General features: G+C 37.3%; 4 protein-coding genes across 5 annotated transcripts; 3 read left to right on the forward strand and 1 right to left on the reverse strand.

Moving 5' to 3' along the window:
* Positions 1-28,635: 28,635 nt before the first annotated feature.
* Positions 28,636-30,379, forward strand: LOC136217294 (probable polygalacturonase). Its single transcript, XM_066003903.1, has 5 exons — positions 28,636-28,884; positions 28,996-29,116; positions 29,240-29,414; positions 29,504-29,574; positions 29,682-30,379. The coding sequence occupies exons 1-5, from the start codon at positions 28,636-28,638 to the stop codon at positions 30,377-30,379; spliced, it is 1,314 nt and encodes a 437-aa protein (XP_065859975.1).
* A 3,261-nt stretch (positions 30,380-33,640) lies between these two features.
* Positions 33,641-45,849, forward strand: LOC136217304 (probable polygalacturonase; the record flags this gene model as incomplete). The annotated part of the gene is made up of 4 exons (XM_066003913.1): positions 33,641-33,717; positions 33,807-33,877; positions 33,985-34,299; positions 45,461-45,849. Coding segments are annotated over 4 exons (852 nt in total), but the record flags the coding sequence as incomplete, so codon positions are not given.
* A 7,052-nt stretch (positions 45,850-52,901) lies between these two features.
* LOC136224774 (beta-carotene 3-hydroxylase 1, chloroplastic-like) lies at positions 52,902-55,171 on the forward strand. 2 transcript variants are annotated; one of them, XM_066013196.1, is made up of 7 exons: positions 52,904-53,447; positions 53,533-53,592; positions 53,706-53,777; positions 53,898-54,032; positions 54,409-54,534; positions 54,642-54,698; positions 54,789-55,171. In XM_066013196.1, exons 1-7 carry the CDS (start codon positions 53,073-53,075, stop codon positions 54,864-54,866), a joined length of 903 nt encoding a protein of 300 aa, XP_065869268.1. In that variant the 5' UTR covers positions 52,904-53,072; the 3' UTR covers positions 54,867-55,171. The 2 variants fall into 2 exon arrangements, with proteins under 2 accessions (XP_065869274.1, XP_065869268.1); XM_066013202.1 differs by lacking the exon at positions 53,898-54,032 and having other exon boundaries at positions 52,902-53,447.
* An 11,729-nt stretch (positions 55,172-66,900) lies between these two features.
* On the reverse strand, positions 66,901-68,440 carry LOC136224790 (septum site-determining protein minD homolog, chloroplastic). The gene has a single exon (XM_066013213.1). The coding sequence runs from the start codon at positions 68,275-68,277 to the stop codon at positions 67,291-67,293; it is 987 nt and encodes a 328-aa protein (XP_065869285.1). The 5' UTR covers positions 68,278-68,440; the 3' UTR covers positions 66,901-67,290.
* Positions 68,441-72,089: the final 3,649 nt, after the last annotated feature.

A 72,089-nucleotide genomic window follows, 5' to 3' on the forward strand; every position in this document is an offset into this window, starting at 1 on the left:
TAACGGAACTTTTAATTAATGTCCGTAGAAGGTAGTGTGTTGGGTGATTTATGAGCCAATAATTGAGTTCAATTATTTTTGTCTATTTTATTTTTATTTTTGTTTTTGTTAGTGCAAAACAAACTGTAAGTGCGGGGTTGCACGACCCTCTGCGTTATGAAAATGACGTCTATTCCAAGGACGTCGCAAAAGAAAGGAAAACAAAAACAAAAAGAAAGATAGAATTTAAAGAGAAGAAGGACCCTGGAGGTCAGGTCATACGTGCGGCGCACGCAGGGGGGCGCCCCACATAAGAGATGCATTTTAGGTTATTTGGGGTCAGAGAGGCGGATACGCGGGGCGTACTCAAAGAGACGCTCTGCGTAGACCGAAAATCAAGCCGTTATTCAATGGTTATTCAGGCACGCGGGGTGTACATAGGGGGACGCTCCGCGTGAACATTATTAACGCACGCAAAAACAGAAATAACGAACACGGAAAGGGGAAATAAACGAAACCAAACACAAAGAGAAACATATATTAAACGAAACAAAAGGGAGTACAATACGAAAAGATGAAAAATAAAAGAAACAAGAAATGAAAACATACAAACGGAAATGAAAAACATAGAAAAAACATAAAAACAGGAAAAATGAAAAATAAAGAAAACTAGGGAGGAGGCGGTGGAGGATGGTCGTGTATGTTAAAGTGGGTGAAGAAGGTGTGGGTGAATGTGTCGAAGTTAGCCCGATCCGTTTGCCGTTGGGCCTCGAAAGCGTTAAGACGAGCATCCAAGGCGTCGAATCGGGAGTCGAAGTGGGCCCGATCACGTCGTTGGTTCCCCTCCAAAAGATCCAACCGGGCGTAGATGGAGTTGAAGTTGTGGTTGGGGGTGGGCTAAAGTTGAGTCCGAGGTCGGAGTCCCACCCGTCCTCTTCTTGTTGCTCGCTTGCCCCCGAACTATCACTCGGGCCGGAAGCACGGCGTTTGAGGGTTTTGAAGGCGTTTTTGTCCAAGGGGCGGGCTTCTAAATGGCGAAGGCGGTCAAGGGCGGCGGAGCCAAGGGCTGAGGTGGCAAAAATAGTGACTAGGTGCCCGAGCCCAAGTTTGGCACGCCTCCCTATTGGGGTTTAGTGTCCTATAGACAATTGTTCTAGGATACAAACTTAATGAAGTGTTCTTTATATCATTTGTTTTAATGAGATATATGTTTTGTAACTATATAAAGGCAATCCCTTTTAAGCACTGAATAAATTCTAATAAAAGGAAATCCGTAAGTTTGTTTTAAAGTGATTATAAAGTGTTCATACAAGCATGAAGTGAGACAAAACTTTATAATAAACTAATAAACTTAAAACCACCCCAAGTCAAGTGATATGTTTAGGATTGATATATCACTGTTGAGACTTGCATGCAACAATGTCTTTTGTCCGACAGAAAGCTGATCTCACAAGCTTCATATATACAGATATCTAGACAGTTACATGGATCCGATGAAAAGTAGTTCATTAGGATTGGGGACCCGATTTGAGATAACAGGATGGGTAGATTCATCCTTATCACCTGTTCATCTCATTGGTATTAATATGTGTAAATAATCCTCAGACTCAAAGGAATGTTAATTGGTATTCTGGATTACGGAATGTGACGCTTTGTCTCTGGTGTAACACGATCCTTAACAGAGATGACTCTGAGGTGTGAACAGCAGACGTTGGGTATCACAAGAAGTGATTGCGGGATCGTTATATATTGGATTGAGCATTTATCACTCTCGATAAATGGGAGATATGTCCATAGATCGCTTGTGGAAGACTCGACTCTAAATCCTTGCAAGGTGATAGCTTAAGACTTGAAATACAGATTTCACTTAACCTATCTATTTTAAGTTGACTCGGCCTGTACAAGTAAAACGAACGTCTCGCTATATGTGACTTGACATTATCCATAGTCATAAGATTCAGTTCAAGGATGTAGTTGATAAAGGATCGAATTATACCGTAACTAATACTGAAAGGTCAACAACAGAATCAACCTGTCTTCTTATAGCTCTAGGGGAATGATTACGGACTTGCTAATCACATACTCTGTACATCATTCCGTTATGCAAACATTAAATATAATTCTTTGAAAATTAATTTTAATAGTTGCATACGGCTAGAAGCAATAAGAACCTAATGGGTCACACATAAGACTTGGAACCCAAAAGAGAGACAGATGTTAATTAATTGATGGAAGCCCAACTGAGCCCAATAAGGCCCATTCACTAGAGGGGGTGATTTTATGTATGGTAAATACATAAATAATTAGTTTGATTTTATCAATCCTAATTAGATTAGGATTATGAATTAAATTAATTAAAGGATAAATAAGTTAGGAGTTTTAATTAGATTATAGTACTCCTATTATTATCCAATAAGGTTATTATTATTATCCTTTATATATTAGATATATTAATGGATAATGATTATGAATTCTATTCCGAATTGAATTCTTATTTCAATAACCTAATTCTATCTAACTAGGGATTAGATACAAGAGATTATAAATAACCCCCCTTATAGGATTTTCGAAATCCACAAGCTAAACCCCCTAGAGAATTTCGAATTCCACCCTAGAGCAAGAGAGAGAATTTCGACCCCAGTTCGAGGACGAGATTTTCCACGGCTTCCTTCCGTTTAATTGATTTTCATCTTTCTTTCTTTATCCTTGATCTTGTGTTGATTAATTAGAGGCAATCTATTTTGGTTGCTATTCAACAGTTGATTCTAACTTGATCTTATATTTGTTTTGTTCTGTGCTCGGGAACTCGAAGTAAGAGTTGTGGGAACTTCGTTTGCAACGGTAGATAGAACATCTAAAAGGTATTTCTTCTTATCCCTCTTTATATGAAATAACGCTTAACGGATCTTATGGTTTATGGAAATAGGTTAAAATTTTATATTTCCGTTGTTATACGTTAGCCTATTATTCCTACATTGGTATCAGAGCCATCGTTAAATCCGTTATTTCATATATGAAAATTTAGAAGTTTTTCAATAGGATTGAATAAATATTTATTGTTAGGTTAATTAACAAATAGTTTTTGATTAATTAATCCTAAAGATAAATAAGTTTTAATTACTTGTTAATTAAAATAGATTATGTGTATGTTCCTAATTATTTTGGTTGATAATCATTATAACAAAATCTATTGGTTTTATAGTTAGATTGATAAAATCAGTTTTATTAATTCTAAAGATAAAACGGAAATCTATAGTAGGTTTTCCTATTTTCTGAAAATCGTTTTAAAACCGTTTTAGAACTGATATATATATATATATATATATATTTAAAATTATTAAAAAAAATAAATGCGACAGCAGCTCGAGTCGTGCCTCGCGGCGCGACCGGCCACTGTCGCGCGGCGCCTGGCCGCCGCTGCCGCAAGGCAGCGGCGCTTCAGCCGCCCTGGGGCTGCTGCCAATCGGCAGCAGCCCAACCTCGGGCCCGGCCCGAGACCTACTTAAATTTTAAATTGTTTAAAATCAGTTTTATATATAATTAAATATATATGTTTCAAAAATTGATAGTTTTCTATTTTGGTTATCAAATGAAAATTTATTTAAAAAGTTTGTTTTACCTATTTGTAAATCAAAAGTATTAAATGAATTAAAATCAAAATAATTGGAACGTGCATAATTAAAGTTTTGTATAGTTGTATTAATCTAAAGATTAATATAGAAGATACGAAACTATTAGAAGTAAAATTTGATGAAAGTTAATTTGATAAGTTAATGTGATTAACATAAATATTACATAAAATAGTTATGTAATCAACCAATTAAATTTATTTAATTGAGTCTATGCATGTTTGGAGTTATGGACATATTTGGACCCTCTTTTAGTCTTTTGGTATTTTTGAAATAGGGCATGCGCGTCCTGCCTTTCTACTGTCTACTGTAATTTCTCCTCTCATCCAATTCTCTTCAATTCAATTGAAGTTTTCTTTAGTAGTATAGAAATTAATATGTAATTTCAAGGCGCCATGGAGAAGACGGAGGACCTAGAGAGAAATATGTAATAATTAGTATTTCCTTAGGTTTGCCCTTTTATTCCGTCTCTAGCTCGACGTAATAATTTAGATGATATGTCCATAACGCCAATGTATGTGTCTGATATATGCTAAAGCAAATCAAGACTAAGTTAGATTATGAGACCTAAAATAAAATCCCTCATGTCCATAACGCCAATGTAAGTTATTAAAATCGGTTGTCCCTCCCTAATATTATAATTCAGCCGGCAGTACTGAGGGCCTTTGGGTTGTTGGGTAAACTCAAGCTCGGGGTCTTACGGTAACACCTGAATTATCGAAAATCACTTTTCATGAATATGGGGTAATACTTAAATTAGATTATGATAATTGGATGGGTAAACTCATGTTTTCATAAACTAATGGGCAATACGGTTGGGATTAATATGAATAGCATATTAGTTACTAATGTGGTTAGTAACCCAATAACCTAGGAATCACATTTAAGATGTGATTGATTACATGAATCTACCTAACGAATGAGACTAGCTTGTTGGGTAAACTCAAGGCGAAATCTCAGGAGTTAGGATCCTAGCTCACTAAAGGATTTGTGAAATTCTTCGAATTAATATGGAAGACTATTAATTTGGCAAAATAGTGGGAGCAATCTAAAATAAACAAAAGGCCTATAATTTTAGATTGATATACTTTAAAGCAAATGAATAACATACGTTTACTCTTTCTCACTCTCAGGTTTATATAATCACTCTTAAAATCATGACTAACACCAATCTGCAAAACATACTTACCGATAACAAATTGAACGGTTCAAATTTCACCGACTGGTATCGCAACCTCAAAATTGTTTTGAAGTTCGAGAGGAAAGGGTATGTACTTGATACGCCGATACCCCCTTACCCAAAGGATGATGCTCCCTACCAAGAATTTTATGCTTACTTGAAGCATAAGGCTGATGACGATCAAGCTGGAGACATCATACTTGCATCCTTGACACCGGAAGTAAAAAGGCAACTGCATGTAGATATGGATACCTATTCCATGGTCAAGCACCTGAAAGAGTTATTTGTGAATGAAACTCGGTGCGAACGCTTCGAAATAACAAAGCAGTTATATAGATGCAAGATGCAGGTGGGCACATCTATAATGGCACATTGTGCCAAGATGATCAGCCTTATCACCAAGTTTTCTAGTATTGGAGATGCGATGGACCGTGAACTAAGTGAGAACTTACTTCTTCAGTCCCTCCCCGAGAGTTACTCACAGTTCATCATGAACTACCAAATGAGTGGCTTGCAACCCTCTCTTGAAGAGCTTGCAAATATGCTCAAGACAGTCGAGCCCAATATAAAATAAAACGAGGAGATACCGGCCCTTGCTATTAAAGGATCAAAGAAAAGGAAAGGGATCTCTCCCGATCCAAACCATCCTGATAAAGGCAAGGAGGCTATGCTCACCGAAACAAAGGGAAAGGAATTGAAGAAGCCCAAAGGAAGGTGCCACTATTGTGGTGACGTGGGGCATTAGAAGAGAAATTGTTCTTTGTACCTAGCTACCCTCAAGAAGGGAGAAGCCGGGACTTCAACATCTGGTATGTTTTATATTGAAATAAATACAATTTCACAGTCTGAATCTTGGGTACTTGATACCGGATGCGGATCTCATATTTGTACAAATATGCAGGAACTAAATCAGACTAAGGAATTGAAGAAAGGAAGCATAAACTTGCGAGTAGGAAATGGAGCAAGAGTTGTCGCCCTCGTAATTGGAGATTATGTTTTAAATTTGCCCTATGGGCTTGTAATAGAATTAAGGAACTGTTTGTATGTTCCGCAAATGTATCGTAACATTATTTCTATTAGCCGTCTTGTTGACGACGGTTTTCATATTTCAATAAAAGACAAACATTGCGATTTTTATAGAGATTCGATTTTCTATTTTTCAGGAATATCACAAAATGGGATTTATGTGTTAGATGACAAAATTTCTGTTTTCGCAATTGATACCAAAAGACATAAGCTAGATAATTCAACTTACTTGTGGCATTGTCGTTTAGGCCATATAAATAAAAGACGCATGCTTAAGCTACATCAAGATGGGCTTATAAATTCAATTGATCCTGAATCATTGGAAACGTGCGAAGCATGTTTAAAAGGCAAAATGACAAAGACACCCTTTAGCAATAAAGGTGAACGTGTATCGGACACTCTAGGACTTATTCATTCAGATGTATGCGGTCCTATGTCAGTCCAAGCAAGAGGAGGATTCATATACTTCATTAGCTTCATAGACGACCATACCTGATATGGTTATATCTACTTGATGAAGCACAAATCCGAAGCTTTTGAGAAATTCAAATGCTTCAAAAATGAAGTGGAAAATCAACTAGAAAAGAAAATAAAGACACTTCGATCCGATCGAGGTGGCGAATATCTTTCAGATGATTTTCTGAATTATCTAACTGAATGTGGGATTTGCTCACAATGGACACCTCCCTATACACCACAACACAATGGTGTATCCGAGAGGAGGAACCGTACCCTACTAGATATGGTACGATCCATGATGAGCATAGCATTACTTCCAAAGACATTCTGGGGCTATGCCTTGGAAACCGCCCTCTTCACCCTAAATCGAGTACCAACTAGATTCGCTAGTTCCACACCATATGAATTGTTCGTTGGTAGGAAACTCGTATTCTCATTCATGAGAGTATGGGGTTGTTCAGCATTTGTCAAACGCATTGCGTCTGACAAACTAGATTCTAAATCTGATAAACGTTTCTTCATTGGATACCCTAAGGAAACTATGGGATATTACTTCTATCATCCAGATGATCAGAAAGTGATAGTATCCAAGTACGCAACCTTCTTAGAGAAAGAGTTTCTCGAAGACACAGAAAAGGGAAGCATGATTGAACTTGATGAAGTTCATGAACAATAAACACCAACTGAAACAACAGAAGCGATTGAGGAACCCAAAACAATCCCATTAGATGAGACTGTAGTGCCGCCTATTCGTAGATCACAAAGAGTTCGTGAACTCCCAGTTAGATATGGTTTTCTAGTGGGAGATGATGACAAGGTTCCCGTGTTAGACGACGAACCCGAAAACTACGAAGAGGCTCTTACTAGTCCAGATTCTAAAGCATGGCTTGAGGCCATGGATTCTGAAATGGATTCCATGTACACCAACCAAGTGTGGACTTTGGTTGATCCACCCGAAGGGATAAAACCCAATGGGTGCAGATGGATCTTCAAAAAGAAGACAGACATGGATGGAAAGGTTAGCACCTACAAAGCTAGGTTAGTAGCGAAAGGATATCGTCAGAAGCAAGGAATTGATTATGACGAAACTTTCTCTCCTGTGGCTATGTCCAAATCAATCAGAATAATGTTTGCTATTGTCGCTCACTACGATTACGAGATTTGGCAAATGGATGTGAAAACAGCTTTCCTAAACGGAAACCTGCTTGAGGATGTATATATGATGCAACCTGAAGGTTTCATATCAAAGGATGCAAACAAGGTTTGCAAACTTCAGAGATCCATTTATGGACTCAAGCAAGCATCTAGAAGCTGGAACAAGCGTTTTGACGAAACCATAAAACAATTTGGTTTCGAACAAAATTGCGAAGAAGCTTGCATTTACAAGAAAGCAAGTGGGAGCTCTGTAGCATTTCTAATATTATATATGGACGATATATTACTAATGGGAAATGACATACTCTGCTACAGTCGGTAAAAGTATGGTTATCTGGTAACTTCTCAATGAAAGACCTTGGTGAAGCAGCTTATATACTTGGTATAAAGATCTACAGAGATAGATCAAGAAGACTGCTTGGTCTTTCACAGGCTACATACATCGAAAAGGTGCTAAAGCGGTTTAGCATGCTTGAATCGAAATGAGGTAACTTACCCATGCTACATGGAGTAAAGTTAAACAATCATCAATGTCCTAAAACCGATGATGATAAGAAGCGCATGGCTGTAGTCCCGTACGCCAGCGCAATCGGTTCGATTATGTATGCTATGCTATGAACTAGACTTGATGTAGCGTTCGCGTTATCTGTAACGAGTCGTTACCAAGGAAATCCGGGAGACGAGCACTGGATTGCCATCAAGAACATTCTTAAGTACTTGAGAAGAACTAAAGATATGTTCCTAGTGTACGGAGAAGGGGATCTGAAAATAGAATGATTTTGAGATGCAAGTCATCTCACAGATGAGAACGATTTTAAATCCCAATCAGGATACCTGTTTATCTTGAATAGGGGCGCGGTCAGTTGGAAGAGTTCCAAGCAGGGAAGCGTAGCTTTCTCTACGACCGAGTCAGAGTATATCGCAGCTGCGGAAGCAGCAAAGGAAGCGGTTTGGATTAGAAAGTTCATTACAGAACTTGGTGTGGTGCCTGACATTGTAAATCCCATTACACTATTATTGTGATAACAATGGAGCCATTGCGCAAGCAAAGGAACCACGGTCTCATAATGCGTCCAAGCATTACCTTAAGCGATACCACATTATAAGAGAAATTGTGGCAAGAGGAGATGTGAGAATAGAAAGAGTACCTACAGAGGACAACGTTGCAGATCGGTTGACAAAGCCCTTAACCCAGAAAGTACATGATCGTCATCTAACTTCTACTAGGATAAGTTATAGAAACAATTGGCTTTAGTCCAAATGGGAGTACGTTGGGGTTTAGTGTCCTATAGACAATTGTTCTAGGATACAAACTTAATGAAGTGTTCTTTATATCATTTATTTTAATGAGATATATGTTTTATAACTATATAATGGCAATCCCTTTTAAGCACTGAATAAAGTCTAATAAAAGGAAATCCGTAAGTTTGTTTTAAAGTGATTATAAAGTGTTCATACAAGCATGAAGTGAGACAAAACTTTATAATAAACTAATAAACTTAAAACCACCCCAAGTCAAGTGATATGTTTAGGATTGATATATCACTGTTGAGACTTGCATGCAACAATGTCTTTTGTCCGACAGAAAGCTGATCTCACAAGCTTCATATATACAGATATCTGGACAGTTACATGGATCCGATGAAAAGTAGTTCATTAGGATTGGGGACCCGACTTGAGATAACAGGATGGGTAGATTCATCCTTGTCACATATTCATCTCATTGGTATTAATAGGTGTAAATAATCCTCAGACTCAAAGGAATGTTAATTGGTATTCTGGATTACGGAATGTGACGCTTTGACTCTGGTGTAACACGATCCTTAACAGAGATGACTCTGGGGTGTGAACAGCAGACGTTGGGTATCACAAGAAGTGATTGCGGGATCGTTATATATTGGATTGAGCATTTATCACTTCCGATAAATGGGAGATATGTCCATGGATCGCTTGTGGAAGACTCGACTCTAAATCCTTGCAAGGTGATAGCTTAAGACTTGAAATACAGATTTCACTTAACCTATCTATTTTGAGTTGACTCGGCCTGTACAAGTAAAACGAACGTCTCGCTATATGTGACTTGACATTATCCATAGTCATAAGATTCAGTTCAAGGATGTAGTTGATAAAGGATCGAATTATACCGTAACTAATACTGAAAGGTCAACGACAGAATCAACATGTCTTCTTATAGCTCTAGGGGAATGATTACGTACTTGCTAATCACATATTTTGTACATCATTCCATTATGCAAAGATTAAATATAATTCTTTGAAAATTAATTTTAATAGTTGCATACGGCTAGAAGCAATAAGAACCTAATGGGTCACACATAAGACTTGGAACCCAAAAGAGAGACAGATGTTAATTAATTGATGGAAGCCCAACTGGGCCCAATAAGGCCCATTCACTAGAGGGGGGCGATTTTATGTATGGTAAATACATAAATAATTATTTTGATTTTATCAATCCTAATTAGATTAGGATTATGAATTAAATTAATTAAAGGATAAATAAGTTAGGAGTTTTAATTAGATTATAGTACTCCTATTATTATCCAATAAGGTTATTATTATTATCCTTTATATATTAGATATATTAATGGATAATGATTATGAATTCTATTCCGAATTGAATTCTTATTTCAATAACCTAATTCTATCTAACTAGGGATTAGATACAAGAGATTATAAATAACCCCCCTTATAGGATTTTCGAAATCCACAAGCTAAACCCCCTAGAGAATTTCGAATTCCACCCTAGAGCAAGAGAGAGAATTTCGACCCCCAGTTCGAGGACGAGATTTTCCACGGCTTCCTTCTGTTCAATTGATTTTCATCTTTCTTTCTTTATCATTGATCTTGTGTTGATTAATTAGAGGCAATCTATTTTGGTTGCTATTCAACAGTTGATTCTAACTTGATCTTATATTTGTTTTGTTATGTGCTCGGGAACTCGAAGTAAGAGTTATGGGCACTTCGTTTGCAACGGTAGATAGAATATCTAAAAGGTATTTCTTCTTATCCCTCTTTATATGAAATAACGGTTAACGGATCTTATGGTTTATGGAAATAGGTTAAAATTTTATATTTCCGCTGCTATACGTTAGCCTATTATTCCTACACTCCCGGTTGGCATTTGGTGGAGCATAGTGGCAACGAGGTAGGAGAGGTCGAATGTGAGGCCGTTCACGGAACAATACAGAGCCAGAAGCTCAAGTTTGTTGACCTTGTTAGCCTCGAACTTCCATGTAAAATAATAGCTGATGAAGCGGTGGAGGAGGTAAAGGATGGGGTCGCGGATGCTAACCCGAGTGGAGGTTGGAGACATCATAGGTGTCCAAGCCGGTGATGGAGGCCCAGAATTCACGGGCAGCATTATCGAAGGGCCAATGGGCGGTGCCGAGATCCGTTTGTTTAGTGAAATACGTGCGGATCCAGGCCATATCAATGGAGTGGGGATGGTTGTGAAGCCGGAAGGTGAAGAGGGCGGCACCGGGAACACCATTAGAAACAAGCGTAGTGTAGAATTCCTGAACCAACGATAGGTACACGTGATGGCGCGCACTAAAATGGTCGTGCCATCCAAGGGCGGAGGCGATCTTCGAAAGCACGACCAACATCGTAGTGGTCGAGAGCACTGAGGTTGATATACGGGAGGGCCATGACGGTGGAAGGGGAGATGGTGTGGTATTGGACCACCTCCGCTTCAGTGAGAAGTTGAAATGGAGCGTTGTATTGGCGGGTGAGTGGTGGTGTTTCTTCCCGTTCGGGTGGTGGTGGTGATTGGTGTTGGTGGGCACGAGAAGAACGTGCACGAGTGGACTGCGGGGGACGGTCACTAGCGGGTCTCTTGCTTCTTGTCATGGTGAAAGTGAGGGAGTGAGAGTAGGATGGAATTTGGGAAGTTAGATTGAGTGGAAGGGAGGAGGTGAGTAAAAAGGGAGGAGTATATATAGGGGGAGGTGGAAGTCCAAAGGAATCTCGGATTCCCAGGGGGGTATGCGGGGCGTGAAGGGGCCACGCCACGCGTATCCCACCTCCTGATCTTATTCGGTGCAAAAAATGGCAAGGCACGCGGGGCGTGCGGGGGAGCACGCCGCGCATGCCATTCCTTCTGGCCAAAATAAGGGGGAGAATGGGTAGGACGCGGGGCGTGCATGGGGGTACGCCCCGCGTAGAAGACAGAAGTAGAAACATTTTTTTCGGTTTTCAAAGATATTTTGAATTTTTATGGATTTTAATTGGTGGTTAATGTTTTTATGGTTTTTTAAAGGCTAATGAAGAGGGTGGTTAAAGGCAAAATTAATGGAGAGGGAAGTTAAAGAAATTTGAATTTGAAAAGACTAGGGGTGATTGGATGTGAGAGGAGGATGAGTGTGGAAGTGGAAAAAATGTTTGGGAAAGAGAAAAAGTTGTTATGGGGAGTTACAATCCGCAACTCCCCGAGGACACGCGGGGCGTAGAAGGGGCACGCCCTGTGTAGCCTTTATTATTTGTTCGTTGACTGCAGTTGACTATGGACGCGGGTCGTGGAAAGTGCGGCACCCCACGTAGCCGTGTGTTTGAGCACTAAAAAAGAAGCAGAAGCTCGGCTACGCGGGGCGTATTGGTGTGTACGCTCCGTGTATTTGTTTTGGATTAGTGAGGGATTTGTTTTTTCGTGGTTTTTTATGGAAAAGAGATGAAACGATCGTGAAAGAAAAAGAATAATTTTGAAAGAAAAGGAAAATGCATTCGAAGAAAGAAAAAAAAAATAAAAATAAGGGGAAAAACGGATATAATACATATATACAAAGGGTTTGAGAAATGCAAACCGAGGCTACGTTTAGAGTCGGAGTAGCTCGACTGTCGTGCGTGCGTGCTTACGGTGTTCGGAGGAATGTGGCTTCGCCATGTTGTGGAAGAGCTCCTCCGTGATATATTTTCAGACGGTGGTCGTTCACCCGGTGGGTTGCGTTGTCGGAACCTTGGATATCGACCGCTCCGGATGAGTGGGCGTTGATAACGGTGTACGGTCTCAACCACCGACTCTTCAATTTCCCTGGGAACAGACGGAGGTAGGAATTGTATAGGAGAACTTGGTCCCCCTTGTTGAACTCCCGGATTTGCACGTGCTTGTCGTGCCATTTTTTCGTACTTTCCTTGTAAAGTTTGGCATTTTCGTACGAACCTAGACGAAGTTCATCAAGGACATTGAGTTGGAGGAGACATTGTTCCCCTGTAACCTGCACATCAAAGTTTAAAAATTTCAGAGCCCAATATGCCTTATGCTCTAATTCCACCGGTAGGTGGCATGATTTCCCGAAAACTAAGCGATAGGGCGACATTCCGATGGGCGTTTTAAACGCCGTGCGGTAGGCCCAAAGAGCGTCATCGAGCTTTAGGCTCCAGTCTTTCCTAGAGGAGCTAATCGTTTTTTCCAAAATACGTTTTAATTCGCGGTTAGAAACCTCAACTTGCCCACTAGTTTGCGGATGGTAGGGTGTGGAAACTCGGTGTGCAACCCCGTATTTATGTAAGAGTTGATCGAATTGGCGGTTGCAAAAGTGGGAACCCCCATCGCTAATGATAGCTCGAGGGGTTCCAAACCGAGTAAAGATGTTTTTCTTTATAAATTTCCCTACCACCTTAGAGTCGTTTGAAGGTAAGGCAACGGCCTCCACCCACTTGGAGACATAGTCAACCGCCACGAGAATGTAGGCGTTGTTATGCGACTTAGGGAAAGGTCCCATGAAGTCTATCCCCTAAACATCAAAAAGTTCACAAACTAGGATTCCTTGTTGGAGCATTTCATGTTTACGGGAGATGTTCCCGCTCCGTTGACAAGCGTCACATGATTTGACAAAGTCTTGGGAATCCTTGGACATGGTAGGCCAATAAAAGCCGCATTGCAAAACCTTTGCCATAGTTCGACTTAGGCCAAAATGGCCCCCCGGCTCTTAGGTATGACACATTTGTAATACATGATTTACCTCCTCTTCCGGTATGCACCTACGAATAATATTATCAGCACAAGATTTAAACAAATAGGGTTCTTCCCAAAAATAGTGCTTAGCGTCGTGAAAGAACTTCTTACGTTGCTCGTAGGTAAGGTGCGGGGGAAGAATATTACCGGCCTTGTAGTTTTCCATGTCGGCATACCAAGGTAGAGGTGTTACCGCATAGAGTGTCTCGTCGGGAAAGGTCTCCTTGATCTCCACAAATTCCGGAGATTCGGCTTGCTCGCTTTGCAACCGGGAAAGATGGTCGGCCACGACATTCTCCACTCCTTTTTTATCTCTGATTTCGATGTCGAATTCTTGTAGGAGGAGAATCCATCGTATCAACCGTGGTTTGGAATCCTGCTTAGTCATTAAGTACTTAAGAGCTGCGTGGTCAGTGTATACGATAATTTTTGATAACACAAGATATGATCTAAATTTATCGAAAGCAAAAACTACCGCACGCATCTCTTTTGCCGTAATGGAATAGTTTTGTTGGGCCTCGTTGAGAGTTTTGCTCGCATAAAAAATTGGGCGGAAAAGTTTATCCATCCGTTGGCCCAAACAAGCACTTACAGCCAAATCACTCGCATCACACATTAGTTCAAAGGGGAGATTCCAATCGGGTTTCACCATGATGGGTGTGTTAACTAGTTTTTCCTTAAGCGTGTTAAATGCAATTAAACATTCGGAAGAAAAACTAAATTTCGCATCCTTTAAGAGGAGTTGGGTCAAGGGGGTTGCTATTTTAGAGAAATCTTTAATGAATCGCCTATAGAACCCCGCATGACCTAAGAAACTCCAGATCCCTTTAACATTGATTGGTGGAGGCAATTTCTCAATTACCTCAACCTTGGCCGGATCGACCGCGATTCCCTCCCCGTACACTTTGTGTCCTAACACGATACAATCTTGAGCCATAAACTGATACTTTTCCCAACTAAGAGCGAGATTAGTGTCCTCACAACGTTGAAGGACCTTATCAAGATTGCTTAGACAAATTTCAAAGGATGACCCAAAAACCAAAAAATCGTCCATGAAGACTTCCATGAAATCCTCAATCATCTCGGAGAATATAGCCGTCATGCACCATTGAAAGGCGGCGGGGGCGTTACAAAGCCCAAACGACATCTGCCTATATGCAAACATCCCATACGGACACGTAAATGTCGTTTTTTCTTGATCCGAAGGATCAACGGGGATTTGCATATAGCTGAATAGGCCATCGAGGGTACAAAAGAATTTGTGTCCCGCCATTCTTTCCAACATTTGGTCAATGAACGGCAAGGGAAAATGATCTTTTCGGATGGCTTCATTAAGTTTCCTATAATCAATGCATACTTGTCACCCTGTTACTTTTCTTGTGGGAATTAATTCCCCTTGATCATTTTCCGTTACCGTAGTGCCCCCTTTTTTGGGAACGCATTAGACCGGACTAACCCATGGACTATCTTATACCTGCGTCGAGGAGTTTGATTACCTCGGCCTTCACTACCTCTTTCATGTTGGGGTTAAGTCGTCGTTGCGGCTGCACGGAGGGTTTGACTTCGTCCTCCATAAAGATGCGGTGTGTGCAAATGGTGGGGCTAATCCCTTTAATGTCGTGAATGGTTCATCCAAATGCGCCTTTGTGTTTTTGTAATTCCGCAATTAATGCTTCCTCCATTTCCTCTGTCAAAAGTGAAGATATAACAACGAGTAAGAAACTAGGAGGTTACAAAAACACATATTTCAAATTAGGAGGCAAGGGTTTAAGTTCCAAAGTCGGAGGCTCTTCGAGAGACGACTTTGGTTTTGCTTTGCTATCCCGGTCCAAACCCTCGAACCGGCTCCTTGCCAACAGACATTGTTCTATCTTGGAGGAGTATTCAAACGGTTTTTTCAATGGCTCCTCATCCAAATTCTCATTACCATTTGTATCCGAAAAGGATTCCACGGAAGACCTATCACAAAAATCCTCAACAAACAGATCAATAGAGTCTACGGAATTTAAAAAGTTACAATCCTCCATGGTATGAGACGGGAATTTCATGGAGTTGTATACGTTAAACACTACCTCCTCATCTTGCAACCATAGAATAAGCTTACCTTCGTGGACATCAATGAGAGTCCTACCCGTTGCAAGAAATGGTCGTCCTAGGAGGATCGGTACCGAATCTTCTTTCGCCATGTCGAGCACCAAAAAATCGGCGGGGAAAATGAACTTGTCCACTTTCACTAAGACATCCTCCACAACTCCTTTTGGCCGGGCAATGGATCTATCGGCCAATTGAAGCGTCATATTGGTAGGCTTTAGCTCTCCCAAGCCGAGCTTCCTAAAAACAGACAAAGGCATTAGATTGATACTAGCACCTAAATCACATAAAGCTCTACTAAACTCAATATTACCAATCGTGCATGGGATAGAAAAACTTCCTAAATCTTTGAGTTTAGGCGGGAGTTTATTCGTTATAATTGCGGAGCATTCCTCCGTTAGTGCTACCATTTCATTGTGTTCTAACTTCCTCTTTTTGGCGAGGATTTCTTTAAGAAACTTTGCATAGGTGGGCATTTGTTCCAATGCCTCCGCAAACAGGATGTTAATGTGAAGTTTCTTAAAGATTTCCAAAAACTTGCCATATTGGTGATCCAATTTTTCCTTTTTAAGTCGTTGCGGAAAAGGGAGCTTCGGTACGTAAGCCCCAATTGGATCACACACATTCTCATTCTTATCCGAGGAAGTCATGGGTTTCGGATCCGAACCGGGGTTGCTTACCACTTCTGGTTCGTCACTTACCTTTGGAGCGGTTGGAATCGCCTTCGGAACCGGTGGTTCCAAACCCTTACCACTACGGAGAGTTATTACTTGTGCGGTCTCCCAGTTATTGGGCCTCGAGTTTTGTTCGGTGTTAGTCGAGAGAGACCCATGTTGTCTCTCTTGTTGTTGGTGATTCAATTGGGCCACTTGATGTCCCAAATCCCTGCAAAAAGCCTCATTGTCAACAAGACGGGAAGATATTTCCTTAAGGAGATTAATTACCGTAGAGTCTTGCGCATTGCTAGGAGGTTGAGAACTTTGTCCTCCTTGGGCGTTGGGGGATTGGCCCAAACCTTGCTCCTTGTATTCATTATGGAATCCGGATGGGGGCTTCAACACATTCTGATTGTTGCCATAAGACAAATTCAGGTGTTGGTGTTGAGGCCTCCATCCGTTGTTATTATTATTACGGTGGTGATAAGCATTCGAGTTATGGTAGGAGTTATAATTAAAATTGTACCTTGGTTTCCCCCTTACATAACTTACGCTCTCGGCATCGCCGGTAAAAGGGCTTCCGGCTTGACAATCTTTACCATGGTGGTCACCACCGCAATGCGAGCACATCAGGACCTGTGCTGTATTCTTGAGGCTCATTTGGGCCATTAAGGCGTCTAGCTTTTTATTCATCTCAACCATGGAGATCTTGGGAGCCTCGTCTTCCACGGCAAATGTTTGATGTCGCGAGGGTTGATAGGGGTATTCTACCCCTATCTTTTAGCGTGATTTACGGGTTGATTTTGGATAAAATAAATAAGTTTAATTACAAAAATAAAGTGTTTTGATAAAATAAAGAAATAAAAATAAATCTCGTACTTTCTGTTAATTTTCCATGCTTTTGTCTAGTTTAGAAAATAAAAACGTCAAGCTAACTCGGCTCGCAAGATTTGTATTTCAGGTACGAGCAAGGAGCAAAAATCTACTCAAATACGGGGGGCGTATAATCCTTGACGCGGGGCGTGAAACATGTGTCAGCAATAATTGCCTTATCCGCAGGAGCCATGTGGAATTGACTCAGAATACGCGGGGCGTATGCCACTTTACGCGGGGTGTATGACACATGTCGGCAATAATTGGCCTAATCCTGAAAGTCAGACTGCACTGGCCCCCTGAGTCAACTCTTCGTACGCGGGGCGTATAACCATACACGCGAGGCGTACCAAGCAATTCTTTAATGATAAAAACTCAGAGACTCTTTTACGCGGGGCGTACTTCAGCTACGCACGGCGTAAAAGCCCCAATTCAAGCAATAAAACTTCAGAGACTCAAACACGCGGGGCGTACAACCTTTTACGCAGGGCGTGCTTGAGACAACAAGACAACGAATTGGTCCACATGCAGGAGATTTCTGACGGAATCGGCATTTACGCGGGGCGTAGACCACTTCACGTGGGGCGTATCATGGGATTTCTGCACCAAATAATGTTGCTCAATACTTGTACTTTGTGAAATTACAAACTTGCCCTTGCTTGATGTCTATAAATATGAAGCTCTTGAACTTCATTTGAAACCAACCAAGAGATAATTACATACTAGAGAGCAAGTATACTTGTTTTGTTACTTGTTGTAGTATAGATTCAGTTTTTGTAGCTAAACTCTCCACCTCGAGAGCTTGTTCGGTTGTTTTGGCATTCCATCGAAGTTCCGCTCCACCATTCGTCACCAAGCTCGAGAGTTCCACCTCCACGACCTAGGGGACGGCTTTGAGTCCGGTTAGCTAGTTTCAAGGGCGGATTCTCCCCTTTTACGTGCTAATTAGCTTGTACTCTTCCTATGTACTAGGCTTGGTTGTATTCCATTTATATACATTTCATATTTATAATTTCATGATTTATAATCTCTATTTCCCTTTACGTGTTAGTGTTTGCTACTTTTTTTGATATTGATAATTGATTATTGTGTAGGAGAACGCGATTTCCGACGCCATTCGGGCTATCCTTAGGGAGTTATATAGGTGTTGCCCTACTGGAAGTGACAAACCGGAAACCGTAGGAATTGACAAACCACGGAACTTACGGGCCCTAGTTTCTAATTCCCCCGCATTAGACACGTCTTGACTAGGAATTACGTAGTCTAAGTGCTTCACGGGTCGGTCCTACTATACTTAGTCGTCTTTGCAAGAGTAAATTATTATCCATAAACATTTAGAGTCATTATTTATCGTGGTTATAACTTATCGATATTCATCCCACTTCATAGGGTTTTAGCTACATAAATCTATGTCGCCAATAGTTAGGAATAGTGTGTAGTTGTGTCTTACTTCATCCCAAAGTAATCGTCGCTTAAATAACATACGAAACTGAGTCGTCTAATACTTGTAATTATAAATCCCGTGGATTCGATACCCAGTCTTAACCGGATTATTACTTGATACGACAGGGTACACTTGCCCCTAAGTAGTCGTAGCGTCTAAGTAGAGTCAAGAGCAATTTATAAAGATCACATTCATAGACATAGAGTCCGCACTCATAATATATACATTTCGTCGTAGAAACTCTACCACTAGGCGTCGCGCTATCAAGTTTTTGGCACCGTTGCCGGGGATTTATAATCTCCTACAATATTAGACAAAAATGTTTCATTGTTAGTTTAAGCATTCTTTTTGTATAAATTGTTTATATATACCTTGACTAACATTATTCTTTCTTGTTGATAACCTTTTATACTTCTTTTTACTTTATGCACACCCGATCGAAAAGTGATTCTCTTATTCCTATTGATCTCGAAATTGAACGTAGTCTTTGTAGGATTCGAAAAGAGAGAATGGAAAACCCCAACGCCGAGGTCAACCAACCCGACGGAAACCAAAGGCCACACGTAAACAACATCCGCGAGGGAAATGATACGCGTTCGATGGTGGAAATCCTCGCTCCGCATCGCCCCTAGAATCGTAATGGTATTGTCGCTCCCACAATCCCGACCAACACATACGAGATCAAGACCAGCATGATCCAACTGATACAACAATGTGGTCAATTCGGAGGGGAACTCCATGAGAACCCCAACGAACATTTGGATAAATTTCTTATGTGTGCCGATACCTCTCGGTAAAATGGTGTTCCCGTTGAGGCTGTGAGACTAAAATTTTTTCCTTTTTCATTGACAGGATAGGCGTTGGAATGGCTACACTCATTAGAGGCGGGATCCATCACGTCATGGGAAGAGCTCAAAAAGGAGTTCCTTTCCTACTATTTTTCGCCGTCCAAAACAGTCAAGTTACGGACCGATATCACATCCTTCAAGCAGTTGGAATGCGAGGCCCTTCACGCAGCTTGGGCTAGGTTCCGAAAGTTGCTCCGAAACTGCCCCCACCATGACATCCCAAAGCACGACTTGGTAAGCACTTTTTACCATGGGTTAACCCCCATTAACCGTGCGACTGTTGATTCCGCTGCAGGTGGGGATCTATTTCGGAAGTCAGCTAGTGAGGCCTACAAGCTCATTCATGAGCTCGCAAGGAAAAGTGTGCAATGGCAAGAGGATCGGCTTGCCGGCCCGTCGCGACACTAGACGTTCGCTGTGGAGAAAGAGGCTCCGAAAAGCTCCATAGCGGAAATGAACAAGAAACTTGACTCGTTGATCGCCCAATTGAGCCTCAATAAAAGTGTGCAGGTCCTGATGTGCACTCACTGTGGTGGAGATCATGATGCGTTTAATTGCCAAGCCGGTAGCCCTTTTACCGGCGATGCCGAAAACGTAAGTTATATAGGAGGCAACCAAAGGTATAATTCTCATCCGAACTCCTATTCTCACCATAATAATAATAATAATAACGGCGGATGGAGGCCTCGGTACCAACACCCGAACTTATTATATGGCAATAATAATAACGTGTTGAGGCCCCCATCCGGCTTTGAGCAAGAATTTTGGGAAAACGGGCTCGGGCAATCACAAGCCGCGCCCGGTAATCGGAACGCTCCACCTTCCAACAATGTACACGACCAATCGGTCACGTCCTTGTTGAAGGACATATTAACCCGTCTTTCCGATAGCGAAGTGTTTTGTAGGGATCTTAGCCGCCAGGTGGCCCACCTAAACCGTCAACAATAAGAAAGGCCACTAGGGACTCTCCCGGCGAACACCGAACAGAACCCGCGGGGTAAGAATAGGGAATCCGGACAAGTAATAACGCTCCTCAACAATAGGAGTTCGGACCCGTCAAGTTCCAACCCGGACATCTTGCCCTAACCCGCAGCGTGAGAAAGTCGAGCTACTTCGACTATAAACGTAGCATCGGTTTGAATTACTCGAATCTTTTTGTTTATATGAATTATAAATTTTTGTTCTTTTCTCTTCTCTTTATTTTTTCCTTTTTAAGTAATTGTTCTACATTTTATTTTCGTTTGTATTTTGATTTTTTGCTTTTATTTTATTTTTAGCCTAGTTTTTATTATTTGTAAAAAAAAAAAAAATCAAAAGAAAATCAAATCCCACATTAATCCAAAAAATTTTAAGGTACGCGGGACGCATAACCCCATACGCCCCGCGTATCTCACGATTAATCCCAATAAGTGCCACATAGAGGACACGCGGGGCGTACCCTAGGGTACGCCGCGCGTATCCTCGGGGAGTTGTGAATCACAGCTCCCCATGGCAGCCTTTCTTTTGTCATAACTTCCCATCACTCCTCTTCCCCAAAAATCTTTCCCACTTCTCCACTCCACCTCTTCTTCCATCCAATCAACTTCCACCCTTTCAAATTCAAATCTTTAACTTCCCTCCACAATAAATTAACATTAACTACCCTCTTAATTTTAAAATTAAAACACCCAAAAAATTAATTAAACATAAAAACCATAAAAACATTAACACCTCATTAATAATATCATGAATTAAAACTCCAAAAAAATATTCAAAATACATCTCAAAAAAAAAACCGAAAAAGATTCTTCACAATCCGTCTTTACGCGCGGCGTACCCCCTTGTACGCCCCGCGTCCCTGCCTTTTTCTTCCATCCAAAAGGGCAGGAGGTGCATTACGCGTGGCGTACCCCCATGTACGTCCCACGTATTGCACCCCCATTATGTAATTAGCGCTCCAAAAGATGGGATACGCGTGGCGTGGCAGCTTCACGCCGCGCGTACCCCTCCTAGGGATCCGAGTTTCACTTGGATCCCCACTTCCTCCCTATAAATATCCTTCCTTTTTTCCCTCTTTTTCTCTACTTATTAACCCAACTCTTCCCCAACACTCATCTACCACTCCTTCTACTTCTCCTCCCTTCCTTACTATTGTCATGGCACGAAAAAGAGCCGCCGACATACGCCCCCCACGGTCCACTCGGGCCCGATCCTCCCATTCCGCACAAAACCAACAATCACCTCCACCTCCCGAATGGGAGGAAACACCCCCCCTCACCCACCTATACCGGGCCCCTTTTCACCTTCTCACCGAGGAGGAGGCCACCCGGTACGAAGACCTTTGTGCCGCCACCATCATGGAGCTTCCATATATCCCACGTAGCGTGCTCGATCAACACGATCTCGGCACGCCTTTTAAAGCTCGTCTTCGTGCCCTCGGGTGGTATGACATCTATAATAAAGAATACCACGTGTACCCCTCCTTGGTCCTTGAGTTCTACACCACCCTCACCTCCAACAACGTCCCCGGAGCCGCACTCTTCAACTTCCGCCTCCACAACCGCCCCTTCTCCATTGACACTCAATGGCTCCAACACCATTTCACTTTCCAAATGGAGGGGGGCAGATCCAGTTGGCCGCACTCTTCAACTTCCGCCCTGTTCCTGCGCCCCGCGTATTTGAGTCTCTGACTCCAAAAACAATAAACACACCCCCTTACGCGGGGCGCCCTCCCTATTACGCCCCGCGTATTTGAGTCTCTGACTCAAAACGCATTACAAATGCTACCCTACGCGGGGCGCCCCCCTGGGCACGCCTCGCGTAGGGCCCCTGACCACTAAGGGTCTTCTTCTTTTCCTTATTCTTACTTTATTTTTGTTTTTGTTTTAACTTCTTTTTTGCGATGCCCTTGGAATAGGCGTCATTTTAAATAACGCGGAGGGCCGTGCAACCCCGCACTTTTAGTTTGGTTTGCACTACCAAAAACAAAAATAAAAATAACAACAAAATAATTAAACTCATTTATTGACTCTTTAAAATTTTCCCGACACGCCATCCCTCCTTCGGAAATTAATTAAAGTTCCGTTATTTGTCATCAAAAAAATAAAAGCGTCGGAACATAAATGAATGATTCAATTAAGAGATTTTAGTCTTGATCTTAAAGTTAGGGAATTTGTGCAAAACTTAGAATTAGTACTAAACTAAGACATTGAGTCTTAACCCAAATGTTATCTCCATAATAAACTTTAAAAATGCAATAAAAACGGGATAGTTGAGAATTTAGCGAAGACTTGATAGTACACAATTTAAACCCGAATCTTTGTGAGGTATTCTTGAGCCTAAAAGAGTTCGTACGAGAACTCTAAATTCTTTCACAATTTTTCGAGAGCTTTGACTTCACTCGACTCATAGAATTTGCATCCAATACCGGGTTAAGTACACTTATTTGTGGTAAAAAGGCAATAGATGATAAACCGAACCCACTTAGGCTAATTTTTCTTAATTTATTTTTCTCGTTTTTATTAAACATTAGGAAACCCCTTCGAGCCTATTAACCAACTTTTTTTGTTAATACCCTCTTAACATTTAACCATTTTTCCTCTTGTTCAATTACCGACATAATCAAATTGCACCCAAATTACCCGAAATAAGTCACGACCTTAGCAAATGAGCACCATAAGTTCTCAAAATTTTGTTTTTGTGCCTCTATCAAAACAAAGGATACAATAAAAATAAAAAGGCATTCTCAAGCTCCACCCGAGCAATTTTGAAGTATATTTTGTAAAATTCGCCAAGGCCGAAATAAACAATGATACGGTGCAATCACAAAACGGTATTTTTGAACTCGAGTTTCTTTAAACTAACCACTAAAGAAGCCACCCACATTACAACCCCCCTCCGGGTTCATTTTTAATGTTGCTTAACCATATTTTAGGAGGAAAAACCCGGATGAAAATGCAAATTCAACATGATCTCAAGTAAGTGCAAAGAAGAGTGCTAAAACACCGACCCACCTAAAATTGAGCGTAAGAGCGAAATCTCTTGGTGAGATACTATCGGGTTCTCAAAAGATAATCAACCCCCGTTAATATTGCCTATTAAATCTTGATCATGGAGGTTTCAAGCAAGTTTCGTACTCAATTGTTTGCGTAGGTACTTACCGAAACCTTTGCACAAAACCATAACTTTGAAATCAAGCACTTGACAAAACCAACCTTCGGTTTGTTTCTTAATTTTCTCAATCCCTTGTCTTTCGATTTCTTTTACTTGAGGACAAGTAAAACTTTAAAGTCCGAGGAGGTTTGATAGGGGTATTTTACCCCTATCTTTTAGAGTGATTTACGGGTTGATTTTGGATAAAATAAATAAGTTTAATTACAAAAATAAAGTGTTTTGATAAAATAAAGAAAATAAAAACGTCAAGCTAACTCGGCTCGTAAGATTTGTATTTCAGGTACGAGCAAGGAGCAAAAATCTACTCAAATACGCGGGGCGTATAATCCTTTACGCGGGGCGTGAAACATGTGTCAGCAATAACTGCCTTATCCGCAGGAGCCATGTGGAATTGACTCAGAATACATGGGGCGTATGACACATGTCGGCAATAATTGGCCTAATCCTGAAAGTCAGACTGCACTGTCCCCTTGAGTCAACTCTTCGTACGCGGGGCGTATAACCATACACGCGAGGCGTACCAAGCAATTCTTCAATGATAAAAACTCAGAGACTCTTTTATGTGGGGCGTACTTCAGCTACGCACGGCGTAAAAGCCCCAATTCAAGCAATAAAACTTCAGAGACTCAAACACGCGGGGCGTACAACCTTTTACGCAGGGCGTGCTTGAGACAACAAGACAACGAATTGGTCCACATGTAGGAGATTTCTGACGGAATGGGCATTTACGTGGGGCGTAGACCACTTCACGCGGGGCGTATCATGGGATTTCTGCACCAAATAATGTTGCTCCGTACTTGTACTTTGTGAAATTACAAACTTGCCCTTGCTTGATGTCTATAAATAGGAAGCTCTTGAACTTCATTTGAAACCAACCAAGAGATAATTACATACTAGAGAGCAACTATACTTGTTTTATTACTTGTTGTAGTATAGATTCAGTTTTTGTAGCTAAACTCTCCACCTCGAGAGCTTGTTCAGTTGTTTCGGCATTCCATCAAAGTTCCGCTCCACCATTCGTCACCAAGCTCGAGAGTTCCACCTCCACGACCTAGGAGATGTCTTTGAGTCCGGTTAGCTAGTTTCAAGGGCGGATTCTCCCCTTTTACGTGCTAATTAGCTTGTACTCTTCCTATGTACTAGGCTTGGTTGTATTCCATTTATATACATTTCATATTTATAATTTCATGATTTATAATCTCTATTTCCCTTTACGTGTTAGTGTTTGCTACTTGTTTTGATATTGATAATTGACTATTGTGTAGGAGAACGCGATTTCCGACGCCATTCGGGCTATCCTTAGGGAGTTATATAGGTGTTGCCCTATCGGAAGTGACAAACCGGAAACCGTAGGAATTGACAAACCACGGAACTTACGGGCCCTAGTTTTTAATTCCCCCGCATTAGACACGCCTTGACTAGGAATTACGTAGTCTAAGTGCTTCACGGGTCGGTCCTACTATACTTAGTCGTCTTTGCAAGAGTAAATTATTATCCGTAAACATTTAGAGTCATTATTTATCGTGGTTATAACTTATCGATATTCATCCCACTTCATAGGGTTTTAGCTACATAAATCTGTGTCGCCAATAGTTAGGAATAGTGTGTAGTTGTGTCTTACTTCATCCCAAAGTAATCGTCGCTTAAATAACATACGAAACCGAGTCGTCTAATACTTGTAATTATAAATCCTGTGGATTCGATACCCGGTCTTAATCGGATTATTACTTGATACGACGGGGTACACTTGCCCCTAAGTAGTCGTAGCGTCTAAGTAGAGTCAAGAGCAATTTATAAAGATCACATTCATAGACATAGAGTCCGCACTCATAATATATACATTTCGTCGTAGAAACTCTACCACTAGGCGTCGCGCTATCAAGGGTCCGGCAAGCCGATCTTCTTGCCACTAGACACTTTTCCTAGCTAATTCGTGGATGAGCTCATAAGCCTCGCTTGCCGATTTTCAAAACAAATCCCCACCTGCAGCGGAATCAACGGTTGCACGATTAGTGGGAGTTAAACCATGGTAGAAGGTACTTACCAAATCATGCTTAGGGATGTCATGGTGGGGGCAGTTTCGGAGCAACTTCCGAAACCTAGCCCAAGCTGAGTGAAGGGCCTCGCATTCAAGTTGCCTAAAGGACGTGATATCGTTCCTCAACTTAACCGTTTTGGACGGCGGGAAGTAGTAGGAAAGGAACTCCTTCTCAAGCTCCTCCCATGATGTAATTGATCCCGCCTCAAACGAGTGCAACCACTCCAACGCTTGTCCTGTCAAAGAGAAAGGAAACAACTTTAGTCGTACAGCCTGAACCGGAACACCGTTTTGCCGAGAAGTGTCGGCACACATAAGAAATTTATCGAGATGTTCGTTAGGGTTCTCATGGAGTTCCCTTCCGAATTGACCAAGTTGTTGGATTAGTTGGATCATGCTAGTCTTTATTTCATATGTGTTGGCCGGAATGGTGGGAGCGACGATTCCATTGCGATTTTGAGGGCGATGCGGAGCAAGAATCTCCATCATCGATCGCGTGTCATTGCCTCCTCCATTGCGGTTGTTGTTCACGGGTTGAATAGGCGGCCTTTGGTTGGCCTCGGGTTGGTTAACTTCATTGTTGAGGTTGGCAATTTTCTCTCTCCGAATCCTACAAAGAGTACGTTCGATTTCAAGATCAATAGGAACGAGAGTATCACTCCGAGATCGGGTGCACATAAAATAAAAAAGTAGATAACAAAATTTTAAGTACACAAAGAATGTTGTTATTAGAAGGTAATATAAACAATTTATACAAAAAGAATGCTTAAACTAACAATAAAACGTTTTTGTCTAATATTGCAAGAAATTATAAATCCCCAGAAACGGCGCCAAAAACTTGATGCGTATCCGGTAGAGTGATGAAATATAACGATGAGTGTGTGCTAGGGCTATGGATGTGATCTCTCTAAATGCTTAGACTCTACTAGATGCTACAACGTAGGGGCGAGTGTACCCCGTCGTATCAAGTAATAATCTGGTTAAGACCGGGTATCGAATCCGCGGGATTTATAACTACAAGTATTAGACGACTCAGTTTTACACGTTATTTAAGCGGTGAATACTTTAGTGGTTGGGTAACAACTATAAACTAGAGAAAATTTTCATGTGTTTCGAGCCCCTCTTCGGGTGATGATAAGTTACAACCTATGATAAACGACACGGAATATAAACGATTACTGGTTTTACTCTTGCAAAGACGACTATTAATAGACCGAATGATAGGGGTCAAAAACCCCTATATTTTAGTACGGTTTTAGGGACTATTTTGTATCTTTTCTTTTCTTTTTATTTACTTTAATAGCAATTTATTATTGTTTTGTCAATTTTAGGTTTTTAAATTACTTTTCAGCTTTTTATTAAATATTCCTAACTTTTGTCAAGTATTTTGTCACTTTTAATAAATTAATCTCTATTTATTATTTTGAGCTTTATCTGTACCCAAAATTAAGAAATTAACCTACCAAAAATAAATCAAATTTGACTTGGTAATTAAAAAGGATTTTTGGTAGGGTAATTAATTAATTTCGGATGAATTATCTAAATAATATTTTATGAGATTATGTGCAGATTTTTAGAGATAAAGGTAGAGATTTTTAAGGATCAGAATCAAGGACCCACTCGGCGCATCAAATTCAAATAAAAGTCATGCAGAATATCTTGACAGATTTTTAGGGATTATCTTTGGGCTTTTTTTATTTAAATAATTAGATTTTTTATCCCCAAAGATAAATTAGTTTTTATTAGATAATCATTGGAGAGTTATTTTTCCATTAGAATAACTCTTTATTAATTAGTCTTTCGTTAGGAAAGCTTTTTATTAATTAGTCTTTCATTAGGAAAGCTTTTTATTAATTAGACTTTTATTAGGAATAAGTTTTATTAATTAGTTTTCCATTAGGAATAGGTTTTAGTTTTTCATTATAAATAGTTCCATTTGTTAGGAATTATTGTCATCTTTCATTATTGTAAATTACCTTAGCTTTTCACCATTGAAGAATTCTCTCCACCTTCTCCATCTCCTTCAACCTCCATTGAAGAAGCTCCGAAGCTCCATCCACCGAGAATTATTCAAGGTCCGTCCTTAAGACCTAGGAAGCCGACTGCAGGATAGACAGGTTCCCTGAAAGGGATTTTCGTATCACCTTTTATCTTACTATGTTTGTACCCTTTGATACAGTCTATGAATCCTAGGCTATCACTTATCAGGGCATGGTCATACACTTCTTCAGTTCCACTTATCAAGTGGCCAGTGATATCAGCTCACCGTTAGGTAAGTGATAATTCCTTTACTTCACTTATCTACAACGATGTGTTCACCGATTCACCCAACATAACCATATTTGGCATCCTGTTAGGGACATGTTAGGCGTATATTAAAGTGAACCAAATTCCACATCGTTTACTATAATGAAATCAGGTCTGGAGATAATAGAGTTCTACATATAGAAAGATCAATGAGACGTCCACCATGAATCCTTCTAGAACAGATCGGTCCAGTCCCATATTGAGCTACATCAATACATACATGCATCCATCTCTGACTATACAAGTATTGCAGTTGTACATTCAACACTACTGCACATATACTGGACATATAGACCACACGCATATTTTCATAGTGCCCGCATATTTTCATATATATATATATATATATATATACACTATTTAATTAGATTTACTTATTATTTGTGGGACTTTTCCATCAATCTATTTAATTAACTGTTACCAAATTGGTTTTCTAAAGTTAAGAATCTAGAGTTAACAAATTAACAAATTAAGTGGTCCAATGCAAAATAAACAAGTTTATATCTTATTTTGAGACATTAACTCTAAAAATAACGGATTAAGTTTATTTCTCTATATTAAACTTGTGATACTTCACTATAAATCGATGCCAAAACTCATAATTCTTCAATAAATCTAAATGTATCAAAACATGTTTTCTTGTCAAAGAACGAATCTCTATAATGTAATTCTTATCTTCTTTTTAATTATGAAATATTTCTAAGGGGTAGGTTTTATATCACTTCATTAAATTTAATCTGATTTTTCTACAGGTTATTGGGATTATTTACGTGTTTGTAGCGGTGGCATCAGTCGATGTGGGTATATCGGCATGGGCCAAGGCTCGGCCAATGCAATACTCGGCCTTAAATTGCCGAAAGCATAGCGCACTTCTGACAGATTTTGGTGGAGTTGGCGACGGAAAAACAATGAACACAAAAGCATTTACTACAGCTATGCAGAAGATGAGTCAATTTGGAAAAGATGGAGGTGCTGAACTTATTGTACCATCAGGGAAATGGTTAACTGGTGCTTTCAATATCACTATTAGTCATTTCACTCTTTTTCTTGAAAAAGATGCTATTATTCTGGCCTCTAAGGTATTGTCTTTGAGATTCTATTATGAAATATAAATACTGAATGGTCCAAAACCCGTTCAATTAATGTCAATTATAGAAAGCTTGAAGCATTATTTCTCTTTTGTTTTTTAGAATGAGGCAGATTGGCCTGTAATTGCACCATTGCCCTCCTATGGGAAAGGAAGAGAATCAGACGGTAGCAGGTTCAATTCTCTCATCTCTGGTACAAATCTCACAGATGTAGTGATCACTGGTAATTCAAATCAAATTTTCCCGCTCCATATATGTTTTTTTATAATGAAATAAGCATTATTCATCATAAAAATAATCATATTGAGATTAATGGATCATATTTGATTATAATTATATATATTAGGTAACAATGGAACGATCGATGGTCAAGGTAAATCATGGTGGGATAAATTCAAACAAAAGAAATTAAAGCATACTCGACCATATCTGATTGAGATAATGCATACTAATCAACTTCAAATCTCCAATATCACTGTCACCAACTCTCCTTCATGGCATATTCATCCCATTTATTGCAAGTATGTTTCACCAATTCATCATTTTCTTTTATTTTTTAATTTCAGCCATTTGTTAGTTATTAATAAATGTTCATATAATAATTTTGCAGGAATGTGATTATCCAATGGGTGACGGTTCTTGCACCAGTTCTCGTCCCTAACACAGATGGAATTAATCCAGGTTTTCCCCTTAAAGTTCTATGAGTTTAATTGTAAAGAATTTTTTTATTTTGGTGCACAAATATTTGTTTCTGGCTCGGTCACTGATTAAAAATGATTTATATGCAGATTCGTGCACGAATATTCGGATCGAAGACTGTTTCTTACAATCAGGAGATGACTGCATAGCAGTAAAGAGTGGATGGGATCAATATGGTATAAAGTACGGAATGCCAACAAAAGATTTAGTAGTAAGAAGAGTAACATGCATATCCCCGGATAGTGCAACCGTAGCTCTTGGTAGCGAAATGTCTGGCGGAATCGAAAACATTAGAATCGAAGATGTCACAGCTCTCAACACCCAATCTGCTATCCGAATGAAAACAGCAATTGGGCGTGGTGGTTATGTTCGAGACATTTTTGTAAGAAAACTAAGGCTCTATAATCAGTATTATGGGTTCTGGATGACAAGTTCTTACAGTCAACATCCCGACAATGGATGGGATAGAAATGCATTGCCAAACATTAGCCGAATTTACCATGACGATATTATAGCGACGAATGTCACTATTCCGGCGCGTATAGAGGGGATGAAGAACAATCCTTTTACTGATATTTGTATCTCTAATGTCAACATGAAATTGACAGCTAAACCAAAAAAACTACTTTGGAATTGTACCGATGTCATAGGAGTTGCAAGCAATGTTACTCCCAAACCTTGCTCTGCTTTCACCGAGAAACCTAACTTTAAGTGTCAATTCCCGACGGATAAGCTCGCCATTGAAACTGTTCAGCTTAAAACCTGCTCCACTAGTGGCACTCCTTGAGCTTTTGCAATGACATGTCTATTATTGTATTCATAACTAATATTGTATGCAAACAAATTTATTCATGAGACTTTTACATGGTTAATCTTCTTTTAACAATCCAATTCTTAATTCCTCTTCCTTTTTTTAGAATAGACTGTGTTTGTTTTATTCTAAATTGCTAGTGTATAATTTTATTGGCAAAAGGCATATCATCAAGTTTCTCAATTTAACACAATGAGAGCTCTCTAGTGGTCATAATCGCTCATATCAAGTCACTAGTTACTAAGAAAAATATAGATTTTAAGAAAACCTAGATAACCAATTACAAGTGAAATCACCCAAACCGATAAATATTGAAGCAAAATTTAAAAGAAACAAACATTTTGTTGAAGATTATTATAAAGCTTTACTTATTCTCCAATTCAATGGTGTTTTAGAGTAACAAGGTGTTTGGTGCCATTCTAAGGTGAATTGGATCGGATTCCGAGCGTGCCATTAGCTTTTTCTAACACTACAAAAGAACTCTAAATTGGATGTATCTTCTAATCAAACGAAAGTGTAAAGGACAGAAAAGAGCCTAAAGTTCGTTGCGGAATCTAGAACACTGATTATAACTACACTGTGACATTGCTTAAAAAAGAGAATTCAAAGGTAAAAAGTTGTTTGCATTGTATTGAATGAGATTGTTGGCATAATTGGAAGACTAGATCTAGAACTTACAAGTTGAAAGTTAATCAAAATGACTAAACTAAGGCTATAGAATAGCGATAGCCCGTAATTTGAGAATTGTTTGAATTCCATTAGGATTGAGTTTGATTTGATTTCATTTTGTTGCATTGGTTTGAGTTGGATCATGTTTCCTTCGTTTTCTCTACTTTAAATACTTCAGCTGATGGTGCTCATAACCGCTACGCCCCACGTCCTTGTTCCCACTAACCCGAGTCTCCCAGCTAGTTCCTTAATGCGATGGGTTCTGTTTCTTCATTAACTGCCCACGTTCCCACTTGCCACGTCTCCTGTATTCAAGCTTCTCTAACACTGGTCTGTGGGGTGTGTTTACCGCTTCCCCTTAAACTCTACCTTTCCAATTCTTAATTCCTCTTCCTTTTTTAGAATAGATTGCGTTAGCTTTGTGTTATTCTAAATTGCTAGTCCATAATTTTATTGGCAAAAGTCAAATCAAGTTTCTCAATTCAACACATTGAGCCCTCTACTGGTCATAATCGCTCATATCAAGTAATTAGTTACCAAAAAAATATAGATGTTAAGAAAAGCTAGATAACCGATTCCAAGTGAAATCACCCAACCCGATAAATATTGATGCAAAATTTAAAAGAAACAAACATTTTGTTGAAGATTGTTATAAAGCTTTACTTATTCTCTAATTCAATGGTGTTTTAGCGTAACAAGGTTATTATAAAGCGTTACTTATTCTCCAATTCAAGACTGAAATTCCTAAATTAGCTGAATCCCAAAAAAGCAAGTAAGTGAATAAACAGCGAAAGGAGCATGGTATTTCTTCAAGAAAATTGCTTGTAAAACTATCCAACTTGACCAGCAAATACAATGACCAGAGCAACAAATACAGCCCAATGTTCAATTCCTTGCCTTTTCCTCTCCTAATGGTATCAATAACTCCACCTCCCATGAGTAAATGGGTGGTTCTTTATGCAAGGTTATAACTGAAGCTCCGATGAAGGAAGCAAGAGTCCCAAGTATCTTTACTAGGCACCGTAACAGAACCCAACTTGAAGAAACTGAACACTGTTAAAATATTGTATTCTCCTAATTAAAGCCTATTGAAAAGTTTCCATGTCATTTTTCTAACAAGTAATTCAAGTAACTGAATTACGAACCTTTTTCAGTTTCTCTGGTAAACGAAGTCTTCCTTTCTACACTGCAAGAACTATTGGAAAGTCTTGGAATGAAGATTTATGTTTTCCCACCTATCGTTACTTTATAGGTGTAATACTTTTAGTTTCTCTGACGGTATAAATATCAAACTTCCCTCCATTAATAAGATAACCGTTTATCATATTTCTCTCTCTCTCTCTTAAATCTCCTTATCTCTCTAAGATGTTATCACAGCAACTGCTAATCTAGAATCGTCTTCTCTATTCTTCTTTTTCGTTCACCCTGACTAAACCTAGATATCTCCATGTGGCTCTCACCTCTCAAACCAATGGTGGAAACAAGAGTTGTTACGATTCAACATCACAGGGGAACAAATTAAATAGATCTGGTGAAAATGATGACGACAAGAAATCTAACATTTCATTCGATCCAACAGAGGAGGAGATCTAGAGCTCGCCATTCATAAATCATTTATCTAATGATAATCGAGGAATCATTCTAGTTACTGGACTTTTAGCTAGAAATAGATATTATATAATGTAAAGTCATTCTATTATTCATGCGTACAAAGCAAAGAGGAAGCTGATGTTCATTATAGAGGATGATCTAAAACTACCAAAATCAGCAATAGATTATAAGAGATGGTGTGCACTTGATAGTTTAGTGTTCTCATGGAAAATAAATTCAATGGAGAAAGATGTAGCACTTTGCTTCATGTATGCAACTTCTGCTCATGCACTTTGGAAGGAAGGAGAACAATGATTTGCATAGAAGAATGGCCTCCAATTGTTTCATTTGAAACAAGAACTCTACGAGATTATTCAGGGAAGTCTCACTATATCCGCTTATTTTCTAAGGCTTAAACGAATTTGGGATGAAATAACAGTTTACAGCCTTCTACTCCATGTACTTGTGGTGAATCTAAACAAATTTGGTTAAAAAATATTATTCTGTCTATTCGCATTTAGAATTGCTTTTTAGGAGTCCAAAAACTTTTTACATGTGATATGAGTATAGAAAAACTGTAAAAATCTTATTTCCGACAGTATCAAATGCAATGAGATGAAATAAGTAACAATATTCCAACTGAGTTTGACGTTAGGAACTAACTAATTGTTTAGGCAACTGGCAAATTAGTTATTCAACGAATAACTGAAAAGGTTAACAGCACAAGCGTGTATCTTTTCCTATTTTCTTGGCGTTTTAAAAAATCCACTTTTCGGTTGAATTTTGATTGGAATGGTAATAGATCAATGTTCTTTAACTAATCTGATTACTCGGTTTGAGGCTAGTCAAGCACACCGAGAAACTAGGTTAGCCGATTTGAGACCCTTAACAAGTCAAGGCAACCTTGATTGATATAGATCAAAATAGTTATACTAAAAAAAAGTAAACTTTAAATTCTTTCTCTTATTGTAACATTCTTTCTCTAATCAACTTCAAATCTCCAATATCACTGTCACCAACTCTCCTTCATGGCATATTCATCCCATTTATTGCAAGTATGTTTCACCAATTCATCATTTTCTTTTATTTTTTAATTTCAGCCATTTGTTAGTTATTAATTAATGTTCATATAATAATTTTGCAGGAATGTGATTATCCAATGGGTGACGGTTCTTGCACCAGTTCTCGTCCCTAACACAGATGGAATTAATCCAGGTTTTCCCCTTAAAGTTCTATGAGTTTAATTGTAAAGAATTTTTTTATTTTGGTGCACCAATATTTGTTTCTGGCTCGGTCACTGATTAAAAATGATTTATATGCAGATTCGTGCACGAATATTCGGATCGAAGACTGTTTCTTACAATCAGGAGATGACTGCATAGCAGTAAAGAGTGGATGGGATCAATATGGTATAAAATACGGAATGCCAACAAAAGATTTAGTAGTAAGAAGAGTAACATGCATATCCCCGGATAGTGCAACCGTAGCTCTTGGTAGCGAAATGTCTGGCGGAATCGAAAACGTTAGAATCGAAGATGTCACAGCTCTCAACACCCAATCTGCTGTCCGAATGAAAACAACAATTGGGGGTGGTGGTTATGTTCGAGACATTTTTGTAAGAAAACTCAGGCTCTATGATAGGGGTATTTTACCCCTATCTTTTAGCGTGATTTACGGGATGATTTCGGGTAAAATAAATAAGTTTAATTACAAAAATAAAGTGTTTTTGATAAATAAAGAAATAAAAATAAATCTCGTACTTTTAGTTTATTTTCCTCGTTTTTGATTAGTTTAGGAAATAAAAACGTCAAGCTAACTCGGCTCTCAAGATTTGTATTTCAGGTACGAAAAAAGAGCAAAAATCCACTCAATACGCGGGGCGTATTATCCTGTACACGGGGCGTAAAACATTGTGCCAGAAATAATTGCCTTATCCGCATGCACCATGTGGAACTGACTCAGCATACGCGGGGCGTATGACACACTACGCGGGATGTATGACACATGTCGGCAATAATTGGCCTAATCCTGAAAGTCAGACTGCATTGTCTCCTAGAGTCAACTATACCTACGCGGGGCGTACCACTATATACGCGGGGCGTAAAAGGCAGTTCTTCAACATAAAAAGATCAGGGACTCTTTTACGCGGGGAGTACTTCAGCTACGCACGGCGTAAAGGCACCAATTCAGGCAATAAAACTCTAGAGACTCAAACACGCGGGGCGTATAATCCTTTACGCATGGCGCACTTGAGTCAACAAGACAACGAATTGGTCCACATACAGAAGATTTCTGACGGAATGGGCATTTACGCGGGGCGTAGACCAATTTACGCAGGGCGTATCATGAGATTTCTGCACCAAATAATGCTGCTCCATACTTGTGCTTTGTGAAATTACAAAACTGCCCTTGCTTGATGTCTATAAATAAGAAGCTCTTGAACTTCATTTGATACCAATTACATACTAGAGAGCTACACTATACTCTTTTCTTTCCTTGTAATTTAGATACAATTTTGTAAGTTAAACTCTCCCCCTCGAGAGCTTGTTCGTTGTTCCGGCGTTTCATTTACGTTACGTTCCACCATTCGTCACCAAGCTCAAGAGTTCCACCTCCACGACCTAGGAGACGGCTTTGAGTCCGGTTAGCTAGTTCCAAGGGTGGATTCTCCCTTTTTACTTGCTAATTAGCTTGTACTCTTCCTATGTACTAGGCTTGGTTGTATTTCATCTAATCACTTTCCATATTTATAATTTATGATTTATAACCTCTATTTCCCTTTATGTGTTAATGTTTATTGCTTGTTTTGATATTGATAATTGATTCTTGTGTAGGAAAACGCGATTACCGCCGCCATTCGGGCTATCTTTAGGGAGTTATATAGGTGTTGCCTTACCGGAAGTGACAAACCGGAAACCGTAGGAATTGACAAGCCACGGAACTTACGGGCCCTAGTTTCTAATTCCCCCGCATTAGACATGCCTTGACTAGGAATCATGTAGTCTAAGTGCTTCACGGGTCGGTTCTACTACACTTGGTCGTCTTTGCAAGAGTAAACTATTATCCGTATACATTTAGGGTCATTATTTATCATTGTTATAACTTATCATATTCACCCCACTTCATAGAGTTTTAGCTACATAAATCTGTGTCGCCAATAGTGAGGAATAGTGTGTAGTTGTGTCTTACTTAACCCCAAAGTAATTACCGCTTAAATAACATACGAAACCGAGTCGTCTAATACTTTTAATTATAAATCCCGTGGATTCGATACCCGGTCTTAACCGGATTATTACTTGATACGACGGGGTACACTTGCCCCTAAGTAGTCGTAGCGTCTAGTAGAGTTAAGAACAATTTATAAAGACCACATCCATAGACATAGCACATTCATCGCAATACACATTAAATCGTCTTAAGAAGCTCTACCGCTAGGCGCCACGCCCATCAAGTTTTTGGCGCCGTTGCCGGGGATTTATATTTTCCTACAATATTAGACAAAAACGTTTCATTGTTAGTTTAAGCATTCTTTTTGTATAAATTGTTTATATTTACGTTTGCTAACATTATTCTTTCTTGTTGATAATTCTTTTATATACTTGTTTTACTTTATGCACACCCGATCTAAAAGTGATTCTCTCGTGCCTATTGATCTCGAAATTGAACGTACTCTTTATAGGTTACGTAGGGAAAGAATGGCAAATCTCAACGATGAAGCTAACCAGCCTGAGCTCAACCAACGGGGGCCGGAACAACCCGTGAATAACGACCGTAATGGTGAAGGCAACGACACGCGTTCGATGTTGGAGATTCTTGCTCCACATCGTCCCTAAATCCGCCACGGAATCGTTGCCCCCACCATTCCGGCCGACACATTTGAAATAAAGCCTAGCATGATCCAATTAATCCAACAATTCGGTCAATTCGGAGGGGAACCCCATGAAAACCCTAACGAACACCTTGATAAATTTCTTATGTGTGCCGAAACTTCACGGAAAAATAATGTTCCAGTAGAGGCCGTCCAACTAAAACTTTTTCCTTTTTCTTTGACAGGACAAGCGTTGGAATGGTTGCACTCGTTAAAGGCAGGATCGATCACATCATGGAAGGAACTCGAGAAGGAATTCCTATCTTACTACTTCCCGCCCTCTAAAACGGTTAAATTGAGAAAAGATATCACTTCCTTTCGGCAACTTAGATACGAGGCCCTCCACTCAGCTTGGGCTAGGTTCCGAAAGCTGCTCCGAAACTGTCCCCATCACGATATCCCTAAGCATGATTTAGTAAGTACTTTTTATCATGGTCTAACACCGACTAATCGTGCAACTGTTGATTCCGCCGCAGGTGGGGATTTGTTTCGCAAATCGGCAAGCGAGGCATATGAGCTCATTCATGAATTAGCTAGGAAAAGCGTCCAATGGCAAGAAGATCGGCTTGCCGGATCCTCGCAACATCAAACCTTTGCCGTAGAAGACGAGGCTCCCACCATCTTCATGATCGAAATGAACAAGAAACTGGACGCCTTAATGGCGCAAATGAGCCTCCAAAATTCAGCACAAGTCCTAATGTGCTCTCACTGTGGTGGTGACCACCAAGGTAAGGATTGTCAAGCCGGTAGCCCTTTTACCGGTGACGCCGAAAGCGTAAGTTATGTAGGGGGACAACAAAGGTATAATTCTCATCATAACTCTTATCCTAACATGCACGCTTATCACCACCATAACAATAGTAATAACGAAAGGAGGTCTCAACACATTTTATCTTATGATAACGAGCGGAATGTATTGAAGCCCCTGACCGAACCCCATGGTAAATTTGTGGAACAAGGGTTGGGCCAATTCCCTCATGACCAAGAAAGGAAAAATTCACAACCTCTTAGCAATGTGCAAGACGCAATGGTAATTGATCTTCTTAAAGAAATATCTTCCCGTCTTGCTAACAACGAAGCATTTTGCAGGGACTTGGGACAGCAAGTGGCCCAATTAAGTCGCCAACAACAAGGGAGACAACATGGGTCTCCCCTGACTAACACCGAACAAAACCCGAGACCAAAAGATTGGAAGACTGCACAAGCAATAACTCTCCGTAGTGGTAAGGGTTTGGAACCACCGGTACCAAAGGCGACCCCACAAGCTCCACAGGTAAGTAATGAACCGGAAGTGGTAAGCAACCCCGGTTCGGATCCAAAACACTCAACTTCCTTGGATAAGAATAAAAACGTGTGTGACCCAATTGGAGCTTACGTGCCGAAGCTCCCTTTTCCACAACGACTTAAAAAGGAAAAATTGGACCACCAATACGGCAAGTTTTTGGAAATCTTTAAGAAACTTCACATTAACATTCCACTTGCGGAAGCATTGGAGCAAATGCCCACATATGTGAAGTTTCTTAAAGAAATCCTCGCCAAAAAGAGGAAGTTGGATTATAATGAAACAGTAGCGCTCACGGAGGAATGCTCCGCAATTATAACGAACAAACTCCCACCTAAACTCAAGGATTTAGGTAGTTTTTATATCCCTTGCATGAATGGAAATGTTGAGTTTAGGAGAGCTTTATGTGATTTAGGTGCTAGCATCAATCTAATGCCTTTATCTGTATTCAGGAAGCTCGGTTTGGGAGAACCAAAGCCTACCAATATGACGCTCCAGTTGGCCGATAGATCCATTGCCCGGCCAAAAGGAGTTGTGGAGGATGTCTTAGTGAAAGTGGACAAGTTCATTTTCCCCGCCGATTTCGTAGTGCTCGATATGGCGGAAGACGACTCGGTACCAATCCTCCTAGGACGACCATTTCTTACGACCGGTAGGACTCTCATTGATGTCCATGAAGGTAAGCTCATCCTACGGTTGCAAGACGAAGAGGTAGAATTTAATGTATACAATTCCATGAAATTTCCGTCTAATACCTTGGCGGATTGTAACTTTTTAAATTCCGTAGACTCTATTGATCTTTTTGTTGGAGAATTTTGTGGTAGGTCTTTTGCGGAAACCTCTTCGGGAATAGGTGATAATGAGCATTTGGATGAGGAGCCATTAAACAAGCCATTTGAATACTCCTCCGAAATAGAACGATGTCTGTTGGCAAGGAGCCGGTTCGAGGGTTTGGACCGAGATAGCAAAGCAAAGCCGAAGTCTCCTCTCGAGGAGCCTCCAACTTTGGAACTTAAACCCTTGCCTCCTAATTTAAAATACGTATTTTTGCAACCTCCTAATTTCTTACCGGTTGTTATTTCTTCGCTTTTGACAGCGGAAATGGAGGAAGCACTAATCGCGGTGCTACAAAAACATAAAGGCGCATTTGGGTGGACCATTCACGATATAAAAGGGATCAGCCCCACCATTTGCACACACCGCATCTTTATGGAGGATAAAGTCAAGCCCTCCGTACAGCCGCAGCGACGGCTTAACCCCAATATGAAAGAGGTAGTAAAGGTCGAGGTAATCAAACTCCTCGACGCAGGTATAATCTTTCCTATCTCCGATAGTCCATGGGTTAGCCCGGTCCAATGTGTTCCCAAAAAGGGGGGCACAACGGTGATAGAAAATGATCAAGGGGAGTTAATCCCCACACGAAAAGTAACCGGGTGGCGAGTATGCATTGATTATAGAAAACTTAACGAAGCCACCCGAAAAGATCATTTCCCCTTGCCGTTCATCGACCAAATGTTGGAAAGAATGGCGGGTCATAAATTCTTTTGCACCCTCGATGGCTTATCCGGTTATATGCAAATTCCCGTTGATCCTTCGGATCAAGAGAAGACGACATTCACTTCTCCATATGGGACATTTGCATATAGGCGGATGCCATTCGAGCTTTGTAACGCCCCCTCCACCTTTCAGCGGTGTATGACGGTTATATTCTCCGAAATGATTGAGGACTTCATGGACGATTTTTCTGTTTTTGGGTCGTCCTTTGACATTTGTTTGAGCAATCTTGATAAAGTCCTCCAATGTTGTGAAGACACTAACCTCGCTCTTAGTTGGAAAAAGTGTCAATTTATGGTTCAAGATTGTATTATTTTGGGACACAAGGTGTCCGGGGAGGGAATTGAGGTCGATCCGGCCAAGATCGAGGTAATTGAAAAACTACCTCCACCAATCAACGTAAAAGGAATTCGGAGTTTTTTAGGTCATGCGGGGTTCTATAGACGATTCATCAAGGACTTCTCTAAGATAGCAACCCCCTTGACCCAGCTCCTCATAAAGGATGCTGAATTTAATTTTTCCGACCAATGTTTACTTGCGTTTAACACACTCAAGGAAAAATTAATTAATGCACCTATCATGGTGAAACCCGATTGGAGCCTCCCCTTTGAATTGATGTGTGATGCGAGTGATTTGGCTGTAGGTGCTTGTTTGGGCCAACGGGTGGATAAACTCTTCCGCCCTATCTATTATGCGAGCAAAACGCTCAATGAGGCCCAACAAAACTATTCCATCACGGAAAAGGAGATGCTTGCCGTTGTTTTTGCTTTCGATAAATTTAGGTCATATCTTGTGTTATCCAAAATTATCGTATACACTGACCACGCAGCTCTCAAGTACTTGATGACTAAACAGGACGCCAAACCACGCTTGATACAGTGGATCCTACTCCTACAAGAATTCGACATCGAAATCAAAGATAAAAAAGGAGTGGAGAATGTTGTGGCCGATCATCTCTCTCGCTTACAAGGCGAGCAAAGCGAACCTCCGGAAGCTATTGAAATTAAGGAGATCTTTCCCGACGAAGCACTCTACGCGGTAACATCTTTACCTTGGTATGCCGATATGGCAAACTTCAAAGCCGGTAATATTCTTCCCCCGCACCTTACATATGAGCAGCGTAAGAAATTCTTTCACGATGCTAAGCATTATTTTTGGGAAGAACCCTATCTGTTCAAATCTTGTGCCGATAACATTATTCGTAGGTGTATACCGGAAGAAGAGGTTAATCATGTGCTACATATGTGTCATACCCAAGAGCCGGGGGGCCAATTTGGGCCTAGTCGAACAATGGCAAAAGTCCTACAATGTGGGTTTTATTGGCCTACTTTATCCAAAGATTCCCACGACTTCGTCAAATCATGTGACGCTTATCAAAGGAGCGGAAACATTTCCCGAAAACATGAAATGCTCCAACAGGGAATCCTAGTTTGCGAACTCTTTGACGTGTGGGGGATAGACTTCATGGGACATTTCCCTAAGTCGCATGGCAACGCTTACATTGTTGTAGTAGTTGATTATGTCTCCAAATGGGTAGAGTCCGTTGCCTTACCTTCAAACGACTCTAAGGCGGTAGGGAAATTCATAAAGAAAAACATTTTCACTCGGTTCGGAACCCCTCGGACTATCATTAGCGACGGGGGTTCCCACTTTTGCAACCGACAATTCGATCAACTCTTACTTAAATATGGGGTTGCACACCGAGTCTCTACACCCTACCACCCGCAAACTAGTGGGCAAGTTGAGGTTTCTAACCGAGAGCTAAAACGCATTTTAGAAAAAACGGTTAACTCCTCTAGAAAAGACTGGAGCTTGAAGCTCGATGATGCTCTTTGGGCTTACCGCACGGCGTTTAAGACGCCCATCGGGATGTCCCCTTATCGTCTAGTTTTTGGAAAGTCATGTCATTTACCCGTGGAATTAGAACATAAAGCCTATTGGGCGCTGAAATTTTTAAATTTTGACATGCAGGCTGTGGGAGAACACTGCCTCCTCCAACTTAATACTCTTGATGAACTCCGCTTGGGGTCATATGAAAATGCCAAACTCTACAAAGAACGTACCAAGCAGTGGCACGACAAGCACGTCCAAATTCGGGAGTTCAACAAGGGGGATCAAGTTCTCTTCTACAATTCTCGCCTCCGGTTATTCCCCGGAAAATTAAAAAGTCGGTGGTCGGGACCATACACCGTCATCAATGTGCACCCCTCCGGAGCAATTGAAATCCAAGGTCCCGACAATGCAATCCTACGGGTCAATGGCCACCGTCTAAAGATATACCGCGGCGGCGTTTTTCCACAACAAGGTGAAACCACACTCCTCGCACCACCTTAAGCTTGCACGTCACAAAGGAAAGTCGAGCTACTCCAACTCTAAACGTAGCATTGGTTTGACTCTCTCAAACTCCCTGTGTATATTTGTTCAATTTTTACTTGTTTTCTTCGTTTCGCTTCCCAGCCACGGAAAGCCAAATCCCAATTCGACATAATACGCGGGGCGTCTCCCTATGCACGCCCCGCGTCTTTGTGCCTCTGATCCAAACTTCTATAGGGGACACCGTTTACGCAGAGCGTAACTCTTCTTACGCCCCGCGTATAAGTTCCTTTCTGTGGTTCCTACAGTTTAGAAACTCAAACACGCGGAGCGTCCCCCTATTGCGCCCCGCGTCTTTGAGTCTCTGACTCCAAATACAATAAAATCCGCTCCTTACGCGGGACGCCTCTTTCCTGCGCCCCACGTGTTTGAGTCTCTGCCCAGTAACACCACAAAACGTACTGGTTACGCGGGACGCCCCTCTGGGCACGCCTCGCGTAACCCCTGCCCACTAAGGGTCCTCTTTTCCTTCCTTAGCTTTATTTTTGTTTTTGTTTTAGTTTCTTTTTGCGACGCCTTTGGAATAGGCGTCATTTTAAATAACGCGGAGGGACGTGCAACCCCGCACTCTTAGTTTGGTTTGCACTAACAAAAACAAAAATAAAAATAAAATAAACAAAATAATTAAACTAATTTATTGACTCTTTTAAATTTTCCCGACATATTATCCCTCCTTCGGAAATTAATTAAAGTTCTGTTATTTGTCATCAAAAATAAAAGTGTCGGAACATAAATGAATGATTCGATGAAGAAATTTTAGTCTTGGTTTTGAAATTAGAGAATTTGTGCAAAGCTTAGGTTAGTACTAAACTAAGGCATTGAATATTAACCCAAATGTTATCTCCATAATGAACTTTGAAAAGGCAATAAAAACGGGATAGTTGAGAATTTAGCGAAAACTTGATAGTACACAATTTGAACCCGAATCTTTGTGAGGTATATTTGAGCCTAAAAGAGTTCGTACGAGAACTCTAATTCTTTCACAATTTTTCGAGAGATTTGACTTCACTCGACTCATAGAATTTGCATCCAATACCAGGTTAAGTACACTTATTTTTGGTAAAAAGGCAATAGATGATAAACCGAACCCACTTAGGCTAATTTTTCTTAATTTATTTTTCTCATTTTCATTAAATATTAGGAAACCCCTTCGAGCCTATTAATCCACTTTTTTTGTTAATACCCTTTTAACATTTAACCCTTTTTCCTCTTGTTCAAATACCGACAGAACCAAGTTGCACCCGAATTACCCAAAATAAGTCACGGCCTTAGCAAATGAACACCATAAACTCTCAAAATATTGTTTTTGTGCCTCTATGAAAACAAAGGATACAATAAAAATAAAAAAGCATTCTCAAGCTCCATCCGAGCAATTTTGAAGTATATTTTGTAAAATTCGCCAAGGCTGAAATATGACACGGTGCAATCACAAACGGTATTTTTGAACTCGAGTTCCTTCACACTAACCACTAAAAAAGCCACCCACATTACAACCCCCCTCCGGGTTCATTTTTAATATTGCCTAACCATATTTTAGGAGGAAAAACCCGGATGAAAATGCAAATTCAACATGATCTCGAGTAAGTGCAAAGAAGAGTGATAAAACACCGACCCACCTAAAATTGAGCGTAAGAGCGAAATCCCTTGGTGAGGTACTATCGGGTTCTCAAAAGATAATCAACCCCCGTTAATATTGCCTATTAAATCTTGATCATGGAGGTTTCAAACAAGTTTCGTACTCAATTGTTTGCGTAGATACTTACCGAAACCTTTGCACAAAACCATAACTTTAAAATCACGCACTTGGCAAAACCAACCTTCGGTTTGTTTCTTAATTTTCTCAATCCCTTGTCTTTCGATTTCTTTTACTTGAGGACAAGTAAAACTTTAAAGTCTGAGGAGGTTTGATAGGGGTATTTTACCCCTATCTTTTAGCGTGATTTACGGGATGATTTCGGGTAAAATAAATAAGTTTAATTACAAAAATAAAGTGTTTTTTATAAATAAAGAAATAAAAATAAATCTCGTACTTTTAGTTTATTTTCCTCATTTTTGATTAGTTTAGGAAATAAAAACGTCAAGCTAAATCGGCTCTCAAGATTTGTATTTCAGGTACGAGAAAGGAGCAAAAATCCACTCAATACGCGGGGCGTATTATCCTGTACGCGGGGCGTAAAACATTGTGCCAGAAATAATTGCCTTATCCGCAGGCACCATGTGGAACTGACTCAGCATACGCGGGGCGTATGACACACTACGTGGGGCGTATGACACATGTCGGCAATAATTGGCCTAATCCTGAAAGTCAGACTGCATTGTCTCCCAGAGTCAACTATACCTACGCGGGGCGTACCACTATATACGCGGGGCGTAAAAGGCAGTTCTTCAACATAAAAAGATCAGGGACTCTTTTACGCGGGGCGTACTTCAGCTACGCACGGCGTAAAGGCGCCAATTCAAGCAATAAAACTCCAGAGACTCAAACACGCGGGGCGTATAATCCTTTACGCAGGGCGCACTTGAGTCAACAAGACAACGAATTGGTCCACATGCAGAAGATTTCTGACGGAATGGGCATTTACGCGGGGCGTAGACCAATTTACGCGGGGTGTATCATGGGATTTCTGCACCAAATAATGCTGCTCCATACTTGTGCTTTGTGAAATTACAAAACTGCCCTTGCTTGATGTCTATAAATAAGAAGCTCTTGAACTTCATTTGATACCAATTACATACTAGAGAGCTACACTATACTCTTTTCTTTCCTTGTAATTTAGATACAATTTTGTAAGTTAAACTCTCCCCCTCGAGAGCTTGTTCGTTGTTCTGGCGTTTCATTTACATGTCGTTCCACCATTCGTCACCAAGCTCAAGAGTTCCACCTCCACGACCTAGGAGACGGCTTTGAGTTCGGTTAGCTAGTTCCAAGGGCGGATTCTCCCTTTTTACTTGCTAATTAGCTTGTACTCTTCCTATGTACTAGGCTTGGTTGTATTTCATCTAATCACTTTCCATATTTATAATTTATGATTTATAACCTCTATTTCCCTTTATGTGTTAATGTTTATTGCTTGTTTTGATATTGATAATTGATTCTTGTGTAGGAAAACGCGATTACCGCCGCCATTCGAGCTATCTTTAGGGAGTTATATAGGTGTTGCCTTACCGGAAGTGACAAACCGGAAACCGTAGGAATTGACAAGCCATGGAACTTACGGGCCCTAGTTTCTAATTCCCCCGCATTAGACACGCCTTGACTAGGAATCACGTAGTCTAAGTGCTTCACGGGTCGGTTCTACTACACTTGGTCGTCTTTGCAAGAGTAAACTATTATCCGTATACATTTAGGGTCATTATTTATCATTGTTATAACTTATCATATTCACCCCACTTCATAGAGTTTTAGCTACATAAATCTGTGTCGCCAATAGTGAGGAATAGTGTGTAGTTGTGTCTTACTTAACCCCAAAGTAATTACCGCTTAAATAACATACGAAACCGAGTCGTCTAATACTTGTAATTATAAATCCCATGGATTCGATACCTGGTCTTAACCGGATTATTACTTGATACGACGGGGTACACTTGCCCCTAAGTAGTCGTAGCGTCTAGTAGAGTTAAGAGCAATTTATAAAGACCACATCCATAGACATAGCACATTCATCGCAATACACATTAAATCGTCTTAAGAAGCTCTACCCCTAGGCGCCATGCCCATCACTCTATAATCAGTATTATGGGTTCTGGATGACAAGTTCTTACAGTCAACATCCCGACAATGGATGGGATAGAAATGTGTTGCCAAACATTAGCCGAATTTACCATGACGATATTATAGCGACGAATGTCACTATTCCGGCGCGTATAGAGGGGATGAAGAACAATCCTTTTACTGATATTTGTATCTCTAATGTCAACATGAAATTGACAGCTAAACAAAAAAAACTGTTTTGGAATTGTACTGATGTCATAGGAGTTGCAAGCAATGTTACTCCCAAACCTTGCTCTGCTTTCACCGAGAAACCTAACTTTAAGTGTCAATTCCCGACGGATAAGCTCGCCATTGAAACTGTTCAGCTTAAAACCTGCTCCACTGGTGGCACTCCTTGAGCTTTTGCAATGACATGTCTATTATTGTATTCATAACTAATATTGTATGCAAACAAATTTATTCATGAGACTTTTACATGGTTAATCTTCTTTTAACAATCCAATTCTAAATTCATCTTCCTTTTTTTAGAATAGATTGTTTATGTTTTATTCTAAATTGCTAGTGCATAATTTTATTGGCAAAAGGCATATCATCAAGTTTCTCAATTTAACACAATGAGAGCTCTCTAGTGGTCATAATCGCTTATATCAAGTCACTAGTTACCAAGAAAAATATAGAATTTAAGAAAACTTAAATAACCAATTACAAGTGAAATCATCCAAACCGATAAATATTGAAGCAAAATTTAAAAGAAACAAACATTTTGTTGAAGATTATTATAAAGCTTTACTTATTCTCCAATTCAATGGTGTTTTAGAGTAATAAGGTGTTTGGTGCCTTTCTTGGGTGGATTGGATCAGATTCCGAGCGTGCCAGTAGCTTTATCTAACACTACAAAAGAACTCTAAATTGGATGTATCTTCTAATCAAACGAAAGTGTAAAGGACATAAAAGAGCCTAAAGTTCGTTGCGGAATCTAGATGACTGATTATAACTACACTGTGACATTGCTTAAAAAAGAGAATTCAAAGGTAAAAAGTTGTTTGCATTGTATTGAATGAGATTGTTGGCATAATTGGAAGACTAGATCTAGAACTTACAAGTTGAAAGTTGATCAAAATGACTAAACTAAGGCTATAGAATAGCTAAAGCCCGTAATTTGAGAATTGTTTGAATTCCATTAGGATTGAGTTTGATTTGATTTCATTTTGTTGCATTGGTTTGAGTTGGATCCTGTTTCCTTCGTTTTCTTTACTTTAAATACTTCAGCTGATGGTGCTCATAACCGCTACGCCCCACGTACTTGTTCCCACTAACCCAAGTCTCCCAACTAGTTCCTTCATGCGATGGCTTCTGTTTCTTCATTAACTGCCCACGTTCCCACTTGCCACGTCTCCTGTATTCAAGCTTCTCTAACACTGGTCTGTGGGGTGTGTTTGCCGCTTCTCTTTAAACTCTAACTTTCCAATTCTTAATTCCACTTCCTTTTTTAGAACAGATTGCGTTAGCTTTGTGTTATTCTAAATTGCTAGTCCATAATTTTATTGGCAAAAGTCAAATCAAGTTTCTCAATTCAACACATTGAGCCCTCTACTGGTCATAGTCGCTCATATCAAGTCACTAGTTACCAAAAAAATATAGATGTTAAGAAAAGCTAGATAACCGATTCCAAGTGAAATCACCTAACCCGATAAATATCGAATCAAAATTTAAAAGAAACAAACATTTTGTTGAAGCTTGTTATAAAGCTTTACTTATTCTCCAATTCAATGGTGTTTTAGAGTAACAAGGTTATTATAAAGCTTTACTTATTCTCCAATTCAAGACTGCAATTCCCAAATTAGCTGAATCCCAAAAAAGCAAGTAAGTGAATAAACAGCGAAAGGAGCATGGTATTTCTTCAGGAAAATTGCTTGTAAAACTATCCAACTTGACCAGCAAATACAATGACCAGAGCAACAAATACAACCCAATGTTCAATTACTTGCCTTTTCCTCTCCTAATGGTATCAATAACTCCACCTCCCGTGAGTAAATGGGTGGTCCTTTATGCAGGGTTATGACCGAAGCTCCGATGAAGGAAGCAAGAGTCCCAAGTATCTTTGCTATGCACCGTAACAGAACCCAACTTGAAGAAACTGAACACTGTTAAAATATTGTATTCTCCTAATTAAAGCCTATTGAAAAGTTTCCATGTCATTTTTCTAACAAGTAATTCAAGTAACTGAATTACGAACCTTTTTCAGTTTCTCTGGTAAACGAAGTCTTCCTTTCTTCACTGCAAGAACTATTGGAAAGTCTTGGAATGAAGATTTATGTTTTCCCACCTATCGTTACTTTATAGGTGTAATACTTTTAGTTTCTCTGACTGTATAAATATCAAACTTCCCTCCATTAATAAGATAACCGTTTATCATATTTCTCTCTCTCTCTCTTAAATCTCCTTATCTCTCTAAGATGTTATCACAGCAACTGCTAATCTAGAATCGTCTTCTCTATTCTTCTTTTTCGTTCACCCTGACTAAACCTAGATATCTCCATGTGGCTCTCACCTCTCAAACCAATGGTGGAAACAAGAGTTGTTACGATTCAACATCACAGGGGAACAAATTAAATAGATCTGGTGAAAATGATGACGACAAGAAATCTAACATTTCATTCGATCCAACAGAGGAGGAGATCTAGAGCTCGCCATTCATAAATCATTTATCTAATGATAATCGAGGAATCATTCTAGTTACTGGACTTTTAGCTAGAAATAGCGATGACATAATGTAAAGTCATTCTATGATTCATGTGTACAAAGCAAAGAGGAAGCTGATGTTCATCATAGAGGATGATCTAAAACCACCAAAATCAGCAATAGATTATAAGAGATGGTGTGCACTTGATAGTTTAGTGTTCTCATGACAAATAAATTCAATGGAGAAAGATGTAGCACTTTGCTTCATGTATGCAACTTCTGCTCATGCACTTTGGAAGGAAGGAGAACAATGATTTGCATAGAAGAATGGCCTCCAATTGTTTCATCTGAAACAAGAACTCTACGAGATTATTCAGGGAAGTCTCACTATATCCGCTTATTTTCTAAGGCTTAAACGAATTTGGGATGAAATAATAGTTTACAGCCTTCTACTCCTTGTACTTGTGGTGAATCTAAACAAATTTGGTTAAAAAATATTATTCTGTCTATTCGCATTTGGAATTGCTTTTTAGGAGTCCAAAAACTTTTTACATGTGATATGAGTATAGAAAAACTGTAAAAATCTTATTTCCGACAGTATCAAATGCAATGAGATGAAATAAGTAACAATATTCCAACTGAGTTTGACGTTAGGAACTAACTAATTGTTTAGGCAACTGGCAAATTAGTTATTCAACGAATAACTGAAAAGGTTAGCAGCACAAGCGTGTATCTTTTCCTATTTTCTTGGCGTTTCAAAAAATCCACATTTCTGTTGAATTTTGATTGGAATGGTAATAGATCAATGTTCTTTAACTAATATGATTACTCGGTTTGAGGCTAGTCAAGCACACCGAGATCCACTAATATTTACCGGGTATTACAAACAACAAACAATAAGCAGGGACTCCTAAATTAAATAAATCCCAAATATAAATATAGATATAAATATTATAAATTCTGGTTGCATATAATTGGTGATTGTGAATTTTTCACTAAAAGAAAAGCATTAACTGTGGAAAAGTTTTCTATGCAAATAAATTACTGGCTCATTGTACAACATTTTCTTTAATTGAATTTCAATTTTATAAAATCTCTTATTTATAGATAAATAAGATAATAAAAGACTCAATTATTCTTCTTAGAACACAAGGTGAAAAAAGAAATCCTAAATTATAAGCTTCAATTGGATTCCCTTTTTCAAATCATTTGTTTCAGACAGTGTCTTAATAATTTGATGAAGTTTCTTTTTGTATTTTATGAGATGAGGCTCTTTAATAACAAATATTATTTTCAAAAGATAAAAATACTTTTCATTTAAAAATACTTTCCAAACAAATTTATCGATAAAATAAAACAGTTATATGTATTTTGACGGGTTGTTTATACATGTTTTAATAACATAGTAAGCATTTTATACAGTTTTTTTTTATTTGACAAGTTAAATAACAATAAAACAATATGTTTAAATTTTCTGTTAAATATAAATAAAATTGATCTGGTTTGACAACGTTGAAAATAAAATTGGTGTTGTTTAATTACATAAGAGGTAAAATTACACTATTTCATATGATAGAGATAAATCTACAATTTTCTAAAAATGTCAATCCAAATTTGCACCTTATTCCAAACATAAATAATAAAATTTTGTCATTAATATTTTAATGTGAAATCATTTTGGACGCAAAAATAGCACTACATCAAATAATATTAGACTCGTAAAAGTATATTGTTATCTGGATCCATTGGTGGAGGCCAGGTCCGTATGAGGAGTGAGTATAAAAAGTTCCCTTGAATAGGATAGGGTTCCAAATTTAAAGAGCCCAACTTTTTTATTATGCAATATATATCTAAATAAATTATTTTTAATTTTATTTATTTTAATAAAAATATCAACTTAACTGTTAACTTAAATCAAGTTAACATCGTTTGTTTAGAGGGAAAGACACGAAAGAATTGCGTATTTTTTAAAGAAAAAGACCAAAATTCAACGAAGAGTACCTAGCTGGACGATTTCTACTCTATTATCAGTAAATACCTTTGCTATTTGATCTTCCTCTCAAGTCTCAAATTCTTTAATAAATTGGGTTATTGTTTTTTTATTGTTAAAAAAATTTGAGATTGAAAAGGAAATTCCAAATATAAACTTGGCATTGTTGAATTTTTCAAATTCTTTGGAGAGTGGAACAAAATTTGGTTTTGAAAGTATAATTAAAGAGTTAATTATATATAGATGCTATGTGGTTTCGCTAATTTACAGATAGATACGTGTGGAGTTGAAGTTATTTAAAGAATTTTTGTCTAGAGATATAAAGAGATTTATCAACATTTTGATGTTTTTAAAAGACGTGGATTATTTTTTTAATACAATTATTGCATATAGGATTTTGTTGACTATTCATGTGTGTTGCCTCTACAAAAAGAAATTTTTCAAAATTGAAGCTATTAAAGTTTTATTTGCGATCTACAATGTCATAAGAAAAATTTAATGGACTGGTGTTGATACCAATTATCTCTTGGAAAAAGTAGAATATACAGATTTGATTGATGATTTTGTTTAAAAAAACACACCTTTAAAGAATAATACTTTTATAAAAAAAAGTTTACATTGATTTGAAATTATATTGAAATGTTACCATCAATGTAATTTGAGTATTTTAGTGTTTAATTTTGTAGAAACATTTGAGCATCTTCAGGAGCTTTTTAGTTGCACTCATGAGTTAAAATTTGAAGAGATAGTTAAAAAAATCAACACCAATAACCTTTCAGTAACTACTCAAATCACTAAAAGTCTCTCTATTATTAATGAGCTCTTAGCGCCGTTTATTTCATTTTTTATTAGTAATTTACTATTGAATTGTCACTCTCCCTTCACTATTGGTAAATATAATAATACTTAATAATTTTAACTATTGTTAAGTATAATTGGAGATAATATGTTTTAATCACTTCTCAAATTACTAAAACTCCGTTGTTTATATTATTTTTAGAGGGTGAACTAAGTGGGGTGTTTGGTTACCTATTTTTCACATCATGTTTATCTTTCATTTTTAGAGTTTTATGTGTTTGGTTAGACACTTCTTGTTTACTTTTTATAGCTAAAATTAGCTTTTTACAAAAGAAGGGAATTTCTGTTTTCTAGAAAATCAGTTTTTTTTAAGAGCAAACCGTAACAACAAACAGCAACAGCAAATAATCAAATAGGTCTAAACATCTTTTTGAGATGCTCCTATTATATAAAATTATTAAAAACAATTTAATGAATAGAACCTAATTTTTTCATTTAACATTGGCCGTGATGGAGGCAGAGGGGGCTGGGAGCACCGATGCTTCCATGACTATCGGAAATCACTATTTATAAGGGTATTTCCGTAGTAGAGAATTGATATGCAATGCGAGATGCTATTCTCTTTGCTTCGCGACATGGGTTGGATCTGATTAAAATTGAAAGTGACTGTCTGCAGCTGATCAACTGTCTCACAGGCATGAATTGTCATATTTCTGCTTCCTGCTCAGCGATTGTGCAAGACATTTTTCATCTCTGTCAGAGTTTTTCTAAATATGTTTTTTTGTTTTTTTTGTCAGAGATTATAATTGGACGGCTCATAATTTAGTATCAAAAGCTCTTAGTAATGCTCTTTTTGTTTTAGATTGGAACTTGCTATATTGCTGGTTTATGGAGAATTCTTTAACTTTCATTTGGTGATTTATATATGTCTATTGTTGGTGTTAAAAAAAAATTGATTGGACTCCAATAAATAAAATTTGGCATTTTTGTTTATTTTTAAATAAATTGTTTTGAAAAAGGTAAGAGGAACATAAAGAACCTAGTTAATATACATTGAATTTAATTTTTGCATTTTAAAAGTTCAATAATAGACTCCACCGTGGTGTGAGTCCAAAATTACTTCTCAAATGTTAAGGGTAAATTACACCTATGGTCATTTAACTTTATCCATTTTAATATTGTGGTCATTGAACTTCAATTCTTAACGATATGAACACTAAACTTTACATTTTTTAACACCGATTAGTCACATAACTTTAATTAACTCCTCAAAATGACCGTTAACGGCCGCAAAATGAAAATATTCAAGAATTAAAGTTGTTCAGAACAACATTTACCATGAAACCACGTTTTTTATTTTCCAAAGTCAACTTCTTTAGAGATTTCTCTCTCAAAATTCAATACATCTCCTAACCAAATAACACACCTAAATGATCTTAAAACGAAAATTTTCGAGAATTAAAGTTCCTTAGAAATCATTAACTCTTCGAATTTTCTTATTTTGAGGTGTTTAGTGGCCACCGGTGTTAAAATAATGTAAAGTTCAGTGATTATTCCGTTAAGAATTGAAATTCAGTAGTGATAATGTTAAAATGTGTAAAGTTCAGTGGCCATTGGTGTAATTTATCCAATAAAACTTTGCATTTTTTTACCCCAGAACTAAATTGTTTTGACAAAGGTAAGAGGAACAAAAAGAACCTAGTTCATATACATTGAATTTAATTTTTGCATTATAAAAGTTCAATAATAGACTCCACCATGGTGTGAGTCCAAAATTACTTCCCAAATGTTAACTGTAAATTTCTATTTTATCCCAAAAGAAAATTAAATATCCTGAAATCTAGGAATGATGACAAAGTTTGCAGCAGTATCATTGGAACTCGTAAGTGGCAAAACTGCAATTTCGTAGAAAGACAAGGGCAATATGGGTTTTTCAATGTTCATTTTAGTACGAAATAAGATGTGGTGTTGAGCGCATTGATTAAAGCTCGAAACTTGAAACCGAAATTCTCACACACCACACCACACCAACATCAATCTTATACCCTCTCTCTGTCCAGTCCCACACCATAACTCTTCCTTCTTCCTTCTTCTTCTCCTCCATTCATCAAACACAAATAAATAACTCTCCATCTTCTTTCCTTTTCTCCTATGGCGGCTGCACTCTCCGCCGCGGCTGTCTCCAAGCCTTTCTGCTATGTCCTTCCCTCCAATTTCCTTCGAAACTCCATTTCCTCTCCTCCGCACCAATCATGCCCCAATTTATTTCTTAAAGGTCGGAGGAAGTCTAGCCTCACCATATGCTTTGTCCTCGAGGATGCTAAACAGAGTGCTCCGGTGGAAAATCCGGTAGGAAAAGAGGCTGAGGATGTCAATTACCAGATCTTGACGCCTCTTGTGACGGAGAGATTGGCTCGGAAGAGATCCGAACGGTCTACTTATTTCGTTGCTGCTGTGATGTCTACTTTCGGTATTACTTCCATGGCTGTTTTGGCTTGTTACTACAGATTTTATTGGCAAATGGAGGTACTCATTCTTCTTATCTAGTTCCACAATTCTGATTTCATGCGTTTTTTTCATCTGAATTTTGATTGTTTTTGTTACTGCGTAGGGTGGAGAAGTGCCTCTGGCTGAGATGTTTGGCACATTTTCGTTATCTGTGGGAGCTGCTGTAAGTTCCGTTTTCTTCTTCATTAGTGCTAATTGTTTCTCATCTATGGCAATTGCTCTTTATTTATCGAATTAGGAGTTGAATTGAGTAGCGAATTCTTCATCTCATCTCAGGTTGGGATGGAATTTTGGGCGAGATGGGCTCATAGAGCTCTCTGGCATGCTTCTTTGTGGGATATGCACGAGGTATTACATTTGCTGATTGGCTTGGAAACGCAATTAACCAAACAAACTCTTTGATTAGCTCATTATTAGCTTAGTAGTAGTAAGTGTGAGTTTTAATTGAGAAATCTTGTTTGATTGCAGTCTCATCATCGACCTAGAGAAGGTCCATTTGAGCTTAACGATGTATTTGCAATCATAAATGCAGTCCCAGCTATTGGCCTTCTCTCTTACGGCTTCTTCAATAAAGGCCTCTTTCCTGGTCTTTGTTTTGGTGCTGTAAGTTCTTTTCTCGCATCAATGAACTAAGCATCAAAATCGTTCTAAAGTTAACAGTCATAATCTAACTAGAATTTAAGGTATCAATTCAGTATTTAAATTGATAAATTTTTACAAATTGATTTAAATAGACTCATTTTAATATAGTATAATTTAAAATTTGGACTAGAAACTATTTTGACTCTCCATGTATTATTAAACTCTTTTTAATCTCTCTAGTATCTTCCTTGATGTGATTTTGTTTTCCTTGGTTTACGGATCATTAGCATACTTTATTCACCGGTCGTTCTTAAATTATCACTAATTACAATTAGCGTTTCACAATGACTGATTTGCCCCTGTTTAACTCTTGTGTCCACTCTTTGTCTTGGGGCAGGGCCTTGGAATTACTGTGTTTGGAATTGCCTACATGTTTGTCCACGATGGTCTTGTTCACAAGAGGTTCCCCGTGGGACCCATTGCCAACGTGCCTTATTTCAGAAAGGTAGCGGCTGCCCACCAGGTACATCTTCAGCCGTTGGATCATTGTTTTTTAATATTATATTAACGGAAAACAGAAAATAACCACCACAATTTCTTCTCTTCCATTTTTTAAATTTTGTATTATAGCTCCATCACTCAGATAAGTTCAGTGGAGTCCCATATGGCTTGTTTTTGGGACCAAAGGTGCGCTTTTGTTTTAATAGTATTGTTCTCCATTTTATTATTTTTAATGAGTATGGAAAATTGAGAAAAAAATTATTATGTGTGGTCCAGGAACTTGAAGAAGTTGGTGGCTTGGAAGAATTGGAAAAAGTAATTAATCAGAGAATAAAATCATATAACCGAAGCTAATAATGGGATCACTTTGGATCATGGGATAACAAACAATAGAATAGATTTTCTGTTGATTTAGTGTTATTTTTCCGTAGATGGAAAAGGTTATAATTCGAAAAAATTCAAATTTATTGTGGGAAATACATCTAAGAAGTACTCAGCCCAGCCCCTGAAATGATCACGATACTTCCTCTTTTCTTTTTTTTTCTTTTTTTTTTCTTTTTGGTATAAATTTTGTAAAAGTTGTGTGCTTATACCAATCTCAAATTGTAGAAGTAGATCATGTAAAAAGAGGAAATAAAATTTCATTCCATTTTATGCTTTTTAATCTTGCTACTACTACTCACATGAAATTGGATTCATTGTTTGTAACTACTTTTTTTTTTCTTCTAATTCTAAATTCTATTGGAAATAAAATGTATTTGGGAAAATTTTAATACACTTGCTTTTGCTTTTAGTAGAAAAATCAACTAATATCTACTGCCAGCTAATAAGAACAGATAAACCAAACGGGTCTTAAAGCAATTTCAATAGGGTGACATGATTGTTTAAATTGTCAAATTTAGTTAACCATTTAAAGAAGGACTATTTCAACAAGGTGATACAGCTCTCTAAAATATATAGCTAATCAATTTCACTAGCTATTTCAATTTTTCTATCCACCCTTTCTCTTTCTTCTTTGTTCTTGTTTTCTACTTTTTTTCCTTTTTTTTCTTTAAATTTTTAATAATCAAATCGAGAGTCCAATAGTTAGCATGGTTGGACGGATGCAATCTAGCTGAACAGAGACCGAACAGGGGCAAACTCGACTCGGCTCGAGAATTTCGGAGATCAAACTCGGCTCAAGCTTGAAGCTCACCAAGCCTGGAATTTTGGAACTCGGGTCGAGCTCATATAGGTTCGGCTCGAGCTCGAAGCTCGTCGAGCGACTCGTTTTGAATTTTTTTTAAACAGTTGTGAATATATTTAATTATACCTGATTAACATTTTATTATCTAAAATCAACTTTTTAATGAAGGAATGCCAAATTTAAACTCTAAAAAACAAATATTACATACAAAATCTACGATAAATTTAAATAAAATAATAAGATTAAACAAATATAGAATCTAATAAATTCGAATTTAACATGTAGTCTACAACCATATAGTTTCAAATTGAGTTTTGAGCCAAACATTTATATGCGTTACAAAGTTGCTAACTAATCAAACTAATTAAAAAATTAAAATGTATTTAAATTAAAAAATAAAAATCAATAATATATATATATATATATATATATATATAATATTATTAAAAAAACTCTCGAGTCTGTTCATGAGCTTTCGAACCGAACCCAAGGAATCTCAGAATTAGGCTCATTAATGCTCGATCTGATCTCGAGATCCAAACTGTGATCGATATTTGACCGAGTCGAACTCGAACAGTTTGCAAACTGGGCAGACTCGTTTGCACCCCCTAGTTGGAGTAAAACATAAAGTTGGCTTGAATAAAATAATTTATCTCAATTGTATAACTTGAATGCGCTATTTGGTGAAAAGTTTTTTTTTTTTTAGTAAAATTAGAAATTTGAACCACTTTAAAAGTCTTGAATTGACAAGGTATTTAAGCTCAACATTTTGTAAGGATGATTAATTTTTATTCAATCAAACATATTTTCCTTTCGGAAATAAGGTTTTCAGCCTGGATGGAATTAATTCCTTCTAGTTAAGATAGAGAAGAGATTATTTCTTTATTGGTTTAAGATTAAAACCATCATTATTGTCGCCGATCTAACGGGATAAAGATGAAATTTAGCCATAACGTTTTAAGGGAAGTGCAGATTTAACCTTAAAATAATGAATATACAATTTTACTATAACGTTTCCAACGAAGATCGATTTTAGCTCTGTTACTGAAAATAATAAAAAAAAAAGTTGTACTGTCACTTTAGACTTACCAAACATCAATTATGTCTAAATTATCTAGAATATTACTAACAAAATTACAAAAAAAAATGTTAAATTGTTAAAAACTAAATCTACCATATATAAGTTAGGATTCGTTTGTTTTACCTGCTGTTTATTATTTTCTACCACGATTTACTGTTAGAAATATTGCTTTTTAAAAAAAAACAGATATTTTCTGCTTTTATAAAAAAAAAAAAAATTTTATATAAAAGGTTTTCGATAATAATTTAGTTCTCAATGGTAAACTGAAACAAAATCTTACGCAAGGTGTGTACAATTATTCATAACACCACGATGTTGATATAATATAATCGAGCATGTAATTTGTGTGACATAAATAATAATAATAAAATGAAAAACGGTGCAATCAACTTGCATTTAGAAAAAAGTACTACTATGAATCAATAATTTTTGTCTCAAATGACGTAGGGAATTTAGGTTGCAATTAAATCTGTTAATTGGCATGTGAAATTGAAGTCTAAGTTTGGCATTGTATGACGAGTGAGGTATTGTAAGATACGTGGACGTAGCAATATCCTCCAACCAATTCATATTCTAAAAATAACCAATCATGATAATATTAAGGCCACTATACACAGAGTTGGGCATAAAATGGACACGTAGCCTGTGACTCTACAAAATGGATATTATAAAATGGGCCTAATTTAGTGCCAATTGCACTTACCTTTTTATAAAGAGAGACCCACTAATCAAGGGTAAAATACACCCATGGCCACTGACGGTTACCCATTTAACATTATGGTTATTGAACTTCAATTCTTAACGGTATGATTATTGAACTTTACACTTTTTAACTCCAATAGCCACTGTCAATATCTTAAAACGATCGCTGAAAGTCTGAAAAAAATAATCGAAGAGTTTAATTTTTGAAAATTTTCGTTTTGATGTCATTTAAGTGATTTTTATTAGGAGAGAGTGAATTTATAGAGAGAGCTCCAAAAAAAGTGATTTTGGAAAATAAAAAATGTGGTTTCATGGTAAATATCATTCTGAACAACTTTAATTATAGAATATTCTCATTTTAAGGTCGTTAAGGGTCATTTTAAGAATTTGGTTAAAGTTAAATGGTTACCGATGTTAAAAAAGTGTAAAGTTTATTAGTCATAATGTTAAAATAAGTAAAGTTCAGTGGTCATGGGTGTAATTTACCTCACTAATTAATTTCAGATTGACATTAGATTAGATTAGTGGTGATGATGTCTAAAACATTGCATTTAATTTGAATAATTAAACTAAAAAGTTGTACCGAAATTGAAAGGGAATTCTATCTGGTTGGCCATATGATTGTAGGCAATTGACATGTGTTCAGTTTGATTTTGACCTTCACCTAAAAAAGAAAAAAAGTGTGCACTATAATAATCTTTTCATGTTAAAGTTCAACACTAATACATGGAAGTGATGGATTTTGAGTTGTGAGTTGAAAATATTCAAAAACGCGTAATTAATTAGTGTTTGTTTTGCTGTTTTAGTTCACTATTCTATGTATTGTGTTTAGGGTGTGAAGCTTATCTACTACTTGGCAAAAGCACAATAGCTAATTATCACTACAACATGCAAATAGTTTATGGATAACGGATTTTTTTTTTTGGGCAAACATCATCCTATGCTACTTTTATCTATAGATACTTTCAGGTCAATAATATGTCTATTACAATATGGAATCCCAATATCTACTTTTGTATGATATCGAGTATGATTCTGCATCATTAAATATTGAATCAAGTAATTATCTTTCAATTTTTATTCTAAATAACTATTATTTATCTTCTAAAGTATAGTAACAACATATGTTTTATATTTTATGTCACTTGTTTTAAATTGTTATTGAGAACTATTATGTTTTCATGTTTTGAATAAGTAGTATGTTTGTTCTACAGTATTATGACATGATAAGCCTTATATTCTAAAATGGTATACTGTATGTTCTGAAATATTCTATAATATGTTCTAAAATATTATGTTGTATGTTCTAGAATGTTTAGAACAAATAGGTATGACATGATAATCTTATGTTCTAAAATGTTACTCTCCTCGTTCCATTATATAAGTCGTTTTAGAAAGTGGGGAGGGGGGGGGGGGGTTTCCAAAATATAAGTCGTTTTGATTTTTCAAGATTTTTAGTTTAGTTTTTTGGTTCAAACATTTAATTTTTTGTCTTGATCTATGTGTTTTTTAACATTCCAATACTTATTTCCCAAACATTACATGAGAGAGAATTTTTTTTTAAGTTAACCAATATAAAATTCATTAATTAAACTCTACATTAATTGTGTTTCTTAATTTATGTGAAAATCTCTAGAATGACTTGTATTATGGGACGGGGGTATTATCTTGTATATTCTGAAATGTTCTATAATATGTTATATATTTTATGTCACTTGTTCTTCAGTCAAAAAATATGCCTCATGTTCTTAATAATAGTTATGTATTCTATATATGCCTTCAAATCTGTGTGAAAGTTTTTAAAATCTTGCTTAGATGCACCCACATTGTCATATCCTCCAGTAAATTCCTTCATTTTTCTGTAAGTTCTTACAAAGCCAATATTCACTTATTAAAAAGAGAAGAACAAGGATTAAGAACATAATAAATACTATTTAGAATAACATAAAAATATTTTTTTATCAACTTTAACAACATGACTGACCTTTGAATTATCAACAATTACTTCTTGTGTAGAATATTCATGTTCCTTCTCTCTTTTTGAAATTTAATACAACTAGGAGTGTAAAGAGTATGCGTATATCTCTTTAAAAATGTTGTGACTACATAACTTCCATTATCATAATACTTCAAAACTAGTCGGGCCTTGCACCCAACACGAGTGACCAACCCCTTTCTAAGTAATTGAATTTTTGCTTCTCTTTCCCCCCTTCTTTAACCTTGGACATATCTTGAACCTTAGCCATTCGATTCTCCTTAAAGTCGGCTTTATTACATAAACAATATTGAAAAGCGACAATATTCCTATTTTTTCTTCTATAGCAGTAGATTTCCTAGTATTAAATCCAGTAACAATTGCATATACTTTGTAAAAGTCGATACCCTCATTAAGACTTCTAAATTTTATCCTTATAGTAAGTTTTAACTCATCAGAGCAACATAGAATCCATTCTCTTGTTTCTTTAGGAGTTAATAGAAGTATTACTTGAAGAGTAATAAGCACAATTGAAGTAGAATAAGCAATATGTTGTTCATCAGTCAAAACTATATCTACGTAAAACTAATGATAACAATTCAGAACAAGGAGCATACAATATAAAACATATGCTAATATACTTTAGAACATACATAATAGTTATTCAGAACGTGAAATATATTTTTTTAACTTGAAGTGTCTACAGAGAAGTACAAATAGCAATTTAGAATAAGTGGCACAAAATATAGAACATATGCTACTATATTTTAGAACATGCATAACAATTATTTAGAACATGAACTGAGATTTTGACTTGAAGTAGAAAGTGCAAATGATATAGGAGTAACAAACTCAATTGTAGTAGAAGAACCAATAGATTGTTCATCAGTGAAAACTGAATTTACAGAGAAGTACAGATAACAATTTAGAACAAGTAGCATAAAATGTATTATATGCTCTGAAATGTTCTATAATATATTCTAAAATGTTATGTTGTATGTTCTAAAATGTTTAGAACAAATAGGTATGACATGATAATCCTTATGTTCTAAAATATCTATTTGTATCTTTTGAAATGTTCTATCATATGTTCTGAAATGTTATGTTATACGTTCTAAAATGGTTTTGGTGATATGGTCTCTTTTGACACCACATACCAAATAAACATGTATAACATGATAAGTTTTATGTTCTAAAATGTTATATTGTCTGTTCTAAAATATTTTATAATATGTTCTGAACAGGTATAACATGATATTTGGACCATTTACTGGAGTGATGTGTTACATTCGCGGCTTCTTTAGTTGCTAACGAGGATATTGTGTCATTCGAGTGGGTTTTTAGAACATCTCTGAAAGCAATGGGAAATAATGAGCCAATATGTTTAATAATAGATCAAAATCCAGCAATGAAGATTGTTATTAGGAATGTGTTCCAAAAGATCGAGCATCGGTTTTGCATGTGGCATATTATGAAGAAGATGCCTGAGGCATGGGTTGTTACTAGACATCTAAACAGTAAATGAGGCTGATCTTCATCAGACGACAAAAAAATGGGCACTGCGGATCAATGTCAATTTGACGGGACGCTAAAGATGACTTTGTCGGGATTAGATTCCAGGCAGACCGTCATATGAAGTTTCTTTACCTTCGGAGGGCAAGACAGTTGCCATAGCTTACTCCATGGTGCATTGTGCACTGCCTCAGGTGGATTCTGGGAATCCTCCATTAAAGCATAATAGGCTGATTTCACACTGTATATACTTTTCTTTTCCCTCTGCCAACACAACTGGTCCTCTCTATCATAAGAAGATAATGGGATTTGTAAAATCCTATTTCGATCCTCCACTGAAAAGATTCCTCAAGCATCTCAAGCCTCCAACTTCCGTCATAAATAAACCGATCCACCGTAGCCTCATAATCGACCTCCCCCTGCTGAAGCTCCAGAATCCCCATGATCGAATCCAACCATTTATCCTTCTATACTCTTGTGCTTTTACCATTACCAATTCGCTGATAGACTTCATTAGTAATTAATTGTTGCGCCTGAATGATACTTGACCAAATAGAGCTCGGGTTGGAACCCAAACTAGCCTCACGGAAATTCGAATTAAGGAAATATCGGGCTTTAAACAAACGACTGACAATATCTTGAGGATTAGTCATAAACCTCCAAGCTTGTTTCCCTAGAAAAACCACATTAAACTCATGGAATTGCCTAAAATTGATACCGCCCCATTCTCGTCTTAGGCATAAATACTTCCATGCTTTCCATTTTATCCCTCTCCCCCACCAATAGGAGTTTAATAGTGTTTTAAGTTTCGTGCATATACTTTTAGGAAGTAGAAAAACCTATAAGATATACGATGGGATAGACTGAGATACCGCCTTAATGAGTACTTCCTTTCCACCTTGAGATAATCCCTTCCCGTTCCACCCCCGGATTCTCTTTTGTAAGCGTTCGACAATATACCAGAATGTGGTTGTTCTATTTCGGCCTACCACTGTAGGGAGGCCCAAATACGTATCTTGACTATCTGCCTGTTGAACTTGCATCAGGGTTGAGAGGGTTGCTTTTCTGTCATGAGAAACTTTAGAACTAAATGAGATTTTAGACTTGGCGAAATTGATTTTTTGACCTGAAGCATGCTCATATATAGAGAAGATTTCCTTAATCCTCCCACATTCAATCTTAGAAGCTTTAAAGAAGAAGTAACTATCATCAGCAAACAGTAAGTGAGAGACTGGGAGAGCCCCTCTGTTAATCCTGTAACCACGAATAAGGTTCCCATCCTCCGCCTGCTTTAACAATGTTGTTAGACCCTCAGTGCACAGAATGAAGAGATACGGTGACAGCAGGTCACCCTGTCGGAGTCCTCTTGACGGTTTGAAGCCGGGGAATTCAGCATTCATGTTTACTATTTGGTATTCTACTGAAGACACACAGATCATTATTAGATCAATAAAGTGGATTGGGAAGTTCATACGTACCATAATAGCTCTCAGGAATGGCCATTCCACCCTATCCTATGCTTTAGACATGTCTACTTTCAGTGCAGCATACCCTTGGCATCCTCCTCTACCCAGTTTCAAGGCGTGGCCAACCTCATATGCAATCATGACATTATCTGTAATAGACCGTTTAGGGACAAAAGCACTCTAGGATGGTGAGATAATGCAATTCAGTATTCGTTTCAGTCTGTTTGCAATAGCTTTGGTCATAATTTTCATCAGGACGTTGCATAAAGCAATGGGTCTAAGATCTGTGATGCTAGTGGGAGGGAACTTTTTAGGAATGAGCACCAAGTTGGTAATGTTCCGATGAGTTGGAATCGAGCCACTATTGAGACATGAAATGCAAAAAGACGTCACTTCAGGACCCAATGTTCCCAGAGTTGTTGGTAAAATCCCAGATTAAGCCCGTCTGAGCCTGGGGATTTATTCGGATGCATTGGCTTCAAACCTTGGACCACTGGATTATAAAGTCTAATACTCACCGCTACACCACCATTTCAATTATGCTCATTATTTTCTATTTAAGAATATATAATAATATTATAAACGAAATAATTAAAATATTATTTAGTATAAATTATTTTTTATATTTAGAGAAATATGATAAAAAAAATTTATTCATCTTCTTAATATTAATAAAATTTAATTAGCATTTAAATTTTAATTACATACAAATAAAATTTAAAAATCTAATAATTTAAATAATTTAAATTAAATTATAAAATATATATCCTATTATTTACGTGTTCGTGATATTAATAATAATTATTATTATTTAATTTCAAAAGTATATTTTTTTCAATTTTTATATTTATTTATCATATTAAATTTATTAATTCGATTTCCCAAAATATCATGTTTTGATATTAAATAAATGTTATTATATAACTTTTATAAATATCATTAATATTATACTATATTAGAAGGTTAAATGTAAATAGAAATATAATTTTTATATAATTTTTTAATATCGATTGAATCCCGATTAAACTTATAACCTTTGACCCTTTATCATTTCCGATTCTTTGATCGGCCCAATTTTGATAACCATGGTAATAATATTGGATTCTTTACACAAAATTCATAAATATAATGATATTTATTGTTTAATCAATATTGATATTTTAATTAGTGATATATCAAAAATAGGAATCTTTATCTTGGAAATGTCAAATTTCTAAGTGGGTTAGTTAGTGAAATGGGCATATAAATTCGTTAACTACCTATTTAAATTCGTTAACTACCTATTTGACATCATTCATAATATTCTTTTACAAACTTGTAAATAATTTATAAAATTTGAATTCCTATGTAAATTCCCCAATAATATTCCACAACCCACTTAAGAAAAGAGTCTGCCTGGACTGGACTTGACAAAACTTCCTTTCACAAATTATTGACTTTTTTCCATAATAAAAAATCATTGATAATATATATATATATATATATATATATATATATATATATATATATATATATATATATATATATAATGTTTTTTTTTTTTTTTGAAAAGATATATAATGTTATTTTAAATTGTATAAATTTTACAATAAAAAATGTGTAACATGGTACCTATATATATTTTTGTTTTAGTTTAAAATAAACGTATAGATTTTTTATTAAAATATAAAAATATTATTTGGTGGGTTAGGTTGGATTAGACCTGAAATTTAGGTTTCACAGCTTGGCCCGAGCCCAAACTTTGATGTAAGATGGCCAGGCCTAAGCAAGGATTGTAAGATGGGCCAGGCCTAAGCATTAAGTCCTGTTAAGTCCAGGCTTAATCCCAACCTGTCCTAGTCCACAATTAGATCCACTTCAATATATGTTTAACTTTGACTTTTTACATTAACTTAAAATTAGGTACTATTGTTTAGTTTATTCAAAAAAAAAAAAAAAAAAAGGGTACTATTGTTTAGTAAATTGAAAATTAAACTTCATTGATATCACGTACAAAAATTGATCAACATTTGACCATGTGGTAGTAGGGCTGTAAATGAACAGAGCCGCTCATGAGCGGCTCGGTGATCGGCTCAATAAAAGCTCGGCTCGACTCGATTTGTAAACGAGCCGCTCGTGAACACGATTTACTGGCTCGGTTCGTAAACGAACCAAGCTTGAGCAGACCAAAGCTCGGCTCGAAAGCTCGCGAGCAGACTCGATTAAAACATTTATGAACAAATTTTAGTTTTGTAGAAAATTATATAGTTTTGTGTTAGTTCACAAATATCTGAACTTAATATTATTCCATTTGCTATTAGATGAGTTCGTTCACAAACATAATAAATGAGTAATAGACGAACTATTTGTAAGCATCTTGTTTATTTATTCACGAACTTTGGTTGTGAGCTTGTTTATATACACAATTAAAGAGTTATTTGCGAGCAAACTGCACAAATATAATTAATAATTTACTCAAATAATTTACTCACAAATAATTCATGGTTAGATAATTTTCTTAATAAACCAAGTCCAAAAGAGGATTTTGGGCTCGAAACAAGCTCGAAGCTCGGCTCAAGCTCGTTGAGCAAGCCAAAACTCGGCTCGGGCTCGGCTCGTTAATTTTATAGCAAGCTCGGCTCGGGCTCGAGCTCGTTAAAATTATAGCAAGCCGAGCTTGAACAGGCCAAAACTCGACTCGGTTCGGCTCGATTACAGCCCTATGTGTAGTATAAGAAACGAAAAAAGTCATACACCATTGCTGGGTTACTTACCATGTGGAGTAACCAGTTCTAACCAAAAGTAGTTTGTTACCTATTCTATTCTACTAACAAACAATAATTCTATCAATAAAATCCAAAATCATGTTTTCTTAAAGCCACCGAGGGTGCAAGAGGCGTCAGATCTGGCGCGTTTCTTATGCACGCTAGATCTAGCGAATTAGACGCCCTTTGTGAGGCGTCAGATCTGGCGCGTTGCTTACGCACGCTAGATCTAGCGAGTTAGACGCCCTTTGTAGCTTTAAGAATCTGCTTTCTGGAATAGGATAATTACAATTTTGGTCCGTCAAAAATTACTGTTTCAGTCCCTATTTTAATTAATATTTTTTTTACCCACAAAATTTTAAATAACAACTCCCTTCTAGTTGGATGTTACTGGTTATTACTAACGATTATGGATGCTCTTATATACTAATAATAACAAATACTAATAATTACTGCTTTAACAATTTTATTGAACAAAATTAACATTAGTGACCATAGATACATAAATACAATACTTCGGCGACCATCAGTGCATTTAACCCGCAAATTCATTCACGTTGTTCGCGAGTGGAATAAGGATTCTAACTTTTTTTATTAGAGAACTATTGGGAGTGACTTAAATTTTTTCTATTTATCTACTTCAGTAAAATTCTGTAGTTTCTTTGCCCAGGGACATAGACAGAAACACTTCAACTCTTATGATTCAATATCTTATGCCCAAACTTGTTTAAACACTACCCAGTACTGTACTGGCATAGGATGAAAGGTTACACATAGCATTGACTCTGCTGCTCTTTTTCTTTTCTTTTCTTTTTTTGTAGGAGCAATGACTGCTTCTGAAGTAATAAGCTAAAATGAAGATTGAATTCGGTGCCCTATGCAAAAATTGATCTAGAATGAAAGAAGTCCTGCGGTCAACAGAATCTACAAACTATATACTATTCCAATAAATGAAAAATGCAAGCAGTCTTGTTAGATATGGCAATGTTTGAAGTTTCTTACCTCATCTTTCACATCGTTTTGGGATTCTAGGCAGCAACAGGGGATTATCCACCATATACACTGGATATTTTTATGACCAGAAGTGAAACTCAAAAAGGCAATCCATGAAACAATCATCAGGTTCAAATTTGAATGGTTTTAAATTTGGTGGATATAAATAGTTGTGCTATTAATTAATCAGAGAGACGAAGCCAAAGAAAGAGTAAAGTCTCAGATAGCTGAAAACTTTATGAAGTTATAAGGAATGGACATACTTTGTGGTAGACATTTTCTTTTATCATAACTAAGAAATAAAACACAGATATATTTTAAGGAAGAGAGTCTTCTACCCATTGTATCTGTGTTTGTCTACTGCGGTTTTTATGTATTAAATTTCAGTTTCATTACTGTTTTGCTACTAGTAAGATTAATCATATTTTTCGTAAGGGATTTTGCTGTATTTTGAGATTGAATAATAATTCAAAGAGACTTTTCTCTCTTTTTTCCCTATATTCCTAATATTCGTAGAATCAACAGGTTTATAGAACCCTAACATTCAGCCGAATCAACAAATTACTAACAAAACCTATTCTTCCGCTATGTCACACTCGAAGCGACTCCTACCTTGCGTGTCTATTTATGTTTTGTAAGCTAAAATCTCACACCAAGAACACATGATATCTAATTAGCAGTAGGACTATAAATGAAGAGACCAAAATTCATCAAAATTTTGAATAAGGATTGAACAACAATTACTTAACAATTGGTAACATTGTCTAATGTTACCATATTTGAACCAACTGATTATAATTTATAATGCAGAATGCACAAAACAGGAAGGGGAAAATGAATTTTTTGGCTAAACAAGCAGATGAACTGGCATTCTAACTGCAAAAAGAAACCACATTCGACAATAATGGTGCTATTTAGCACACCAAAGAACTAATACTAAATCTGTTCCTTCGGAAAACTCGAAAAAGAAAACTAAAAAGAATCAAAACAGTGATAAAACTCACCCAACTGTACACAAGAAGTAGCTGCTCCTGCTATCAACCAGCCTCAGTGATACCAAAATTCAACATTTGCGACTGCTGCTGCTATCAATCCATTTATGACCCGCGAACCTAGTTTCTACCCTCCAAAGAAGGAAAAGAAGCCACGTTTTTTCGGTTCTTCCTCCATCATAACAGCCTTCATAGTATCCTGCTCAACAAGTCTCCAAGCAGCTTGCTCAAATGCCAATCCAGCGAGAGTAGGAGGCCTATTCATCACAAGTGGATACCCTCTATTGGTACTTCTAATCACCTCTGAATCTTCAGGAATAACCCCCAATAGTGATAACCCTAACATCTCCTGCACATCAAGCACAGACATCATATCTTCGCCTTTGATCATATCCGTTCTCACTCTATTCACAATCATCTTTATATCCCTAATTCCGTCGCATTCCAATAGTCCCGTCACTCTATCCGCATCTCGCAAGCTTGTGATGTCAGGCGTTGTTACCAGCACCGCTTCGTTCGCTGGAGTTATGGCCGTTATGAATCCTGCATCAATTCCGGCTGGACAATCTATAATTATGAAATCAGGAGATCCTTCAGGTCTGCTTTTGAGCGATTCCACTAACCATACCAGTGCTTTGCCGCCGAATCCTAATGGAAGCTTCGACCGAGGTTTTGAGATGCAGAGAAGCTCGAAATTAGACCATCGTTTGTCACGCACTAGAGCTTGGTCCAGACGGCAATCGCCATTCATTACCTCAACGAGAGTGTAATTGACACGATTTTCCAGACCTAGGAGTAAGTCGAGGTTTCTTAAGCCTATATCGGCGTCTACGGCGACGACAGAGAAACCGAGTCGAGCCAATGAGAGGCCGACATTAGCGGTGGTGGTTGTCTTGCCGACGCCACCTTTGCCAGAGGTGATTACGACAACACGTGGAGTCTCTCCGGCTAATTCTGGCTTTCGGTTCCACTGGAGAACGGATTGGATAGCGGAATGCGAATGTAATTTCGACGGTTTTAGGGTTTGGGTTTTGGGATTGAAGGGTTTGAATGGTGTTAAGGAGTGCAAAAACGAAGGATTAAGATTGCCAGGAAATGATTTAAGAGATATCATTGTTGGAAAGATTGAAAATTTACAGGCAAAAAATGAAGAAGATCATTTCATTGGATCCACTGAACTCAATGGGTAAGAAATGGTCATAGTGTGAGAGTGGGAACTCGGGAGTGAGGTTTTGGGGGGTTCTTCGGTTTGGTGCTTCAGAATTCAGATTCTAAAATGAACGGGTAAAATACATGTACAGTAAAAATGACACGGCTATTAGTAGGGTTGTAAATAAGGCGAGCTTAACGACCCAGTATTTGGTTCAATAAAAATTTGATTGTATTCAATTCGATTTATAAATTAGTTGATTTTAAGTACGGCGAAGTTTGTAGAAACTTTTTCTCTTTGGTTTCACGCTTTAGGTATCATCTGACGACTTCGTCTATCAAAGCAAACCAAGAAACTGGAGTGCTTGAATAAAAAAAAATATATATATATATTGTTTTGACTAACTAGTTATGGGTAAGTTAGAAGTTAATTTCGATTCAATTAATATAGTATATTTTCCACATTCTTCAAAAGTTCGCGAGCAGGTTTAATTATTATTTTCATGAACAAGCTCGATTATAACGTTCATGAACATTATAATCAAGAGCAAACTTGGTTCAATTATTTTTAGTAATAATATATCGATAAAAATAGACCTGACAATTATCGTGTTCGGACCGTATTTGTTTGGTGTCATTTTCGGATTCGTGTTAAAAGGAGTAAACCTAAAAACTTTCATGTCACAATCGTGTTAACATGTTCGGATTAGTATCGACTTCGTATCGTGTTTTAAGGTTACATGTAATATTCATGTCATTTTCAGGTTAGCATATCAACCATAACCCAATCCAAAAATTTACTTGTCAGTTTCGTATCAACCCAAAAATAACACATTACCTACTAAGCTAAACTCAAACATTAAATCTGGGTATCGACTCTGTGTCGTGTAATCGGGTACTGTCTACTTTTGTCACCTCTATATAAACAAAGAAATGTAAATAACGTAGTTTTGTGTAAACTTTAATTTTGAAGATTTCAAAACTATGTAGTTTTGTATTAAAGTCATCCATCGGAGTAATTTCAAATCATAATTAATGAACATAATGAATGAGTTGTTCGCAAGCGAATTTTATGAAAGAAATTAAAGTGTCGCTCACGAGTAAAGCTCGGAAACAAGCTCGGAGCAGCTCACTACGTTCTGTTCTCAGAGGCTATCCTTTTCGCGTCATTTTCTCCGCCACATTGAAATGAACAACGCGCAACCTATCTCCGTTGTTCCATATTGTTTGACCAGACAGAATGTTTAGTTCAAGTTCGAGCTTGTTAATTATTTGATGAGCCGAGCCTAAATAGGTCAAAGCTCGGCTCTGTTCGGCTGGATTATAGCCCCAGCTATTAGTAGGATAAATTATAGTTGTAGCCCTTCAACTTTGATTTTTATTTTCTTTATGATCTTCGAATATCAAAACCTCGTATAAAAGTCTCTGAATTTTATCATTTACTAAGATAAAAATCGTTTTAACTTTTGACACTTTCCAATAGCATGTAACTTTCTATTTTGGAGCTAATGTAAATGATAGTTTAAACATTTTTAATTCTTAAACTTTTTTATTTTAAAATCATCTAAATGTTATGTGGTTATATGAATGATTGTTTAGAAAGTGAATGCTTTGAAAATTATGATTTGAAAAATTAAAAATGTGAATTTCATAAAAGAAATGTGGTTCTATACAACTATAATTTTTTATTTTTTTATTTTGAAATTGTTAACCGTCATTTTAATGTCGTATACTTTCTTACGCGATTTTTATATTAATAAATGTCAAATTTTAAGAACTTTGTATGTCCAATTCTAAAGTCAAAAGACCATAAACAAAATAAGAGCCAAATTTATTTGGTCATCATGGTCCATGTGAACGCAACTGGTATAATTTATCTGCTATTAAAATTATAGTCTCTACCACCGTTGTTATCTATTTTGTTGAACTTTACATTGACCATGTTTGGGAGATAGAGTTTAGTTGTTAGTTGATTACATTTTTTGCTAGTTGATTTGACTAGCCTATTTGATAAAACTTAATTGATTATTAATATAGTTGTTTGTATAAAATGACAAATAAAGATATTGATATTTTATGACTATTATTTTATTTTTTTAATAATTTTTTACTAATAACAGCGGAATCTTCATTTATATATGATCTTAAATGTTGAATTAAGAACGTTAAACTTGGATTGATATAATACATTTTCTAATATATACCAATTAATTTATAATTTAATATTTCACTAAAACAAAAACCTAATATTTTTATATTCTTCTCAAAGATTCTAACAATATTTATTAATTTAATTGTTAATTTTAATCAATATAATTCTGAATAGAAATATATTTTCCAAAAACATAATAGTAAATTTAGATTTATTAAATATTTACTATTAAAATATAGCTAGATTAATATGTTTATCATGTTATTAGTTTTTTTTATATATAAAGGAACAAAAATAGCATTTGTTTGGGTGGTAGTAATTAGGGATAAAAATATCATTTAAAAGAGACCGAGCAATAAACTAATTGAAGCTTTTCTAAAATTAGAAACCACTATTAGAGAGACTTGACTAATCAAAACCTCTAAAATTATTTAAATCTCTAATTTTTCTATTAAACATGATACAATTGGCAAAATGTTACCAAATCCAGGGTAAATTTCATCAATGGTATAGAACCTTTGTTATATTTCACACTTTGGTGTACAACCTTCAATTTGTCTCACTAATATATACGAACTTATAAATGACTTCCCACTTTGGTTTACAGCAGGTAAAGATGACCGGTCAACGCAAAGTCAACGCGCCATGTCAGCAGTTTGACCGGTCAAAAAGTCAAAATTTGACCCATCAAATATAAATACTTTTATACCCCTTTCTTTTTCCTTTTCCCTATCCCTTTCTCTCTCTAACTCCTCTATCTACCTTATTTCCCTTTCAATCTAGTATAATTCAAAACAACTACAACATTTCTTTCTGTATGTCCCATTTATTATAATCTGCAAGTAAAACCAATCAAATCCTTGATTGATTATTATAGTCTCATCGTTTACATATAGTGTTCGTAGAGAAATATCTCTGGATGAACTGCAATTTAATCGAATTGGGCAGTTGGAGGAGAAGCCGAAAGAGTCAGAGAGATGTTGTTTGCCACATGTGTGATTGTAATTAGGATGATCTGTGATCAGGGGAAGGAGAAAGATTGATACTGATAATAACAGAAGAAGATTTGGGGATTTTTTTAATAACATCGTACTTTTTTAGGATCAAATGAATCAATTGGAAATTATATGAAGAATTAAAAATATGGGTTAAGAGTAGATATGATAAGAGATAAGTTTGACTGAAAGTCTAGATGGAAGAGAAAGACTCATATGTTGTTCTTACTTGGAGAAGTAAACATGATGAATATTCTTATGGTTTGTTTCATCGATTGCTTTACTAATGATTATGAGATTGAGTGTGAAACATGTTTATTTACCCAATTTAGATTTATGAAGCAGTGATACATGGATTTGAAGCAAAACCAATCTCAAAATCCTGCTATGGAGCCGAAAAATATACAACCTTCGAAATTAATAAACGGTAGTAGAACTGTGAGAAAAGATCAGAGTCACAATGGGAAAGAACGCGGCTGCTCAAATTGATTTAAACAGAAAGAAGAAAATTTATAGTGAAAAAGAAGTTGCACCACAAATGCGTAATCCTAGGACAACTCCATATTGGTTTTGAACAATTAGAAAAGAGATCTCAATAGATACGGTTAGAGAGAGAGAGAGGTGAGTTAG

Source organism: Euphorbia lathyris, chromosome 1 (assembly GCF_963576675.1).
Source record: "Euphorbia lathyris chromosome 1, ddEupLath1.1, whole genome shotgun sequence".
In the NCBI taxonomy this organism is placed as follows: Eukaryota; Viridiplantae; Streptophyta; class Magnoliopsida; order Malpighiales; family Euphorbiaceae; genus Euphorbia; species Euphorbia lathyris.

Coding starts and splice junctions, on each gene's coding strand:
- LOC136217294 (XM_066003903.1), top strand. CDS start 28,636: ATGCAATACTCGGCCTTAAATTGCCGAAAGCATAGCGCACTTCTGACA. Junction 29,415..29,503: donor ATTCATCCCATTTATTGCAA/GTATGTTTCACC, acceptor ATAATTTTGCAG/GAATGTGATTATCCAATGGG. Junction 29,575..29,681: donor CACAGATGGAATTAATCCAG/GTTTTCCCCTTA, acceptor ATTTATATGCAG/ATTCGTGCACGAATATTCGG.
- LOC136224774 (XM_066013196.1), top strand. CDS start 53,073: ATGGCGGCTGCACTCTCCGCCGCGGCTGTCTCCAAGCCTTTCTGCTAT. Junction 53,593..53,705: donor CGTTATCTGTGGGAGCTGCT/GTAAGTTCCGTT, acceptor ATCTCATCTCAG/GTTGGGATGGAATTTTGGGC. Junction 54,535..54,641: donor AGGTAGCGGCTGCCCACCAG/GTACATCTTCAG, acceptor TTTGTATTATAG/CTCCATCACTCAGATAAGTT.
- LOC136224790 (XM_066013213.1), bottom strand. CDS start 68,277: ATGATATCTCTTAAATCATTTCCTGGCAATCTTAATCCTTCGTTTTTG.